Consider the following 60,948-nt stretch of genomic DNA (forward strand, 5'->3'; position numbering starts at 1 on the left):
CTCTGAAAGTCAAGATGAGTGATCGTGCGTGGATGTACACCGGTCACACTGGTCAGAACAAATGGAGCACTGAATGGTTCACAAAAACCAAGGGGTTTGTGCGAGACGCATTTGCAAATGGCCAGAGGAAAACCTGGTGCCCCTGTTTACGGTGCGGCAATTGGGAAAAGAGGACAGAGGCTGAAATGGGCAAACACCTGCAGAAGAGTGATTTTACGCCCGATTATACGGTGTGGACATTTCATGGTGAGTCTGCCCAACGTGACCGAGCTGAGATGGATCGTCGTCGCACCGACGAGCATGGTACCGGGATGGAAAACATGGTGCAAGACTTTGATGATGCTCGGGATTCGGACGAGGAGATGGAGGAATCTGCAAAGGCCTTCAATGAAATGTTGGAGTCTTCAAAACGTCCGCTCCATGAGCACACTGAGCTTTGTCAGTTGGATGCCATCTCACAAGTAATGGCTCTGAAGGCTCAGTTCAACTTGGGCAGAGAATGCTACGATGCAATGATGACAGTATTTGGACGCTTTCTACCCAAAGGCCATGTAATGCCTGCAAACCTGTACCAGTCGGACAAAATCCTCCGTGCACTGAAGATGCCCTATGCTAAGATACATGCCTATGAGAAAGGATGTGTCTTGTTTAGGCTTGACTATGCGGACTTGAACTATTGTCCCATTTGCAAGTCTTCCAGGTATGTTGTGGTAGACAACGGTATGGGTGAGAAGACACAGACCAAAATCCCCGTTAGTGTTCTTCGGTATATGCCAATCGTACCAAGACTTCAACGTCTTTTCATGGTCGAAGAGACGGCCAGACAGATGACATGGCACAAAACGGGCAAAAGAACCGAACTAGATGCAGATGGGAATCTGATGATTGTACACACATCGGATGGTGTTGCGTGGAAAAAGTTTGATGAATTACATGGTGATAAAGCGGCAGATCCGAGGCATCCTCGAGTCGGCATCAGCACGGATGGGTTCAGTGTGTTTGGTATGACGGCAGCCCAATACAGTTGTTGGCCCGTATTTGTCTTTCCACTCAATCTCCCCCCCGGACAGATTATGCAAAGAAAGAACATTTTCCTGACGTTGATAATTCCAGGGCCCAACTATCCGGGGAAAAATATGAATGTGTACATGCAACCGCTTAAGGACGAATTGCAAGAAGCCTGGGATAATGGGTTCAAGACATACGATGCCTATAGCAAACGGAACTTCATAATGCGTGTCTGGTACATGTACTCGACGCATGACTTGCCGGCGTATGCGCTATTCGTTGGCTGGTGTGTGCATGGAAGGTTCCCGTGCCCCACATGCAAGGGAGCTCTTGAGTTTCGTTGGCTTCAGGCCGGTCGCAAGTTTTCTTGCTTCGACATGCATAGACAGTTCCTGAATCCTCGCCATAAGTTCAGGAAAGACAAGAAGAACTTCATCAGAGGTAGAGTTGTCAAAAACTCTGCACCACCTGCATTGACAGGCCAACAGACCCTGGATCAGTTAAACGCTCTCGAGCCAGATCCAGAGCGTCCAGGGTACTTCAAGGGGTATAATTCTAAGCACGCCTGGACTCACAAAACATGCTTATGGGATCTGCCTTACTTCAAAGACCTCCTTTGCCCACACAACATCGACGTGATGCACACTGAGAAGAATATCGCCGAGGCACTTTTTGGTACATTGTTCGGCATAGATGGGAAGTCAAAGGATAATACTAAGGCTAGAGTCGATCTGGAGGCGCTATGTGATAGGCCGTTACAAAACATGAAAGAACCGAAAGGAAAGCAGAACTGGACGAAGCCAAAGGCATGGTTTAATCTTGGAAGGCCAACTATGAGGGAAATTATCTTGTGGGTGAAAATGCAGTTGATGTTCCCCGATGGGTATGCAGCGAATCTACAGAGGGGAGCCAGTCTTGATAAATTGAAGATATTTGGTCTCAAGAGTCATGATTGGCACATATGGATTGAGCGGGTAATGCCGGTGATGTTGCGTGGCTTCATCCCTGAGGATGAATGGCTAGTACTGGCAGAACTCAGCTATTTCTTCCGTGTTCTTTGTGCGAAAGAACTATCACCTGGCGTGCTAGAAGAAATGGAAGAGTTGGCGCCGGAGTTGATCTGCAAGTTAGAGAAGATCTTTCCACCGGGCTTCTTTAATCCAATGCAACATTTGATCTTGCATCTCCCGACCGAGGCAAGATTGGGGGGGCCCGTGCAAAATCGTTGGTGCTACCCAACTGAGAGGATGCAGAAGACGCTTCGACAAAAATGTAAAAATAAACGTAGAATTGAAGCATCGATGGCTGAGGCATTCATCACTGAGGAGGCGGCAAACTTCGTGACAGCACACTACGAAGCCAAAAATCGTCATTTGCATAATCCGAAGCCTCGGTACAATGCTGACGACCCTAAAAAGGGTGGATCCAACCTCAGCCTATTCAAAGGGAATCTCACACCAGCCAGTGTTTCAAATCCAGTATCTTTGGATAACGAACAATGGCGGACCATTTCGTTGTATATCTTCAACAACCTGATAGAAGTGCGGCCGTACATCGAGTAAGTTCTCGGTCATAGTTTCGCAACTTCTATTTCCTTTGAACTGCTCTTATTCCTGGATATTTCATACAGTCGATACGTCGCCTTATTCTCGTATGGAGCGGTGATCCAAAAGGATTCTGTCGAAGAGTATGAGCTTCTCGCAAAGCAAGGAGGCGGCTATCCCGGTTTCATCTCTTGGTTCAAACAAATGGTAATTTCTATTAGACTTGTAGGCTAATTTGTAGGCGGCTATCCCGGTTTCATTCGCTAATTTGTGCGTAATGCAACAATCCTTTCATATTAAACTTGTAGGCTAATTCAGAGTCTATGGACGCCGAATTGAGACAAGTCGCTAATGGTTTTGACTATAAGGTCCGTTCATTTGACAAATACGACATCAACGGGTATCGCTTTCGTACCTATGGCAAAGAGCTATCTATGGCCGACCGAAAGTCTACAAATTGTTGTGTATCTGCTATCGGCGAAGGAGGTACCGAGTATTATGGGAGAGTTGAAGCAATTTATGAACTTCTATTCTATGGTGAAAACCCACCGAATGTCGTAGTCTTCAAATGTTATTGGTTTCAGCCGAAGGAGACTAGAAGGACTCATGAACATATAGGGCTAGTTGAAATCAACCAAAGCACCCATTTAGATGTTCCTGATGTCTATATTACGGCTCAACAGGCGACCCAAGTATTCTATCTACCGTGGGCCTGCCAAACTAATCCAAATCTGAAAGGTTGGGATGTCGTTTATGAAGTGCCGCCACGTGCTAGACTATCTCCCCCAAAGGAAGAGGATTATGAACCTCACATTAACCCAGACACATATGAAGGAGAATTCTTCCAAGAGACACGTCTTTCCAAAAAGCGTTTCAAGAACCGCTATACTTCACCCCAAAACATTGAAGTAGACAGCGACAGTGAATCCGACATCACCCCAGAGGAGGAACAAGAAGAGCCGGAACAAGAAGAGGTTACTGCTGCGGATGACCTGTCATTGCTTGACCGATTACGTCAAGGTGGCCTTGCACATGTTGATGCCACTGAACCCTATGAGCCCGTCATTGATTATAGTGATGATGATTATGCATTTATTGATGATACTGATCGAGATTATTAGTAGTGTCAGGTATTAAATTTTGTAATGTTGTACTTGATGATGATACACTTAAGTGATACACATATTATTATTCATGTCGGTCTTTTTTTATGTTGTACTAATTTCATTTACTGTTTGTCATGGCAGGTGTTGAAAGATGGTGGGCGCTGGTCGGGAGCGCGCCAAGGCCCCTTCTTCGTCGGCGCGTGGTCTGAGGTCTTCGATTCCAAACGCACCTCTCCGCCGAGCGTTGCTGGACAGTATGTCCACACCGCCGGGCCCTTCTTCGTCGACCGCGGTGCCCAGCAGGGGACGAGGTAGGAAGAGAGGAGGTGGGGCACGTGGTCGCGGGAGAGGAGGTAGGGTGACTGCTACGGCGCCTTCCTCGCCGCCACCCCCAGCTGTTTCACCCGAGCACGTGACTGCTAGGGTGGACTCGTCCGAGGAGGAGGCTACACGGACTCCGGTCCACGAGCCTCCGGTCCACGGGTCTTGGGACCACGAGCCTCGGGTCGACTGGCCTTCGGCCCACGAGAGTTCGGCCCACGAGACCCCGGAGGAGCACACGTCCGGATGGGGTACCTGGCCGGATCAGCCCGAGGAGCCGAGTGGCCATGCTGATGATGGCGGGGAGCCGACTAATCTTGAGGAGGAGGGTGGCACCGTCTACCAGCGTGGTGCTACACGGCTCCCGTCCGTGCCGGCGACCCGCGAGCAGAGGTGGTTGATCTTCCCTGATGGGGAGAGGTACGTAAGTGCATTTAATATTTTTGTACCTTCTGCATTCACGTTTCTTCAAATAACTAATGCGTTGGCCTTGTCATGCTGCAAGGGTTGGGACCACCATCATAGTGTCCGCCGGCCCAACTCCGTCCTTGGAGTTCTTTGCCGGCAAAACTTCCCGGGGTTTGTCACGTTGCCTGGTGAGGGTCGGCTTCCAGAGCTTGGGTTGAGCTGGGAGCACTACGTGGCTGCCCCGGCCCCGCCGGATGTCATTATCGACGGTGTCGTGTGCGACACGAGGGCAGACATGGTGATCAGGACGTTCTGGGTAATTTCTCCTTTACACATTTCAAAATCTTCAACTAGCTAGTTATTAATTGTACTAATCAATATTGTCTCATTTGATTGCAGACATTCTACAGGTGTGAGGAGGGATACGAGGAGGACGCGGCAAATATTATCCAGAACGTCTGCAAGCGCCTACTCCAGAACTTACGGCACGAGGCTCGGGTGCAGGCTGTTCGAGACTACTACGCCTTGCGTGGTATCAAGAAGACCAAGCCGGCGTGCCGCGATAAGTTCCTGATTAAGGAGCAGTACATGAAGGTAATTCTTAAGGCTTTCTACTTAAGTTCCTTCATTTAGTAATTCTTACCCGTAGCGCTCAAGTTTCTATTTGCTAACTTAGGCGCCTCCGAGATGGTGTGCGGATCGGATGGATTGTTGGGAGGTGTTGGTCGATGAGTGGTGCTCAAAAGAATGGCTAGCCCTCCACAACCAGGCCAAGGACAAACGTGCCCAAATGGAAGGTGTGCCACACCATCAAGGCAGCTCCAACTTATATCAGTTCGGGCGCAACAGGGTATGTGGTTTGCTTCATGATTCATGCAATTCATTCATCATGCTAGCTTGAGCCCTTTAATTACTAATTTTCATTGTTTCTCTCTTTCAGGCACGCTACAATAAGGCGGATAAGGTGCCAGAGGTGTACGACCTGTATGCCATGGCCCACACTGGCTCTTTCAAGAAAGTCAAGGCTTTCTCTCACTCTGACCTCGATGATGCAAACAACTTCACCAACATCTCCTCCCACAACAAGCTCGTGAGATATAGAGATGAGGGGAAGGCGAGGAAAGGGGAGGACTTTAACCCGAGCCAGGGTCCCATTGATCCAGAGCTGGTGATGATATCTGGTGGCGGGAGGTCCCATGGCTCCATAGCCATTGGAGATGGACTTATCCGTTGTTCTAGCACTCTCCCGGAGATCAAGGCGCGCCAGTCGAGCTCCGCTCCTGAGATAAGGCCTCGTGAACGGCCAGTGCAACTCGCCATCAAGGTTAGTGATACGTACTCAGTTATCTTTCTCCATTACATTGTGTGCGCTTCCATCAATGATTACAAATGGTCATGTGAGTGGTGTTGCAGGCTGCTATACAGACTGAGAGAGATAGAACGGAGAAACTTCTGGCGGAGGCGGCGGAGAGGCAGCGGGAGATGGAGGAGAGGACGAGAAAGATGATGGAGGAGGAGAGGGCACGGAATGACATGCAGGCAAGGGCCATGTACGAGCTCCTTGTGGTAAGTTTCTTCTGCAGATTACTTGCTAGTCTTAACATTTGAGTCTCATTACTAACTAGTATGACTCTGTTCTGAAAACCAAATGTGCAGTCTGTGTGCGAGAAGTCCGGTCAGCCCGCTCCGCCGATGCCAATGATTGCTCCTGGGAGCACGGTGAGTTTAATTTGAATGGACATTACTTGCTAGTCTTAACATTTGAGTGTCGTAATGCTAACGAGACATTGGAAACGATCTTTGGTGCAGCTTAACTCTAGAAACGCATCGCACGATCCTTCTCCAGGTAGCGGCACTAGCCACCCCGCTCCTACACCTCCCTGATCACGGTAAGTTTCTCTAGTGTTTTGCTTAACAAATGCATAAAGACCTAGACTTAGCTTTATTTCCTCCAATATGCTTACCATAATGACCTAGAGTTAGCTTCTTTTCCTCCAAAATGACTTAATAAGCTTACTGACCTCATAAACCATCCATTTTACCTAAGTTAGCTCTAAAACGATATGTACTTAGCTAACTTATGTCAAAAATTGCATAATTAGCTCATAAACGACCCATTTCACCTAGGTTAACTCATAAACGACCCATTTCACCTAGGTTAGCTCATAAACGACCCATTTCACCTAGGTTAGCTCATAAACGATCCATTTCACCTAGGTTAGCTCATAAACGATCAATTTCACCTAACTTAGCTCATAAACGACCCATTTCACCTAGGTTAACTCATAAACGACCCATTTCACCTAGGTTAGCTCATAAACGACCCATTTCACCTAGGTTAGCTCATAAACGATCCATTTCACCTAGGTTAGCTCATAAACGATCCATTTCACCTAACTTAGCTCATAAACGATCCATTTCACCTAAGATAGCTCATAAACGATCCATTTCACCTAGGTTAGCTAATAAACGATCCATTTCACCTAAGTTAGCTCATAAACGATCCATTTCAACTAATTTAGCTCATAAATGATCCAGTTCACCTAAGTTAGCTAATAAATGGCATATACTTCTTCTTCTAGTCTTCTTCTTCTTCTTCTATTCTTTTTCTTCTAGTCTAATTCTTCTTCTAGTCTTCTTTTTCTAACTTTCTTATTTGTCATTTTGCAGGTTTCGTTCACTTCACGGAAGCCAGCTTTCTATGATGGATTGCTTGTTTTTTCCTTTGATGCACTTCTTGTATTCTGCTCGCTTGCTATGATGAAACTAGATTGCTATGATGAAACTTTGCATATTGTAATATGTATGGACCGATTGAACTATGTGCAACCTACTATGTATGTATGGATATATATGTGCTGGATATTTATTATGTTGGATATATATGTGCTGGCTCCTGTGATATATTTCCTGTGATAATTGTTGGATATAAGAAAAACGGAATAAAAAGAGGCAGTGCAGGCTCTTTGCCGTCTGCCACCGACGGCAACGGGCTCTTTGCTGTCTGCCGCGGACGGCAAAGAAGCCACGTGGCAGCCAACTGTGCTTCCTGGGAGCTGACCCATTTGGTCAGTTTGCCTACAGTGGCAGACGGCAAAGACTTTGCCATCAGTGGCAGACGGCAAAGAACCTGCACTTTGCCATCAGCGGCAGACGGCAAAGAACCTGCCATCTAGTGACGTGTAGATGACATCATACGGCGGACGGCAAAGACCATAGAAATTTTGCCGTCAGCGGCGGACGGCAAAGGCCTGCCGTTAGCCACTTAACGGACTGACAGCGCAATTATTGTCGTCCGCTCTCTTTGCCGTCCGCGGCAGACGGCAAAGAGCCTTTGCCGTCCGCCGCCAGGAAGCGGACGGCAAAGCAGCTGTTTACCGTGGCCTACTTTGCCGGAGCCTTTTTGTTGGGGAACGTAGCAGAAATTCAAAATTTTCTACGCATCACCAAGATCAATCTATGGAGTTTACTAGCAACGAAGGGAAGGGGAGTGCATCTACATACCCTTGTAGATCGCGATGCGGAAGCGTTGCAAGAACGCGGATGAGGGAGTCGTACTCGTAGCGATTCAGATCGCGGTTGATTCTGATCTAAGCACCGAAAGTACGGTGCCTCCGCGTTCAACACACGTGCAGCCCGGTGACGTCTCCCACGCCTTGATCCAGCAAGGAGAGAGGGAGAGGTTGGGGAAGACTCCATCCAGCAGCAGCACGACGGCGTGGTGGTGATGGAGGAGCGTGGCAATCCCGCAGGGCTTCGCCAAGCACCGCGGGAGAGGAGGAGGAGGGAGAGGGGTAGGGCAGCACCAAAAGGAGACTTTCTCATGTGTCTTGGGCAGCCCAAACCTCAACTATATATAAGGGGGGAGGGGGCTGCGCCCCCCTTAGGGTTTCCACCCCCAAGAGGAGGCGGCCAGCCCTAGATCCCATCAAGGGGGGGCGGCCAAGGGGAGGAGAGGGGGGGCGCCCCACTAGATGGGCCCTAAGGCCCATCTGGACCTAGGGTTTGCCCCCTCCCACTCTCCCATGCGCCTTGGGCCTTGGTGGGGGGGCGCACCAGCCCACCTGGGGCTGGTCCCCTCCCACACTTGGCCCACGCAGCCTTCTGGGGCTGGTGGCCCCACTTGGTGGACCCCCGGGACCCTCCCGGTGGTCCCGGTACATTACCGATTTCACCCGAAACTTTTCCGGTGACCAAAACAGGACTTCCCATATATAAATCTTTACCTCCGGACCATTCCGGAACTCCTCATGACGTCCGGGATCTCATCCGGGACTCCGAACAACATTCGGTAACCACCTACATACTTTCCCTATAACCCTAGCGTCATCGAACCTTAAGTGTGTAGACCCTACGGGTTCGGGAACCATGCAGACATGACCGAGACGTTCTCCGGTCAATAACCAACAGCGGGATCTGGATACCCATGTTGGCTCCCACATGTTCCACGATGATCTCATCGGATGAACCACGATGTCGGGGATTCAATCAATCCCATATGCAATTCCCTTTGTCCATCGGTATGTTACTTGCCCGAGATTCGATCGTCGGTATCCCTATACCTTGTTCAATCTCGTTACCGGCAAGTCTCTTTACTCGTTCCGTAACTCACATCATCACGTGATCAACTCCTTGGTCACATTGTGCACATTATGATGATGTCCTACCGAGTGGGCCCAGAGATACCTCTCCGTTTACACGGAGTGACAAATCCCAGTCTCGATTCGTGCCAACCCAACAGACACTTTCGGAGATACCCGTAGTGCACCTTTATAGCCACCCAGTTACGTTGTGACGTTTGGCACACCCAAAGCATTCCTACGGTATCCGGGAGTTGCACAATCTCATGGTCTAAGGAAGTGATACTTGACATTAGAAAAGCTCTGAGCAAACGAACTACACGATCTTGTGCTAGGCTTAGGATTGGGTCTTTTCCATCACATCATTCTCCTAATGATGTGATCCCGTTATCAACGACATCCAATGTCCATGGTCAGGAAACCGTAACCATCTATTGATCAACGAGCTAGTCAACTAGAGGCTTACTAGGGACATGGTGTTGTCTATGTATCCACACATGTATCTGAGTTTCCTATCAATACAATTCTAGCATGGATAATAAACGATTATCATGAACAAGGAAATATAATAATAACCTATTTATTATTGCCTCTAGGGCATATTTCCAACAGTCTCCCACTTGCACTAGAGTCAATAATCTAGTTCACATCACCATGTGATTAACACTGACAGGTCACATCACCATGTAACCAACACCCAAGAGTTTACTAGAGTCAACAATCTAGTTCACATCACTATGTGATTAACACTCAATGTGTTCTGGTTTGATCATGTTATGCTTGTGAGAGAGGTTATTAGTCAACGGGTCTGAACCTTTCAGATCCGTGTGTGCTTTATGAATATCTATGTCATCTTGTGGATGCTACCACGCGCTACTTGGAGCCATTTCAAGTAATTGCTCTACTATACGAATCCGGTTTACTACTCAGAGTCATCCGGATTAGTGTCAAAGTTCGCATCGACGTAACCCTTTACGACGAACTCCTTTCCACCTCCATAATCGAGAAAATTCCTTAATCCACTAGGTACTAAGGATAAGTTCGACCGCTGTCATGAGATCCTTTCCCGGATCACCATTGTGCCCTCTTGACCAACTCATGGCAAGGCACACTACATGTGCGGTACACAGCATAGCATACTATAGAGCCTACGTCTAAAGCATAGGGGACGACCTTCGTCCTTTCTCTATCTTCTGCTGTGGTCAGGTCTTGAGTCTCACTCAATACTCACACCTTGTAACACAGCCAAGAACTCCTTCTTTGCTGATCTATTTTGAACTCTTTCAAAATCATGTCAAGGTGTGCTGTCTTTTGAAAGTATCATCAGGCGTCTTGATCTATCTCTATGGATCTTGATGCCCAATATGTAAGTAGCTTTTATCCAGGTCTTCCTTTGAAAAACTCCTTTCAAACAACCCTTTATGCTTTCCAGAAATTCTACATCATTTCGGATCAACAATATGTCATTCACATATACTTATCAGAAATGTTGTAGCGCTCCCACTCACTTTATTGTAAATACAAGTTTCTAACAAACTTTGTATAAACCCAAAAACTTTGATCACCCCATCAAAGCGTATATTCTGACTCCGAGATGCTTGCTCTAATCCATGGAAGGATCGCTGGAGCTAGCATACCTTTTAGCATCCTTAGGATCGACAAAACCTTTCTGATTGTATCACATACAACCTTTCCTTACGAAAACTGGTAAGGAAACTTGTTTTGACATCCATCTGCCAGATTTCATAAATGCAGCTAATGCTAACATGATTTCGACGGACTTAAGCATCGCTACGGATGAGAAAATCTCATCGTAGTCAACTCCTTGAACTTGTGGAAATACTCTTTGCCACAAGTCGAGCTTCATAGACGGTAACATTACCGTCCACGTCCGTCTTCTTCTCAAAGATCCATTTATCTCGGATTTCATGGCTCTCAACCATTTGTCGGAATATGGGCCCACCATCGCTTCTCCATAGCTCGTAGGTTCATTGTTGTCTAGCAACATGACTTCCAAGACAGGATCACGTACCACTCTGAAGTAGTACGCATCCTCGTCGTCCTACGAGGTTTGGTAGCGACTTGATCCGAAGTTTCATGATCGCTATCATCAGCTTCCACTTCAATTGGTGTAGGTGCCACAGGAACAACTTCCTGTGCCCTGCTACACCCTAGTTGAAGTGACGGTTCAATAACCTTATCAAGTCTCCACCATCCTCCCACTCAATTCTTTCAAGAGAAACTTTTCCTCGAGAAAGGACTCGTTTCTAGAAGCAATTACTTTTGCTTCCATATCTGAAATAGGAGGTATACCCAACTGTTTTGGGTTTTCTATGAAGATGTATTTATCCGCTTTGGGTTCGAGCTTATCAGCTTGAAACTTTTTCACATAAGCATCGCAGCCCCAAACTTTTAAGAAACGACAACTTAGGTTTCTCTAAACGGTGTCGTCTCAACGGAATTGCGTGGTGCCCCTTTTAAAGTGAATGCGGTTGTCTCTAATGCCTAACCCATAAACGATAGTGGTAATTTGATAAGAAACATCATGGTATGCACCATATCCAATAGGGTGTAGTTATGATGTTCGGACACACCATCACACTATGGTGTTCCAGGCGGTATTAATTGTGAAACACTTTCCACAATGTCTCAATTGTGTGCCAAACTCGCATCTCAGATACTCATCTCTATGATCATATCACAGACATTTTATCCTCTTGTTACGACGATCTTCAACTTCACTCTGAAATTACTTGAACCTTTCAATAATTCAGACTAGTGTTTCATCAAGTAAATACACTCAGCATCTACTCAAATTATCTGTGAAGTAAGAACATAACGATATCCACTGCATGCCTCAGCACTCATTGGACTGCGTACATCAAAATGTATTACTTCCAATAAGTTGCTCTCTTGTTCCATCTTACTGAAAACGAGGACTTTCAGTCATCTTGCCCATGTGGTATGATTTGCATGTCTCAAGTGATTCATAATCAAGTGAGTCTAAACGATCCATCTGCATGGAGTTTCTTCATGCATATATACCAATAGACATGGTTCGCATGTCTCAATCTTTTCAAAAAATGAGTGAGTCCAAAGATCCATCCACATGGAGCTTCCTCATGCGTTCTATACCAATATGACTCAAGTGGCAGTGCCACAAGTATGTGGTACTATCATTACTATCATATACCCTTTTTGGCATGAACATGTGTATCACTACGATCGAGATTCATTTTAGGTGCAAGACCATTGAAGGTATTATTCAAATAAACAGAGTAACCATTATTCTCCTTAAATGAATAACCGTTTTGCGGTAAACATAATCCAATCATGTTCAACGCAACCACCAAATCTCGATGGTAGAGGGAGCATGCGATGCTTGATCACATCAACCTTGGAAACACTTCCAACACATATCGTCATCTCACCTTTAGCTAGTCTCCATTTATTCCACAGCTTTTATTTCGAGTTACTAACACTTAGCAACCGAACCAGTATCTAATACCCTGGTGCTGCTAGGAGTACTAGTAAAGTACACATTCATATAACGTATATCCAATATACTTCTGTCGACCTTGCCTGCCTTCTCATCTACCAAGTATCTAGGGTAGTACTGCTTCAGTGACCGTTCCTCTTATTACAGAAGCACTTAGTCTCGGGTTTGGGTTCAACCTTGGGATTCTTCACTAGAGCAGCAAACGACTTGCTGTTTCATGAAGTATCCCTTTTGCCCTTGCCCTTCTTAAACTAGTGGTTCTACTAACCATCAACAATTGATGCTCCTTCTTGATTTCTACTCTCGCGGTGTCAAACATCGCGACTAGCTCAAGGATCATCATAACTATCCTTGATATGTTATAGTTCATCACGAAGCTCTACTAGCTTGGTGGCAGTGACTATGGAGAACTATCACTATCTCATCTGGGAGAATAACTCCCATTCGATTCAAGCGATTGTGGCACTCAGACAATCTGAGCACACGCTCAACGATTGAGCTTTTCTCCCTTAGTTTGCAGGCTTAAGAAACTTGTCAGAGGTCTCATACCTCTTGACGTGGGCACTAGTCTGAAATCCCAATTTCAGTCTTCGGAACATCTCACATGTTCTGCGACGTTTCAAAAACGTCTTGGGTGCCACAATTCTAAACCGCACTGAACTATCACGTAGTTATCAAAACGTGTATGTCAGATGTTTCGTAACATCTACAGACGACGCTGAGGTTCAGCACACCGAGCGGTGCATTAAGGACATAAGCCTTCTGTGTAGTAATGAGGACAATCCTCAGTTTATGGACCCAGTCCGCATAATTGCTACTACCAACTTTCAACTAAATTTTCTCTAGGAACATATCTAAACCAGTAGAACTTAAAGCGCAAGACATAATTCGCAAAGACCTTTTGACTATGTTCATGATAATGAAGTTCGTCTGATTAATGAACTCCCACTCAGATAGACATCCCTCTAGTCATCTAAGTGATACATGATCCGAGTCAAACTAGGCCGTGTCCGATCATCACGTGAGACGGACTAGTCATCATCGGTGAACATCTCCATGTTGATCGTATCTGCTATACGACTCATGTTCGACCTTTCGGTCTCTTTTGTTCCGAGGCCATGTCTGTACATGCTAGGCTCGTCAAGTCAACCTAAGTGTATTGCGTGTGTGTCGAGGCCATGTCTGTACATGCTAGGCTCGTCAACACCCGTTGTATTCGAACGTAAGAATCTATCACACCCGATCATCACGTGGTGCTTCGAAACGACGAACCTTCGCAACGGTGCACAGTTAGGGTGAACACTTTCTTGAAATTTTAGTGAGGGATCATCTTACTTGCTACCGTCGTTCTAAGCAAATAAGATGCATAACATGATAAACATCACATGCAATCAAATAGTGACATGATATGGCCAATATCATTTTGCTCCTTTGATCTCCATCTTCGGGGCACCATGATCATCTTTGTCACCGGCATGACACCATGATCTCCATCATCATGATCTCCATCATTGTGTCTTCTTGAAGTTGTCACGCCAACGGTTACTTCTACTTCTATGGCTAACGCGCTTAGCAATAAAGTAAAGTAACTTACATGGCGTTATTCAATGACACGCAGGTCATACAAAAAATAAAGACAACTCCTATGGCTCCTGCCGGTTGTCATACTCATCGACATGCAAGTCGTGATCCCTATTACAAGAATATGATCAATCTCATACATCACATATATCATTCATCATATCTTCTGGCCATATCACATCACATAGCACTTGCTGCAAAAACAAGTTAGACGTCCTCTAATTGTTGTTGCAAGTTTTTACGTGGTTTGTATAGGTTTCTAGCAAGAACGTTTCTTACCTACGTAAGACCACAACGTGATATGCCAATTTCTATTTACCCTTCATAAGGACCCTTTTCATCGAATCCGTTCCGACTAAAGTGGGAGAGACAGACACCCGCTAGCCACCTTATGCAACTAGTGCATGTCAGTCGGTGGAACCTGTCTCACGTAAGCGTACGTGTAAGGTCGGTCCGGGCCGCTTCATCCCACAATGCCGCCGAAACAAGATAAGACTAGTAGCGGCAAGAAGAATTGACAACATCGACTCCCACAACTACTTTGTGTTCTACTCGTGCATAGAAACTACGCATAGACCTAGCTCTGATACCACTGTTGGGGAACGTAGCAGAAATTCAAAATTTTCTACGCATCACCAAGATCAATCTATGGAGTTTACCAGCAACGAAGGGAAGGGGAGTGCATCTACATACCCTTGTAGATCGCGATGCGGAAGCGTTGCAAGAACGCGGATGAGGGAGTCGTACTCGTAGCGATTCAGATCGCGGTTGATTCCGATCTAAGCACCGAAAGTACGGTGCCTCCGCGTTCAACACACGTGCAGCCCGGTGACGTCTCCCACGCCTTGATCCAGCAAGGAGAGAGGGAGAGGTTGGGGAAGACTCCATCCAGCAGCAGCACGACGGCGTGGTGGTGATGAAGGAGCGTGGCAATGCCGCAGGGCTTCGCCAAGCACCGCGGGAGAGGAGGAGGAGGGAGAGGGGTAGGGCAGCACCAAAAGGAGACTTTCTCATGTGTCTTGGGCAGCCCAAACCTCAACTATATATAAGGGGGGAGGGGGCTGCGCCCCCCTTAGGGTTTCCACCCCCAAGAGGAGGCGGCCAGCCCTAGATCCCATCAAGGGGGGGCGGCCAAGGGGAGGAGAGGGGGGGCGCCCCACTAGATGGGCCCTAAGGCCCATCTGGAACTAGGGTTTGCCCCCTCCCACTCTCCCATGCGCCTTGGGCCTTGGTGGGGGGCGCACCAGCCCACCTGGGGCTGGTCCCCTCCCACACTTGGCCCACGCAGCCTTCTGGGGCTGGTGGCCCCACTTGGTGGACCCCCGGGACCCTCCCGGTGGTCCCGGTACATTACCGATTTCACCCGAAACTTTTCCGGTGACCAAAACAGGACTTCCCATATATAAATCTTTACCTCCGGACCATTCCGGAACTCCTCATGACGTCCGGGATCTCATCCGGGACTCCGAACAACATTCGGTAACCACGTACATACTTTCCCTATAACCCTAGCGTCATCGAACCTTAAGTGTGTAGACCCTACGGGTTCGGGAACCATGCAGACATGACCGAGACGTTCTCCGGTCAATAACCAACAGCGGGATCTGGATACCCATGTTGGCTCCCACATGTTCCACGATGATCTCATCGGATGAACCACGATGTCGGGGATTCAATCAATCCCATATGCAATTCCCTTTGTCCATCGGCATGTTACTTGCCCGAGATTCGATCGTCGGTATCCCTATACCTTGTTCAATCTCGTTACCGGCAAGTCTCTTTACTCGTTTCGTAACTCACATCATCACGTGATCAACTCCTTGGTCACATTGTGCACATTATGATGATGTCCTACCGAGTGGGCCCAGAGATACCTCTCCGTTTACACGGAGTGACAAATCCCAGTCTCGATTCGTGCCAACCCAACAGACACTTTCGGAGATACCCGTAGTGCACCTTTATAGCCACCCAGTTACGTTGTGACGTTTGGCACACCCAAAGCATTCCTACGGTATCCGGGAGTTGCACAATCTCATGGTCTAAGGAAGTGATACTTGACATTAGAAAAGCTCTGAGCAAACGAACTACACGATCTTGTGCTAGGCTTAGGATTGGGTCTTGTCCATCACATCATTCTCCTAATGATGTGATCCCGTTATCAACGACATCCAATGTCCATGGTCAGGAAACCGTAACCATCTATTGATCAACGAGCTAGTCAACTAGAGGCTTACTAGGGACATGGTGTTGTCTATGTATCCACACATGTATCTAAGTTTCCTATCAATACAATTCTAGCATGGATAATAAACGATTATCATGGACAAGGAAATATAATAATAACCTATTTATTATTGCCTCTAGGGCATATTTCCAACACTTTTGCCGTCCGCGGCTGACGGCAAAGGCCTTTGCCGTCCGCCGTTCGAGCCTTTGCCGTCCGCCGTCCGCCGTGGCAGACGGCAAAATAGCTGTTTCCTGTAGTGTGCGATGCTTATGTCAAGAAACTTGAACCTGAAAAGCTCGAACCCAAGTCGGAAAAATGCGTCTTCATAGGATACCCTAAGGAAACCATTGGGTATACCTTCTACCTCAGATCCGAAGGCAAGATCTTCGTTGCCAAGAACGGGTCCTTTCTGGAGAAAGAGTTTCTCTCGAAAGAAGTAAGTGGGAGGAAAGGGGAACTTGATGAGATGACCCCTCTCGAACCGGAAAGTAGCGCAGCACAAGAAAATATTTCTGTGGTGCCTGCACCGACTAGAGAGGAAGTTAATGATGATGATCATGATCAAGTTACCACTGAACTTCGTAGGTCCACAAGGACACGTTCCGCACCAGAGTGGTACGGCAACCCTGTCCTGGAAATCATGTTGTTAGACAACGGTGAACCTTCGAACTGGGATTTGTCACTCCGTATGACGGAGAGGTATCTCTGGGCCCACTCGGTATTGCATCATCATAATGAGCTCAATGTGACTAAGTAGTTAGTCACGGGATCATGCGTTACGGAACGTGTAAAGTGACTTGCCGGTAACGAGATTGAACGAGGTATTGGGATACCGACGATCGAATCTCGGGCAAGTAACGTACCGATTGACAAAGGGAATTGTATACGAGATTACTTGAATCCTCGACATCGTGGTTCATCCGATGAGATCATCGAGGAGCATGTGGGAGCCAACATGGGTATCCAGATCCCACTGTTGGTTATTGACAGGAGAGTCGTCTCGGTCATGTCTGCGTGTCTCCCAAACCCGTAGGGTCTACACACTTAAGGTTCGATGACGCTAGGGTTGTAGAGATATTAGTATGTGGTAACCCGAAAGTTGTTCGGAGTCCCGGATGAGATCCCGGACATCACGAGGAGTTCTGGAATGGTCCGGAGGTAAAGATTTATATATAGGAAGTCCAGTTTCGGCCACCGGGAAAGTTTCGGGGGTCACCGGTATTGTACCGGGACCACCGGAAGGGTCCCGGGGGTCCACCGGGTGGGGCCACCTATCCTGGAGGGCCCCATGGGCTGAAGTGGGAAGGGAACCAGCCCCTGGTGGGCTGGTGCGCCCCCCATGGGCCTCCCCTTGCGCCTAGGGTTGGAAACCCTAGGGGTGGGGGCGCCCCACCTGACTTGGGGGGCAAGTCCCCCCCTTGGCCGCCGCCCCCCCCCCCCCTTTAGATGGGATCTCCAGGAGCCGGCGCCCCCCCAGGGCCCCTATATAAAGGGGGGAGGGAGGGCTGCGCACCCAAGCCCCTGGCGCCTCCCTCTCCCCCTGTAACACCTCTCCCTCTCGCTGAGCTTGGCGAAGCCCTGCCGAGATCCCCGCTGCTTCCACCACCACGCCGTCGTGCTGCTGGATCTCCATCAACCTCTCCTTTCCCCTTGCTGGATCAAGAAGGAGGAGACATCTCTCCCAACCGTACGTGTGTTGAACGCGGAGGTGCCGTCCGTTCGGCGCTAGGATCATCGGTGATTTGGATCACGACGAGTATGACTCCATCAACCCCGTTCTCTTGAACGCTTCCGCTCGCGATCTACAAGGGTATGTAGATGCACTCCTTCCGTCTCGTTGCTAGTAAACTCCATGGATTGATCTTGGTGATGTGTAGAAAATTTAAATTTCTGCTACGATCCCCAACAGCCGTCGCCGCGGAGGGCGTCCGGCTCCCGCGCGTGTAGGCGGGGCCAAACAGCAAGTAGAGAGGATGGACGGTGGAGAGAGTGGACGCATGCAGCTGGGGTATACGACGGCACGCAGCGGGTCGTTAAGGGCGGGACGACGACGGCCGTGTATGAGGAGCGGCGGCCGGCGGTGGTCGAGGGAGGAAGGGGATGGGAGAAAGATGGACGCGAGACCGTGGCGGAGAGCGAGAAAAAGAGGTGCGGACTTACGGCCCAGACCACCGAGACCTCCAAGACCTGCATCCACTACCCTCAAGGCCCAGGAAGTGAAGGAGCCCCGCGAGCACGCGTTGGGCCTTGGGCGCCCCATTCCCGGCCAAGCATGCCTCCACTATTCCTCAAAAAAAAGCCTCCATTGCCCCGCGAGCGTGAACGCGCCGCCGCCCTCACAGCCACAGCCCCCCGTCCAACCACCCGCGATGAGCAACCCAGGCGTTGGCGCTGGCGGTGCGACGGCGACGGTCGCGGCCGCCGCGTCACAGAAGCAGAGGGCGCTCCTCCAGAAGGCCGATGCCGACGTCGGCAGCCTCGTCGCCAACTTATCCGCCCTCATCGACATCGCCCGCGTATGTCTCCGTTCCCTCCTAGCACTCGTCGGCGCCCTCAGCCTCCTGGCTATAATAAAACCTAACCCTGCTGCGGGTTCTCCTCGTCGTCTGTCGTCTCAGGTGAACGACCCGCCCGTGCACAACTCGCATGTGGCATTCCAGATGGACGGAGTGAATGGCATAAAACTACCACTTTTCGCATTAGGGTTCCAAAAAACTACCTAAAATTTGTTTGTGACTGATACCTACCACTTTTGGCGTCGGCTGTCTCAAAAAACCCAAATCGCCGAGTGATTTGCAATTGATCGTGATTATGACAACTGGGGCCCGCTCGTAAGCAAACCGTTTGTTTGACCGTTTAGTTTGACCGTTAACTGACATGTGGGACCCACATGGCAGTGTCTCAAAAAGCAATCAGGTCCTTGTAAATATTTTATAAATGCACTTTGGTCCCTGCAAATATTTCAGAAAAGCAATCAGGTCCCTGCAAACATATTTTGAAAAGCAATCAGGCCTCTGCCATGGCCATCTTCCAGATCGAGCTCCTCCGGCCGTGCTTGTCGCTGTTGCAGCCGTGCTGCGGGCGGGCCGCGGCGGGAGCATATCGGCGGGCAGCTCATGTTCGTGATGCGGGCAGCCGCGGGAGGAGCATCTCGGCGGCCAACTCCTATCTCTGCTGCGGGCGGCCGCATCCAGCAGCCACCACCCCGCCAGGTAAGGGAGGAGCTCGGAGGAGCCGCACCTGAGGCTGAGGTCGCCGGCTCTCCATCCATGGGCCACGCGCAGGGATCCAGCACTGTGGATGGCGACGGAGGCGGCCGCCGCTGCCGGGGCTCCTTGGGTAGCCGTCTGGACTGCCGCGTCTAGGAGCTCACCGCCTCAGCAACGCCGTGGCCACCGGCAGGGTGGGCATGCGAGGGGAGCGGGTTGCGGGGAGGGGGGCACACGAAGAGAGGGGAGAGGGTCACCGGTGAGGTGGGCAGGAGCGGGTCGCCGACGGGGTGGGCAGGCGAGGGGAGGGAGTGCGCCGCCGCCAGGGGGGCAGATGAGGATAGGGAGCGCGCCGCCGGCGGGGTGGGGGTCGGTGAGGTGGGCACGCGGGGGAAGGGGACAGGGTCGCCTGCGGGACTGAAGAGAAGGGAGAGAGAGTACAAGGGGGAAGAGGAGAGAAGAAAGAGAAGAAGAAATAAAGAAGCTGACATGTGGCCCCACATGTCAGTTAACGGTCAAACTAAACAGTCAACAAACGGTTTGTTTAGGAGTGGGTCCCTATTGTCATAATTGCGATCAATTGCAAAGCACTCAACGATTTGGGGTTTTTTGAGACAACCGACGCCAAAAGTGGTAGGTATCAGTCACAAACAAATTTTCGGTAGTTTTTTGGAACCCTAACGTGAAAAGTGGTAGTTTTATGCTATTCACTCGGATGGACGTGCGCGCCTCCCGCGTGGTAACGGCCACTCGCCCACCACCTGTTGGGAGATTTGTTTCTTCCCACTGTTTGATTTTTTTATGCCCAAAATTGAAGCGAGGTTGTGAATTAAATCAGCTGCTCCATTTCGGTGATACCAATATGAGAGACGAATTAGGTGTACCAAAGAGAGACGAAATTACAAAGCATAGAGAAAGGACTATAATCTCTCAGAGAGATGAAACAACATAGAGGCCCAGTCATTTAGTAATTCACGTTTCTGAATATTGTTGCAGCGGTTAGCCCAGAGGGTCAGATCGTGTAACCGCTCCTCAATTGGTAATAAAAGTTCAGGCAGGCGTAAGCCCGCCGTTGACGCCAAAAAAAAAGTTTTAATTATGTGATGCGATACCTCAAAGAGCGACAAGCCATGACAAGCTGTAAAATTTTGCATCAACCTCAGGGATTATTCTGAGATCTAACCCTCTTTGTGACACCTAATTAGGTGATAGTAGAACCTACCCAAAGATATCCCCTGTATTGTATCCTGCAATTCTCTAGTGCAGAGTAAGATTTCAGGAATATAAAAGTTTAAACTCTAAGCAACCCAGCACCGGTAGATGGCTTTCATGGTCATGGACTTTAAAAACCCAATTCCCCAACACACGTTGATCAGTGCCTCAGTGGATATGAGAAGAAGCGGGGACTGCCTTAGGCTGGTTGCCATAATTAGCGCTGTGACTTGAACAAGTTGAAACACTTTTTCTTCCTCCACAGAGACTATATAGCAGCTGGTCTGATGTCTATGTTGTATACTGCAAGCTAACTGTGTTTTGAGCTAATTTTAGAATACCATAAATCTAGTACTATTAACTATTCTGGGCATTGTCTTGTGTGGCTGTCAAATGCTCTTTTTTGTTTTCCAGGTACATTCAGGGGACTCTCTGTTGAAACTAGTGTCGGAACTTAAGAGGACAGCCATCTTTTCTGGGCTTGCTTCTTCGAGTGAGAATGTTGATAGGAAGATTGAGGTGTTCAGTCAGCATGCAGAGGGGACAGATAGAATGCTGCAGAGGATTGGGCAGGAGGCAGCAACAAGCCTTAAGGAGTTGGAGGCACATTACTACTCATCTGGTGTGCAGACTTTGCTCACGGTTGAGATGCATATTAAAACAAATGTGTGTTCTTAGTTGATACAGGTGCATATTAGAAGAAAGCAGCAATTGTATATGCTTGATACAATAGTTTAACAAGGGTACCATCTATGTTCTGTAATATGCAGTGAGTAGTCCATGGAAATACCACCAAGTCGAACAAGGACTTCATGGCTTGCCACGATCAGACTTTGAGTAGAAGGATCTGCAATCAAGATTAGTATTTAGAAACGACTGTTGTTACTTGATAGTAGTTCATAAGCAATAGTTTAAATTTCTTTACACCCACTTGTCCTGCATACCTTTTATTTTGCTGGGATGAAATGTGCTTCCTTCATTATTTGTGTTTACGGTCAACAAAAATCTGGTAGGTGGCTCCTATTTTTCTAAACAAATAATTGAATAGTCTAAGGTTATATATCAATTGATGATTTACTGATTGCAATTTAGAGGGAGGAACTTAGCTAATGAATAGTTCATGAATGAAGAGTCCAGTAACAATGTGTTTTCTGGGGAGATACAAAATTTCATGTTTCCATGTAACTAGTAATTAACAAGTTTGCCTCTATCATCTTAGTTAAAAAAAAACATGGCTCACGCCACATACCAAGTGCTTGGATGGATTAAAACCTGTTTTGTAGGGAAGTTTGAAACAAAACTTGTCTACTGAAAATCATGGAAACTGTACCAGCTCAACAACTTGATTCTTTGACTTGCTCTTATATGTTGAACCTACATTCTTCGAGACAATTTTGATTCTTGACTGATGACTGCAAACGTTATAACTACTGTTGTCTCTATCGCTAACATTTTATTGCGTAGTACGTTCCACTACACATCACACCTCGGTACCTTCAAAACAAGAGCAACATATGCTATTGTTTGGAGCCCACCATATGCCCGATTATTATACATATGCCATTGTTACATATATGCATGCCAACCCATATTAGCTAGTTACTCAAGTACAATAATCATAAAAGATAACGGTTGGCATGCCTGAATCATAAAGTATAGTTCCCGCAAAAAAAAAGAATCATAAAATATAGTCACCACTTTGGAAAGAGTACATTTGAGTTTAGCTAATGCATATGAGAAGATGATGACTAATCTGCAAACAAGATTATAGATGTATCACGCAGACTTTTGAACATGATTCCACGGGACCCTTTATGAATACTAAAATTCAAAACCAACAAAAGAAAAAGAAAAAACTCAGCTTTTTTTTAAAACATACATACATATACTCATGTGTGAACTTTCACAAACAAATGACATCCATGGTATTCTGGGCAAAAGAACACTGCTTGAATGAATAGTAAGATCTCGGTGCTATTTTCTTATTAACTAACACTAGTACAAAATAGGGCTTTCGTCACAGGGCAATATTCACATTAGTCCCGGTTCAGTCACGAACCGGGACTAATGTGAGCATTGGTCCCGATTCGTGCGGCTAAGGCCTTAGTCCCGGTTCACCTGGGCCCTTTAATCCCGGTTGGTGCCCCGAACCGGGACTAAAGGGTGCGATGCCCATTAGTACCGGTTAGTGGCACCAACCGGTACTAATGGGCTTTGAGGCATTAGTACCGGTTCATGCCACGAACCGGTACTAAAGGTCTCATTTTCAAACTCTACCCCCCCCCCCCCCCCCCGTGGACCGCCTTTTCAGTTTTAGAAAAAACAAAAGAAAATGATGGAAATGTCAAAAAAATAAAATAAAATAAGTTTCCCATGTGATATGTGGTCTAGTTGTTGGGAAAATTTACAAATATGAATTTCGACTTTATTTGCAAAATCTCTCTGGAATTTGTAAAATGGGCATAACTTTTGCATACGAACTCGGATTAAAAAGTTTTTTATATGAAAAATCATCTACTCGGAAAGTTACATCCGATTTTAACCGGGGGAACCCCGTTAAACATTTTCAAAATCCTCAAAAACCTAACAGAAAAAAAGTTACGGGGCTTTTAAGATCTGGAGAGGCAAAAAAATTCAAAAAATTTCAAACTGTGGTCAAACAATGGTCAAACTAATTATTCTAGAATATTAGTGTTACTAAATAATTATTTCAGTTTTTTTTTAATTTTAGTCAAATCTGGTCAAACTGTGGTCAAACTAATTATTCCAGAAATATTAGTGTTACTAAATAATTATTGTTTTTTAAAACAATAGTTTCAAACTCAAACAGTGAAATGTGTCACTTCATGCTCAAGCTAAATTCCTGAGGGTTAATAGGATTGACATCTTACTATTGTCAGGAAAACAACAAGTGCAGACTTGGAAATGAGGGAGAATAGAACCCGGAAGTTCAGCGTGCTCAGGCTAGAGTAGTGAGAGGATGGGTGACCGTCCGGAAAGTTAGATGATTTGGAATGATGAGGGGTGATTAGAGATTAGAGGATAAATTGAGCAGTGATGAGGGGTGGTGATTAGAGGTTAGAGGTTAAAATAATTCAGAAATTTGAAAATAAAAAAAAAATTCAAAAAAAAATTCGCAAAAAAAATTTTCAAAAAAAAAATCATAAAATTTCCTTTAGTCCCGGTTGGTGTTACCAACCGGGACTAAAGGTGGAGCTCCACGTGGCCGCGGCCTTTAGTCCCGGTTCGTGTAAGAACCGGGACTAAAGGGAGGAGGCGTTAGTAACGACCCTTTAGTCCCGGTTCAAAAACCGGGACTAAAGGCCCTTACCAACCGGGACAAAAGCCCCCTTTTCTACTAGTGTAAGAGTACCACGGGTGTCATTCTTTCACGAAACTAGAATGGTTGGTCAGTTTCGATAACCAAAAATTTCATGATTTTCCTAATCTTTGTAGTATTTTTTTCATATTTTACTATTCACATGGGTGTGCGTGAAACCATGTTTACCTTTGTATTTTCGCAACATTCTTTACTTATTAGTAACTTTCTTTAGGGATAACTAATTAGCAGTTTTAAATTACATCATTCAGCAACAGAAACAGATTCAGATTTAATTTAGATTTTGAGAAGCAAGACTTTATGACTAGCCGCATGTACCTACAATTTTTTTTAAGGGTTGCATGTACGTAGAAATGAGAGCTCCTATACAGCGCTACCTTTTTTTTTCAGGGGTCCTATACAGCGCTACCGATCTGGCGCTCACGCCCCCAATGCTGGGCCGGCCCATCTACTGTTCACCATCGCAATATGAACTTTTTACTTTGGTTTTTTCCAGTTGACCGGCGACCACTTGACCTTTGACGACCGAAATAAAAATTCTGAAATTTGAAATTTTTTAATATACTCACTCTATAAAGTAATATAAGACCTTTCAGATCACTACTTTATTGATGTAAAATGTGTTATATTACTTTACAGAGGAAGTACGAAAAATGGGGTGAAAAGTTCACAAAAATTGAAATAAAGTTCTCAAAATTTTAAAAAGTCCGTAACTTTGAAAAAATTTCTGAAAAATTGAGAAAAGTACATATTATTTTTATAAAATTAAGGAAAATTAAAAAGTTCATAAAATTTTGAAATTCAAAAACAGTTCCTGAAGTTGGAAAAAAATTCAGGAAGTATTTCCAAAATTGTACATTGAAAAAAGTTCACACATTTTTAAGAAATAAAGAGAAAATAAAAAGAAGGAAACAAAAGAAAAATGAACTAAAAAGGAAAGAAAAATGTCTAGGAAGCATCCAAAAGCTTCCCAAAACCGGGACGAGATCTCACTCCTTGCCTAAGATTGGCCGGCCTATTCTGTGAGCTGCCTGTCTGGCATGGGCTCCTTGTCTGTAACTGGCGCCATAAGCGATGAATAGGAAATGGCTAGATATATTATCACACACACACATAGAGAGAGAGAGAGAGAGAGAGAGAGAGAGAGAGAGAGAGAGAGAGAGAGAGAGAGAGAGAGAGGGCGGGAGGGATGGAGGGAGAGACAGAGATGCACATACATACCAGTTGCGATGGTAGCGAAATAGTATAAACTAGATAATTGCTTGTCCATCGCAACAAGATACAAATATTCTACTAAGTTTAATCGTGATTTCCATGCCCATATTACTGCGATTGTGTAAATAAATATTTATCAAATGGTGAGCCCATGATTTATCAATCTATAAATAAATTGTAGGATTTTATTTGCTAATCATAAGTACTTATGGGCTTATACCAGAGGAAACGATGAGTCAATTAAATATGATTTCTTTTTTTTGAAGACAATTAAATATGAAAAATTAATATGCTGGATTCCGCACTAAAGCACAACAAGTTTTTGTTTTTTAGCTATAATGTGTAAAAACGTACTCCCTCCGTCCGGAAATACTTGTCATCAAAATGAATAAAAGGGGATGTATGTACATTTATATTAGTTCTAGATACATCCCTTTTTATCCATTTTGATGACAAGTATTTTCGGACGGAGGGAGTATTCAAATGTGGTAGTATTTTTTATTTAATTTTTGAACCGAAATGTGGTAGTATTGTTTGGATATTTTGAGATGGCGATATGGCAAGTGACCCGGCAAGGGCATCATCCATGTGCCAAGGCTGCAGCTCAAGATTTTCAGTTGGGATCCGTCCTGTGTGTGTGCGTGTCCTCTTCCCACGTGATGGCGAGAGGTAGTATCCTCCGGCTGACTCACGCCGATCTTATCCTAACCTCCGTGCGACCGTGCCGGCCCCGCAGCCAGCAGATTCATCCATCCAAATCCAACACACGTCGCCAAACAGCAGCACCCAGCCCGCCCCCGGTTTGCTCCCTTTCCCCTCCCCGTGAGATCTCATCCGATCCCCCATAAATAAGCCCACCAAGGAAGGAAATCAAAGCGCATCGCATAGTGGTTTCCATCCATCCATCCATCCCTTTCTCTCGTTGCTAGGCAGCTAGATCTTGATCTTGTTGTTGCAGGGCCGGCCATGGACGGCGGGAAGAAGGGCGGCCGGGACCGCAAGCCGGCGCAGGAGCGCAGCGACCGCAAGTCGGGCACCGGGATGAGCGGCGACGCCAAGAAGGGCGGCCGCGGCGGCAAGTTCACCTGGGAGGGCGCCGACGGCTACACCGACGAGGACCTCGACCTCGTCGCCAGCAAGGGCGCGGGGAGCGGCGCCTCCGCCTCCGGCAAGAACAAGTCCTAGGGTGATGCCTCGCCCGCCCGTCGCCTTCCCGTCCGATCGATCGATAGATTTCTAAATCGTGTGAGTTGAATAATTAAATCGAGTCGTGGCGTGTTTGGCATGTACATATGATCTATTTCCAGTCGTGGCCTTGCTAATTAGGTGTCTGGATCTCGCACTAAACTTGGGTTCAGCCTTGTCTTGTGTTTCTGTCATCTTGGTCGTTCATTCTGAGTTGATTTCTGCTCAATTTACTTACCGATCGATTTCCTACAAGGAGGATTACCATGATTTCTGAACCAGCTGAGCAGAAGATGAAGAAGATCCATAGGGATCACTTCTTTCTTACCTTCGTCTGCCTACCTAGCTGATCCATAGTTTAAAAAACCGGACCGACCTACAATTTCATAGATAGCTTGGCTGGACAAATCTCCAGTTACACAGTCTGACACAAAGATTGGAAACTGGCCAGGCCAAATTTCATAGGTACCTACATTCATAACTGTGCCGTGCGCAGCTTGATTACACACTCTTGGACAGTGTTCAACACAAACATTCATGAAACCAACTCTAAGCTGAAACCTGATGTCTCTGAAGACAGCACATAATTGAGGAAGGTCATAAGCATCAGAGGTGACAGCTTTGCTTCTGCATTATAGAGTCAGTTTCAACTATCACTCGTTGGCGTCCCATTCGACTAGCTGCATTCGCGGCATGGAGCATCGCCAAAGCTTCCGAGTGCGGTGCATCTGTTACACGCTCCAGACAGCCTGCTCGACCAGCAATTAGCGTTCCTTCTTCATTTCTGATGGTGCTGGGGGTGGAGTCCACTTTGGGGTACTGGTCTGCAAAACAGGGGAAGAGTTGGCACCGAGCAAAGCAGTGCACCTTGATAATAAATAAACCTGATGAGCATGTATGTATAGATGAGAAAATACATGTCACATTGTTCCCGATTATTGCTTGCCTGCCTTCCTAAAACAAGCTCTTAAGCTGCGGATTTGCTTGATAATTACTTGGCATTAACAGAGCAAGTTTTTGTGGCTTTGAACAGAGGCAGAACAAGCTGACATTTGCTGCCCATGTTCATGCACCAACATGCACAGATACGAAGATGACTGCACCAATATAAATGTCCGTTGAAATAATGGGCCTGTTGTTGTTGAAATACTACCCATGTTACCTGGCATGGGTAGAGGCAGAACAGAGGCAGTTTTTGTAGCCTCGAACAGAGGCATCAAGATTTCTTTATAACCACTAGAAATGGGCATTCAATGACAGGGAATGGCACAAAGCTACAATATCTGACACAATGCACAAAAGAATGTATGAGGATAAAATGAATAGTTGGGAAAACTTGCCCATTGCTGAAATGCAGATTAATGATTACTCCCAAACGTGAATGCACAGACCATCCATTCCACGAAGAGACAATTTGCGCATATGTTGCATTTTTCTGATGCAGCATACAAGCAAACTACATGAGAGACAATGAAAAAGCAAGACACACAGACTACAATCTCTCTAGAGGATACCGTATATGCAAAAGAGCATCACATAAAGTTTGATTAAGGAAAATGCCTTTCCAAAAACATCTACAAATTGTTCTTCTTGACAACCATTAGAAAAGCGTTTTATATGACAGGTAAGCCATAACATAACTGCACGCGATAACAAGGCTAGCTGGGAAACTTGCACACTACTGCGATGCAGAAAAATGTTGATGCTTACACTGTAACTTATAAACCATCAATTCCATTGAAGAGAAAGCTTCCCCATATGTTGGGTTCTTCAAATTCAGTATATAAGCAAATTTTACATGATGAGACAAAATCAAGAAATACCATATATGCAGAATACTCTCACTTGAGGTCTAAGGAACATGGGTACCATATATATGCAGAGTAAGTGTTACTTCTGGGTCGAAGCAATAAGCTTGGCAATGAACCCATTCACAAGAGAGGGATATGTCGTATATACATGATCCCAAGTTCCCAACCATCAGTCGCCATTACTGTCTGCAAACGCGAGGGAGATTGGGCTTGGATAAACTTCAAGCACGCCGCCTTCAATCCATGGCAGTGGTGCTGCTCGGCTAGAGCAAGAACTGATGCCACCGAGCTCACACCTATCCGCTGAGATAGCTGCTTTCCACAGATGAACTTGAGGCCTTGGAGATCGTACCGGTCTGCTGCTACAAGCAAATCTAGCAGCCATTGCAGCCCCGTTTCATCCTCTACCTCTTCCACTTCTTGTCCTTGTTCCTCGGCTGCTTCTGACATTGCATTCTCCTCCATGATCTCCTCGTACATCTCAGGGAATGAGTCTGAGTGGACGAAGCTAAGCAAAGCCTTGAACACCTTTGCTTCCATGTCTTTGATATGTATGACACTGGATGAAGCAGTACCCTCTTTCATGGGGCCAAAGAGTTGTGCCATGAACACCGTGGATCGGGCAGCGAGCACACAGCGGTGTGCGGCGAAGGTCTCGTCGCCGACCTCAAACGTCACATCAGCACCCACCTTATTCTGAAGGAGAGCGCTAAAATCTTGGTGTATGTCCGACGGGAGAGCCTCGGTGCCACCGGCATCATCATCCTTGGTGTTACAAACCACGACGTCACACCGGATGGTGAAACAATCAGACTTGAGATCCGCTGACCGTTCAAGGGCATCTATTCTCACAAACCTGCCATTGCCCCAGGTTGGCGCGGAGTGAATTGCAAAAAACCACCACATTTGGGGCATCGTTTGCGGAAAACCACCAGGTCACTAATCTTTTGCAAAAATCACCGCGGATTCGGTAAACATTTTGCAAATAGCACTGATCAGGTGATTTGGCTCATGTGATCACTTTCTGACAAGTGGGACCAGATTGTAAGGAGCTCGAGCCAAAGAGGGTACCGAACGGGCAGCCAAACCAGTGAGACCGTACGTTCAGATTTCTACTGCTCCCTCGTGTCCCCCTGGAGGAGCGACAAGGGCGGGGTTGGGGTGTTGCCAATCAACACGTATCACCCGCCTAGTTTTATTACTATTTGACTGCCAAAAAAAAAATGTATATGCTACGAAATATATATAGTTGAATTTATAATTGAAAGAGGCTGGCCATGGTATCAATTTTTTTTATAAAGGCCATGGTATAGGTAAATTTTGAGCCAACGTGATGCATGAATTGGAAGCAGTACATCCTATCGAGCCGGACTGACCCGTTGAATCATATACGGCTCATAACGCAGCGTGATGGATAGTATGCATCGGGTGCCTATCCAACCGGATGATCCCTCGAGCGCTGGCCTTCTTTTTTTAGTAGTATTTTCATGATTATCGAGGTTTCCATACTTATTCTATACCTAAAAGGAAAATCAAAATTGAATCAGCAAGCGAACAGGGTTTAACATTCCAAAAATCAAAACAACGAAGAAAAATCGGAAACCATAGCGCTCCACTTCGAATTCTTCCGGTTCCGCGGCATGTTCTGGCAACTCAAGGTGTACCCGGCGGGCTTCAGCGACGAGGACGGCGCGGGGGACTTCGTCGCCGTGTTTGTCCGCGGGAACTACGCTTCCGCCGCCAGCAGCACCAAGATCTCCGTGGAGATCCTGGACGCGCGCGGAGAGAGCGCCGTCTTCGACGGCCGCACTGCGGGGTCTGAGCAGACGCTGCTCGACGCCCACGACGACGACGAGGGGTTCGGCCGCGACAAGGGGTACGTCCGGTTCGTGGAGCGGAGGGAGCTGGAGGAGTCGCAGTGCGTCCGCGCCGACGGCAGCTTCACGGTGAGGTGCACCGTGTCCTCCAACCGGGAGATGACCAAGTCAGTCGCCAAGGCCGCGGCCTTCTCCATGTCCGACCGCCACCACCGCTCGCTAACGCCGTCTCTGCCGGAGTACTGCACGTGGCGCAGGACGAAGAGCACCTCGCGCCTCTTCGCTGTCACGGAGTTCTCCTCCAGGTGGGCCCGGACGCCCGCCGGCCACGCGCTGAACTTCAAGCCGATGACGTTCCGGGACAGCAGCTGGCGGCTCAGGCTGTTCCCCGCGGGACTCGAGGAGGAGGACGCCGCGGGGGACTCGGTGGCCGTCTTCCTCTCGTCGGAGATGAGGACGCACCTCAAGGACACCAGGATGTCCATCGAGATCCTGGAGCGGAGCGGGGGGCGCGCCGCGTTGGACGGCCGCGCCGCCGAGTCGGAGCTGACGACGGTGGAGCACAAGTCCGGCGGTTTCTGGCACTGCAAGGAGTACATGAAGGGGTACGTCAGGTTCGCGGGGAGGAAGGAGCTGGAGGAGAGTTTCACCTGATGCCTACGGCTGCCGTCGGCCTAGTTGGAGCTATGCCGACAGCCCAGTCCTGGCCGTCGGCTTAGCCTGGCCGTCGGGTTACATCGATCTACGCCGACGGCAGCCGTCGGCACAGAACGGCCGTCGACCTAGATGCAGAGATGCCGACAGCAGCCGTCGGCATAAATCCGCCGTCGGTATACCTGTGGGCCCGGCGACCCCGCCCATGACAAGCGGCTAATGCCGTCAAACCTATGCCGACGGTCGGGACGGGCGGCCGTCGGCATATCTCCGCATGCCACGTCACCGATCCGCGGCGTAGGTATGCCGACGGCAGCCGTCGGCATAGGTGCCACGTCACTGATCCGCGGCATGGCGCCCACCAAAACCCTGCCGTCTCTATACCGACGGCAAATGCCGTCAGCATAGCTATTTTTTTTACATGCGTTTTTTTGCATATGTTTTATGCTTTTTTACATATGTTTTTATGCTTTTTTAAATATGTTTTTATGTATTATATGAATATATATGTAGTTTGTAATTTTTTCCATAGATTATGAATATATATAGTTTGTATTTTTTTTCAAGCACATTAATAATGTGCCGTCATGTTCTTTTGAATATAGGACCTTATATTTTATTAAAATCAAAAACAACTATGCGACAGAACTTTAGTGGCGGTTGCAAACGCCCGGCACCCGTCTCCCGAGTGTGACCCCCTCACGTCCGCGGTGTGCCCCCCTCACGGACGGCGCCGCCGCCAGCATCTGGAGGGCGGAAACAGCCGCATCGGGTCTATACGGAGGGGACGTTGCTCCCAAGTGTTTCTATGGGATGACCTACCACAACCGGGTGGTGTTGTGGCATGTCCGAAGAGGCGGCACGCATCTCCGGGGTGTGGCCCCCCTAACGGACGGCGCCGCCGCCGGCACCTGGAGGGGGAAAACGGACGCATCGGGTCTACACGGAGAGGATGTAGTTGTTGGTTTGGCCCGGATGTTGCTCCCAGGTGTCCCTCTGAGCTGACCTGACACAACCGGGTGAAGAGGTCCACTGGTCAAAGCCCGTCCGTTGAAAGTCAAAGGGCTAGATCGCGTGGTCAAACGCTACAGGGTTAGGCGGGATGGGGGCCCTGGGGGGTAGCAATGCCACCGGAGCGTCGCCCCGGGCCCTCATACATGAGGGGTGGTGTGGTGGCATGTCCGAAGAGGCGGCACGCGTCTCCAGGGTGTGGCCCCCCTAACGGACGGCGATGACACGGTAGTAGACGTTCTGCGGTAACGATGCGGCGTGAATATTATTAAATACTCCGAGCGCGATTAAATCATGAGTTTTTTACACGACGTGGGCACATGTGCTATAGGACCGATGGTAATTTTTCATAATTTTTCGTGATGGAGAAGTATCTGAACACTTCCCTCTACGCGGATTGCTCTTCGCGCGTCTAGGACTGTGGCCGGCGGCTTCCGGGGGCTAGCATGCCGCCAAATCTTGCGTAGGCGGCTTCTCACAAGTCTGAAGGTGTTGTGGCGGTTGCAAACGCCCGGCACGCGTCTCCGGGGCGTGGCCTCCCAGCTCACAGACGGCGCCGCCGGCGGCACCTGGAGGGGGAAAACGAACGCGTCGGGTCTACACGGAGGGGATGTAGCTGTGGGTTTGGCCCGGATGTTGCTCCCAGGTGTCCCTCTGTGCTGACCTGACACAACCGGGTGGAGAGGTCCACTGGTCAAAGCCCGTCCGTGCAAAGTCAAAGGGCTAGATCGCGTGGTCAAACGCTACAGGGTTAGGCGGGATGGGGGCCCTGGGGGGTAGCAATGCCACCGGAGCGTCGCCCCGGGCCCTCATACATGAGGGGTGGTGTGGTGGCATGTCCGAAGAGGCGGCACGCGTCTCCAGGGTGTGGCCCCCCTAACGGACGGCGATGACACGGTAGTAGACGTTCTGCGGTAACGATGCGGCGTGAATATTATTAAATACTCCGAGCGCGATTAAATCATGAGTTTTTTACACGACGTGGGCACATGTGCTATAGGACCGATGGTAATTTTTCATAATTTTTCGTGATGGAGAAGTATCTGAACACTTCCCTCTACGCGGATTGCTCTTCGCGCGTCTAGGACTGTGGCCGGCGGCTTCCGGGGGCTAGCATGCCGCCAAATCTTGCGTAGGCGGCTTCTCACAAGTCTGAAGGTGTTGTGGCGGTTGCAAACGCCCGGCACGCGTCTCCGGGGCGTGGCCTCCCAGCTCACAGACGGCGCCGCCGGCGGCACCTGGAGGGGGAAAACGAACGCGTCGGGTCTACACGGAGGGGATGTAGCTGTGGGTTTGGCCCGGATGTTGCTCCCAGGTGTCCCTCTGTGCTGACCTGACACAACCGGGTGGAGAGGTCCACTGGTCAAAGCCCGTCCGTGCAAAGTCAAAGGGCTAGATCGCGTGGTCAAATGCTACAGGGTTAGGCGGGACGGGGTCCCTGGGGGGGGGGGGGGGGGGGTAGCAATGCCACCGGAGCGTCGCACCGGCCCCTCATCCATGCGGGGTGGTGTTGTGGCATGTCCGAAGAGGCGGCACGCGTCTCCGGGGTGTGGCTCCCCTCACGGACGGCGATGACACAGTAGTAGACGTTCAGCGGTAACGGTGCGTCGTGAAAATTATTAAATACTCGGATCGCGATAAAATCATGACTTTTTTATACGACGTGGGCACATGTGCTATAGGAACGATGGTAATTTTTCATAATTTTTGGTGATGGAGAAGTATCCGAACAACTCCCTCTACGCGGATTGCCCCTCGCATGTCTACGACTATGGCCGGCGGCCTCCGTGGGCTAGCATGCCGCCAATCTTGCGTACGCGGCTTCTCACAAGTCTGAAGGTGTTGTGGCGGTTGCAAACGCCCGGCACGCGTCTCCGGGGCGTGGCCTCCCAGCTCACGGACGGCGCCGCCGGCGGCACCTGGATGGGGGGAAACGGACGCGTCGGATCTACACTGTTGTATATACTGACTAATCATGGTCATAAAATCATATGATGAAAGTACTGTATATAAAACATATACAAATACAGCAAAAATAAGCTGCAATTAAAAGAAAGGAAAACTAAGCAGTAGCGCTTTTCAGAAGAAACGCTACTGCTACTTATCTCTATCAGCAGCGCTTTTCCAACAAGAGCGCTACTGCTAACTAGGTGTAGCAGTAGCGCTGGTAAAAACCAGTGCTACTGCTACCAGTTAGCTGTAGTGCCTTACTGATAGCGCTTGTACAAGCGCTACTAGTAGCTCTAAGACCAGCGCTACTAGTAGGGTTTTCCCAAGTAGTGCATGAATTTCTTTTTGGCATAGATGAGTTTGTACAAATCCACTACAACAAACAAACCTATTTAGATCATTAGCCAACTCAGTCAATAGCTGACAGACAAACAAATACAGTATGCCTTAGACAGACAAGTAAATAAAGTATGGCTCGGATAAACAAGGAATTAAACCATTTGTTGCCAACTCATTCACACCATTGGTATTAAACGAGCAGTTATATATAGATTGTTAGCCTCATATAAACTAGCAGGACAATTGGGTAATGGACTTCAGGGCTTTAGGCACACTTTGGGAGACTAATGAAATGCTAAGGCAATTATTTATGGCACCAAATATTATTCAAGTACACTAAAATGGGTAGCACTATTTGGGCAACTCATTAAGTGCATGACAAACAAGCAATTTAATGATGCCTCAAGCAAGCAAGCAATTGAACTATTTTGTTGGTAGCATGCATAGATGCAAGCCTCAATAAGATCCTTGGACTGGATATATTTTCATCAACTGATGTATCTTTCATACAATGGAACGAGTAATTTAACATCATGTGCCTCTAATGAAGTAGTTGGGCAGTATGTATTGAAGATCCTAAAAATGATAGGGAGACTAAGGAAGTGCACATGTGTTTGGTTATGCCATGTATGCCATCTAGATCTCTACTATAGAAGCAAGTAGTTAGTAATCAATGGAGAACCCTAGCCAAGCACAATGCTGGACAAATAACAATAGCAATTTCTTCTGTAACGACTAATGATCAGTTCCTGCACACAACACACAAAACAAACTTGCCCCCAACACTTCAATAATGTTGTCAAGCTTCTTGTCTTGCTAGTTACAAGGGTAAATTGTATGGTATGGTAGGAATTGGTAGATATATAAAATAATAAAAGCAGATCAACAAAGAAGTAAATAATAACGGTAATTGCAATTAATGGAAAATAGACCTGGGACCATAACATCACTAGAGGCTTCTCTCCAAGCAAGATAAATGTGTTGTGGTGAATACAATTATAGTTAGGCAGCGATTAAATAGCAATGTTTATATTTATGACTATTATCATTCATGGCACAATATTGTGTACGCATTACGTTTGTAGATCGTTATCCAACTGCATCTACAACTAATACTCCACCCAAAGACCGCAATCAAGTATGCGTCTCGAGGTATTAAGTTCATAACAAATAGAATATTGCAATAAGCATGATGATATAATGTAGATAACAAAACTATCATCCATGTGTGATAAAGAAACCATCATTTTATCCTTAGTAGCAATAATACAATACGTGTCTTGTCCCTTATTGCCACTCGGATATAGGCCACCACAAGATTGAACCCACTATCATACAAAACTCTCTCTAAAGAACTACTCACAAAACTTGGCCAGAGAAGACAAATAGACCATAGAGCATGTATGACTAATTAATTATGCAAGAAGAAACCACAAGAAACCTCTTCATTATTAGCTATTGGTTCAAAGTGTATAAATAAGTTTAGGAATTGTAGAGTCAATATCCATCTTTACAGTTTTTTTGTCAATAAAGTTGATATAACATGATAAAAGATAGGATGCTAATATATTTTTGGTAAGAAAACTAACTGTAAATAAAAAGTAAATAGACAAGACAGATAACAAGCAAGTAACGTGGTTTTGCGTAATACCTTTTGTGTGTGGAAGAAACTCCCCGGCAACGGTGCCAGAAATCTTGCTTGCTCTCTCGTAAAAGTGGTTGGGTAACCCCAAGTGTGAGGGTGAAGTAACCTGGCAATAAGTATTTCCCTCGATTGAGAATCAAGATTTATTGGACCATTAGGAGTTTTGCAACAACAACAAAAATTCCTCGGTGCCCAATATTTTAAGCAGGGCCATCGATGAGGGCATGCGAGGTGAGCCACACTCAGGGTCACCAAAATCTTGGAGCCCCCGACCGAAGAGAAAATAGGAGCACAGAAAAAATGGAGAAGAGAAAATGTGAAGAACTGCCCATCGATGAGTCGCTCCACGCCGGAGCAACCGGCTCGCGTGCACCCGTTCTGCGTCGAGTCTAAGCCAAAGGGAAAGCCTCGCTCTGCCATAATTAAGAATTCACCCAAGTCAGGCCGTGCCGCCTTGAAAACCAATCAACCACGCATCGAGTCGGTCAAGAATACATCTCTTGCGCGGCGGTGAACGGAGCAATGGAAGCGGTAGGATCTAGGGACCCCTGCGGCAGTCATCGACGACTTGACGATTAACAAGATAAGATCTCGCCGCCTAGACGTGAAATCTGTCTCCTAGCGTCGTGCGTCATGTTGTTGGAGTTGTACTCTTCTTCCAATGATGGTCTCTCCAGCTTTGCCGGCGGCAACGGCGCTGCCCCGCTGGATCCAAAGATAGGCTGCTGCACGCTGCAGGCTTGGAAAAGACGCCTGCCCTCTTGCGCGAGCGGGACTAGCTTAGAACAACGTTATGCAAAAACTTGTTAGCTGATCTATGCCTCGTTTGCCGCCCCAAGCTTAGCACCAATCCCAGGTAACTTTCTATATTATGCTCCTATAAATACTTGAATTAGTACCGCACTAAAATTGAACTGTAATGTGGCCTTGATTTTCAGATTCAGAATTGTTTCTCCACTGGGCATGTACGACTAATATCCTAGTCACATCATGAGGCTATCAGGGAAGATCGGAAGGCCCGTCCTAAGTCTTGACTCCATAAGTCATATCTTCATCGAATTATTGATCAGTTTATTATCCATCAATTGATCATGTACTATATTTCATCTAGCCATTCTATTGGATATAGTTATTAATTATGATAAAATTTTCAGTAAAATTTGAAGTTAGTTTTGGACTTATGACTTTACTATTTTGCATTAATTCATGATATATTTATAAATACGGAAACACTAACGCCCACACGTGTTGCACTTCTCCAACTTGCCCACACGCCTGGATCGTCATCCAGTGCAGTTTGCACGAATCTTGACACAAAAGGTGGATTTGGTGTGCCATGTAGGACGGGGCTGGTGTGTGGGTGTTGGAGAGTTCGCCCACACGCCCCGCACCATGTTGTTTGCCAGCTGTGTGTGTGGGCGAACTAGTTTCTGCCCACACAGCCATCACCTAGTCCATGCGCGTGTGAGCGAACTGCTTTTCGCCCACACGACGACTCCTACGTTGTGGATGGCAACTGCAGTTACGCGAACGTGACAACTAGGTAAACACACATGGCAACCATAATTCGTTGCTAGACGGCAACTGCAGTTGCGCGTATGTGGCAACCAGATAAACACACATGGCAACTGTGGTTAACCATACATGGCAACTATGGTTGGACCACACGTGACAACTAGGTAAGCACACATGACAACTACTGTTTGCCATATATGGCAAGTAGTTAATCGCATACGGCAACTACGGTTTGATTACACGCGTCAACTACCATAAATTAGACATGGCAACTACAGTTAACCAAAACAGATAGAGTTGCCATGCTTTTACAACTAAACTTGCCATCCCGGATAACTACATCTGCCATCCCGGATGGCAACTCTATAATCATCCCGCGGGTACCTAACGTAGCTGGCCAGGACATGTGGGCATTCTTGCTTCGTGCCACACGCGCGAGGTGGAGATGAGTAGTACTTGTTGGACGTGTGGCACGAAGTAGCTGCGCCCACACGTGTGGGCAATTCTAATGTCCGCCCACACACAACCCGTGTGAGCTGCCTCGTGTTGACGCCACACACGGTGTGTGGGCGGATGCCTAATATACCACACGTGTGGCAGTTATCGGCGTCCTTATAAATAATGTGAAGTAACACTAAGTTATATAATTAAGTGAAAGTATACCTTACCTATATGAAAATTTCAAGGGCCTAATTTGTATTATGCATCGGGGCCTCAAATTTCGGGAGACGGCCCTGGTTGTAAGAAGGTTGTCAATTTCTTGTCCTACTAGTTATGAGGATTAAAGGTGTGTTAGCGTAGGAATTGATAGATATATAAAATAAATAAAAGTTTAAACAAAGAAGAGTAATTGTAACAATGTATTCATTAAAATAGAATAGACCTAGGGGGCATAGTTTCACTAGAGGCATTTCTCCAAGAAGATAAATGTGGTGTGGTGAACAAATTATAGTTGGGCGGCGATTAAATTGCAATATTTATATTTATGACTATAAGCATTCATTACATAATATTGCATAGGCATTACATTGATGATATGTAGAAGCTTAATCCAACTACATGTACAACTAATGCTCCACCTAAAGGCCGCTATCCGACATGCATCTCGAGGTATTAAGTTTGCAACAAACAGAGCATTGCAATAAGGATGATGACATAATGTAGACAACAGAACTATCATCCAAGTGTGATAAAGGAACCATCGTTTTATCCTGAGTAGAAACAATAGAATACATGTATTGTCCTTTTCTGTCACCGGGATATAAATCACCGCAAGATTGAACGCACTACCATACACAACTCCCTTTGAAGAACTGCCAATCAATCTGGCCAAAGAAGATAAATAGATCGGAAAGCATACATGACTACTTCATTATGTAGCAAATAAACTTCAAAAGATTCAATATAATTCAGTGAACACTCTAATCATAAAGTGGCAATTCATCATATCTCATTAAACACAACCACCGATCCCGATCATGTGAGGTAGCACAAGGAAACTTTGTATTGAATCACAAGGGAGAGAGGACACTAGTAGAAAAATGACTTTTAGTACCGGTTCGTAAGGACCTTTAGTACCGGTTCTGGAACCGGCACTAAAGGGTGGGGACTAAAGGCCCCCCTTTAGTCCCGGTTCAACACGAACCGGGACCAAAGGCCCACCACATGGCACGAGGCGCGCTGTGGTCTAGGGGATTTTTTTTGAATATTTTTTTGAAACAAAGGAAAAAAAAAGCCCGCCTACTAGGCCTGCACGGCCTGCATACGACTAGAAACCCAACCTCTAGTTGGGCTAGGATGTAGGCCCGTACGGACCAGTAGGCCCCAGAGGGCAGAAGACTTGCAATAGGCCCACAAAGGCCTCCTTAGAAAGGAGCTCAACACGGTAGCCGCGGCGGGGCTTATAAATCGGTGCGAGCACCTCTCAACTAGCGAGGTGGGACTAAACATTGTGCATTGCGGGTGGCAGCGCACCACCTTTAGTACCGGTTGGTGGCTCCAACCGGTACTAAGGGGGGGGTCTTTAGTGCCGGTTGGAGCCACCAACCCGTACTACACGTCACAAATGAACCGGGACTAATGCATAGTCGTTTGAACCGAGACTAATGGTACCATTAATGCCGATTCATTTACAAACCGGGACTAATGTGTCTCACGTAAAGTAGTTTTTCTACTAGTGGGATGCCATCTAGCTACTGCTATGGACCCTAAGGTCCCGAGTAAAATACTCAAACATGGTATTCCATGAAGCAAGGTTGATGAAGCTGACTCCGGTGATGGATTCCCCCTCCGGTAGGATGCCTGAACAGGCCTCCAGATTGGATCTCTCCGGAATAGGAACGTGCGGTGGTGGAAAAATTGCTAAAAAGGGTACAAAGGGTTTTGGAAATTATAGGATTTATACGCGAAAGAATCGACGAAAGACGGTGGCCAGGAGGCCCATGCGGCCAACCCCCAGGGGCAGTGGCAGGTAGAAACACTACAAGAATTTTGTTAATGCATGACGGTACCAGTCCGTCATGGACTTGTGCAAAACTGTCATTGAAGTGCACTCATGACAGATTTGAAATCCGTCATGTATATCGCATCATAATTTGACCATAGTATACTCTATGACAGACCATCTAATCCGTCACGGATCCATGACAGATTTTGACCGTCATGGATGGTATTTAAGTAACGTGCTCATAACGGCGTTAAATTGTCTGCCACATCATCACCTGACATGGATATTACGTGGCAGCCCATGAACTAAGTGGCCCGATTAAAGTTTCAGCCCACTAAATTTCAGCTAAGCCTAAGACCCACAACCCATGTAATAGTCGACCCAAATGGAATTTCAACCCATTAAATTTCAGTCAATCCATGGCCCACTGATTTTGGGCCGACAAATTAGCCCATCTTACATTTCTCTATGCAAACTTTCAACCAATACAATTTTTGCAAAGATATATGTTATGTCATTAAATAGAAGGAAATTACATAAACACACTAGAAACTAACATTTTACAGGAAAGGAAAAACACAACAAAAATATAATTACGGACATTTCTAAACAATACACATCTGAAGAAGCAAAACGAAGACATTCAATCTACAGCGGGTCCTAGAAATTCTCTGGCGGAGAACACCATTTATCCACCATATCACCTCTGAGCATCCATCTCCACCAACTAGAACAAGATGAAGCGCCGTTGCCTGGGCATGGACAACCAAAGACCGCCTCAAAAAAATCAGAAGTAAAACACAGCGCAGTGGAGCTGCTGGGGCAAGCGACTCACAGCCAGCGAGGTCGACGGAAAAATCGGCGATGAGGACGCCCTAGCAGACGGACGCGGGCCTGCAACAATGAAGGGCCAACAGTGTCCAAACGCGGTGCATCCCCACGGTGGCAGCTCGGCGTAGCCACCTCGGCCAGGCACCTTGAGAGTACCAGCTCAATGCTGCTCGCTCTGTGGCTCAGCACGGTAGCATCGGACGGAGATTAGAAAAAGAAATCTGCTCGGTGGCTCAGTGAGTCCGGACTCCAAATGCCTCTACTGTGGCTCAAAGATGCGCAATCTTACCAGCGTCGTATCCTGCCGGCCACAGCCACGCGGGAAGTGGAGGTCGTCGCTTCCCTTGGCGTTTACTGCAGTGGCAACACCCACCGCGATGCAGCTCCGCGGGGATGGGTCGGTGCTGCCCCTGGCGTCCAAACGCGCATCCCGGGCGGTGTGGGGGCGGCCTGGAGTTCGCGACGGCGGTGCGTGTCCAGTGCCCTGATGCGGACTCTGAGACAAGAGAAGGAGCTGGGAGGGGAAGGTGGGCGGCGACTGGAGAAGGAGATGCGAGGAAGGAAGGTACCAGAAGCCGGCGGCTGTGAGGGAGGAAGAAAGAAGAGGGGGATAGGGTTTGTGCGCCAACCGTTGGATCTCGGCAAATCGGACGGTGGAGACGCTTAATCCCGATGAGGTCGACGACTCCACGCTCACCATGTTGACGGAGATATCTACTTTAATGTTGTTTACTTGGCCAGGATTGAACAGAATTTGTACAGGGGAATTCAGTTTAAACATTGCAGTGGGTAAACATTCATCCCCAAATTGTATAGGGATTAGATAAAAATATTCATGGAATATAGTGTAAAAATGGCACATCCACTGTTTTAATTTTATAGTTGAAGTAGAAAAAATAAATATTCATAGATACAAAAAAAAGTGTGATGACATCTTGCTGAATACATAATAGCATCTAAGAAAACTGAAACATCCATGAAGCTCGAATAAGTAAAACATCCGCGGCCATAACTGAATTGTTATGAAGTAGGCGCACATTCCGCATATTAGACCAAAAAAAGGGAGAATATTAAAAGAAGAAATACCGGCTCTTATGCGACATGTATGGAAAATATGCATATAAGCATCTTGACAAGAAGAACAAATGATGATGCAAAGACAACACAGATCATGAACAAGTTGTTAATAACTAGTAGTCTAACTTAAGGTACACCTTTTATAAATGAAGAACTGGATAGCTTAGAAGCTAATCAACTTAATACATTGGAAGCTTAAACCAAAATAAATCATTCATCATCTTAATATTTAAGTAACCATGACATAAAAAACACGCGCATAGCAAAAATATAAATTACCTTACCTATTAGACCAACATAGCACATTAGCAGATCTCTTGTGTTTAGAGATTTGGATCCACCCATTTCCCCTGCCTATATCAAAAGAAAGACAATAAATCAATGAAAAACATGGAGCAGTTGGATCATGAGAATGCAATGTACACATTTGTGACAACTACAGTACATGATACCACATCCGCTGTCAGGTCAGGTGGAAGACATAATTAGAATATGGCAAATTTTAACATGCTCCCTCTTACCCCCTCTTTTTACATGTGAGGTAAGAAGGTAAGGTACCTTCTTACCTCACATGTAAAAAGAGGGGGTAAGAGGGAGCATGTTAAAATATATGCCGTTATGAGTTGATAATTAATATCAAGAAAAATCAAGACATACATTGTTTTGCAAGGAGATGCAATGAATGGGAAAACATTACAAGCTCCAATCTTCCAAACGAGTAACTAGGTTTCACTGTATTATTTATATCAAGGGGGTCTTTAATCACATGAACACTAACACAACAAACACATATCAATAGTAATTGGAATTAATCTTGTTACGCATGAGGTACGTAGGTATTACCTGCAGTGTAGAAATTTTTGTACGGAAAATGCATCCTGTCGACCCGGCGATTATTTTTAGTAATTAATCTGATCCGCATCGACTCAAGGTGCAACATGAAGTCACCACTGTATGTAGACAAAACCACCACATTTAACTCCTCGTCATACCCCACCATCCCTCCATTTATGAAGTCGTTAGACAACATCCCCTCCAATTGATTGATTTTCTGCAGAAGCACCCATCGGGCAACACCATCAGAGTTCAGTTTCCTCTCCCGTATGTGAATGCCCAGTTTCGACATAGCGGCCAGGCCAAGAACGCTATCTTCATCTGTCCGTAAGAGCTGAAAGGACCAACGTTGGGCATCTACGGGCGTCTCGATGATAGCAAGAGTCTGCCTTTGAATATCGAATGCAAGGATTTGACCTCCATGCAGCAACCAGTAAACTGCACTCCTGATAAGGATGCTGGGCTTTAGCTTCATAACCATCCTTCTAGTCGACGCTGAGACAATATTCCCCCATACACCCGACACTGATTCGTAGGCACAAGCTAATGATGTCTTCAGGTCTCTACGGGAGCAGATCAAGACCAATTTGAAGGACGGGTTCAAGAAGCAATCGTCCTGCACATGCCCGTCTTGATCATCAACACACATCACCGTGGCGCTGCACCTACAGAAACTCCCTTTTGGCGTCGCGGAGCTCCGATCCGGTGGAAAAGGCACGCGGTGCTGCTGGCCGTTGAGGGGATGCCACACGAAGACCTCACACAGAGACTCGCTGAGCATGACGGCGAGGCCGTGGCGGCAGCCAAGGAACTCCCAATCCCCCGTGATCTCAGGCAGAAAGAAGCGCTCGGCAGGGATGCGATCGGGCGGGTCCAGGACAGGAATGAAGAAGGGATATGGGGTAGACCCTTTGAAGAAACCTAAGAGAGGAGGTTCCGGGTGGTGTCTGCTGAAACGGCGTAGGAAGCGGGGATCGGAGAGGATGCGGCGCCAGCGCGTGCATACGAGGGAGGCACGGGAGAGGGTTGACGGCAGCGGAGGCAGCCGGAGGAGGATCTCCCTGAGGAGGTCCTCATCCTCCAGAGGCGCTGGAATTGACATGGCGCGGCGGCCGGAGTTTTCTTCTTTTTCCGCGGAATCCTGGCACGGAACGACGCCCAGCACCACCCCACCGGCTCCTGGACCTGCTGCGGTCGGAGCGGAAGGTCGGCGGATTGGAAGCGTGACGCGTGTAACAAGGGATCGAGATTGGAACTTATGTAGCTGTAAGATTCATAGATTAAAATAGCCCGCGAAATAGCCGCGATAGCTGCCCTATAGCTGTCCGGGAGCCTCGCCGCTAAGCTATGGCTGCTGCCGCGAAATCCTCTACATATTCTTGAAATAGCTAAAAAATCAGCAAAACCCTTCAAAATCATCTCTCCCACCAGAAAAATTTCCGCTATTTGCCGCGATTGCCCGCTATGGCGGCCGCAATAGCTGCTGGGAGAGGCCGCCGCGAAATCGTTTCTCCCGCGATCTTAATCTATGGTAAGATTGGAACTTCGTGTCCGTATGTTGGTGTGTGTCCGTTACTTGTACTGAGGTTACATGAGTAGGAATCAGTTTCGACTCCGTTCCATATGTGTCCGTACGCAGCCTATGTAAGAAACGATTCAAATAAAAACGGAGATCTGATCAAGTCGAAATACAGATCGACTCGGAGCACGCGTACAATCTGGGTACTATCAACCCGCTAGTGCAGTTACAATCATTATGGACCCGGCTACGGAGCGCCGCTGTGCTCGTTCGTTGATTTGAGCGCATCCTCGCTCACGCGCGTTGAACAGAACATCAAGCACTGCTCCGCGCGATGCATGCGTTGCTAGCAGCCACAACCAACACCCTCACTCGCCATGCATCCATCCATCCATGAGGCAGCAGCTAAGCCATCACGTACGTGTGTGTTTGACACGAAAAATAATAAAAACAACGATGGTTGTCGTGTTATTATCTCTCTACACGCCAGGGGAAATAAACATGCTGGCGTGCCAGTGTACTGAGTACACAAAGAAAACCTAGGGAAACTTGTACTTTATTAATCTCCCGTGGGAGAAAACAAATTACATGATCCCTTTATATAAGGGCTCAATGGCCTGCTAGCTCGGCCGATAAGACTTGGGCGATTGTGAAGTTCTGGTTCACGGGGCCTCGGAAGGCTCCCGCTTAATTACATCCGTGAGCCGGAGCCGCGAACCACCTCCGATTAAGCTGCTGCAATGGTCGTCATCTTCAAGTCTCGTCTTCTCCAAGTGCTCGGTGATGATGTGGTGGAATAGAGAAGAGTGGAGCGATACGTCCGTTGCTCCGGCGATGCTTAGCCACATCCCTCCGGCTTGTCGATGTCCGATGATGAAGATGTCTGGCCTCGTCAGCTCAGACAGATGGGCGGCCTTCGCCTCGTCGGTGCCCGGCCTCGTGGTGTCCGCCTCGTCAGTGTAGGACATGGTGTGTCTTGCCTTCGCCTCGTCGGTGCCTGACAAGATATGGGTAGCTTCATCGGAAAAAGACATGTCGGTGAAGTGGCTTCGCCTCGTCGGAGCTTGAACGGGGTTTGGGGAGTGTGTTGATGTAGAACTTGGAGTAGACTCGAGGGTCTCCGCATGGCGGCGTTGCTTGAAGATGACGACGATGCGAGCTCGTCGATGTAGACCTCAGACTGTCACAGTTACAGGGACGGCCTCCACTTGGTATAGAAGAATGACAATATGTCGGTGTAGACGACGTCGTCGCTTAGACGCAAAGTCAAAGAAGATGGCCGCGACATATGGACGACCGGTGGTGCTGATGTAGACGACATCCTCGTCAGATGTAGAGTTGGCGACGCCATGTCAATGTAGCCGGGTGGCGTGTCGAGGCAGTCGGTGCCCTCGCCGGGAGAGAAGTTGATGAAGATGGCGAAGTCAGGTTGATGTAGAAGTCTTCCTCTTCGAGCCCGGGATTGGTGATGACGGCACTGGCGGGGTTGATGAAGATGGGCTGACGATGGGTGACTCCTCCTCCGTCCTTTTCAGTGGCGCATGGGCGAGCTCTGATTATCCAGCATGGCCTCCGTGGTGAGTCCTATCGTCCGCTCAACTCTGGATGCGCTGAAACAAGAGGGGAAGGAAAAGAGAATGAGATAGAGAGAAGATGGTAGGTGTAGGCCTGGCACTGAAGAATATGGATGCCATGAGTTTGATCTTCCCTTGTCGTGGTAGATGATGTCGTGGCCTTAGATGTTGGCCTCCTCCTTTTTGCTGGTGCGTGGCTACACAAGTTCTCGCGGAAGAGCCATGTGTTGTTCCAGGTCTAGTACGTCTGCGCGCACAAGCCCATCATCGGTGCCAATATACATAATCTCGGCGCGTCATCTGCATGCGGTCTTCATGGGTGCGCGCCTGGTTGCTGACGTGTCGCCGCCTCTTCAATGTCGTCGTGGTGGCGTAGATGGCACCGGGCTGCAGGCCGGTAGCTCTGACATCATCGTGGCGGTGGTGATGGAGATAACGCCGGGCTTCAGGCCGACAGCTCCAGTATCGTTGTGGCGGTTGTGATGGAGCTGGGCCGCACGCCGGCGTGTTGGGGATAGCGTCGGGCTTGAGGCCGGCAGCTCCGATGTTGTCGTGGCGATGGTGACGGAGCCGGGACGCACGCCGGCATAGTGGAGATAGCGCCGGGCATGAGGCCGGCAGCTCCGCCGTTGTCGTGGCGATAATGATGGAGCCGGGACGCACGCCGGCATGGTGGAGATAACGCCGGGCTTGAGGCCAGCAGCTCCGACGTTGTCGTGGCGATGGTGAGGGAGCCGGGATGCACGCCGGCATGGTGGAGATAACGCCGGGCTTGAGGCCGGCAGCTCCGACGTTGTCGTGGCGATGGTGATGGAGCCAGGCCACACGTCGGTCGTCCCTTCGATGTCGCCTCTGAGGTAGAGTTGGCGCCTTGCTGCTTGCCGGCGGCGCAACCTCGTGGTCTTGCGGACGCGACTGGCGTTGCCTCGGACCGCCGGCGAGATGCTGCCGCCGTGAGGGCGCGTGTATGAAGGCGATGTCGGCCGTCGCCGAGAGCGCACGCATCTCCTGGGAACAGCTTCGGGTTACTTGGCCGTCCCGGGCGTACACGCCGTGCGCGCTGCCGCAGGCGCTCCCTCGCCTCTCTGCTCCGTGTCCTGGAGGTGCTGCTCCCGGACACGCAGTAATATCCTGACCTGGGTACATAAGAGATGGATGGATGTAGAAAAATTATGTTGACCTGGATGAAGCTCCACGTTGTGTCATCGATAGCACGCTTGCCACCAACAGGCGTTCCGCGTAGGCTCCGCACTAGTGCATGCCACCTTAGCCGCTGGTGCATTCTGCTCGCTGTCGTGCGTCCTCCTCGGCGCATGCGCTGCTGCCACCGGACAGCGCCAGACCGCGTGTATGTTGCAGGGCAAGTGTGTCGCCGCCGCGGGCGCGCCCAGTCCTCGGCCTCCTCCGTCCATCTCGTCAACGCTCCACCTTGGGCTGAAGAGAAAGATGAAATGAGAGAAGAAAACAGTGAGAAGATTAAATATATAAGCATGCCGTTGACAAAGAAGGATGCTCGTCTTGATTGTTGATGTAGGGTGTGGCATCCTAAGGCTTCGTCGGGCTAGCCAGCGGACGTTCGCTGTCGTCGCGGACGCCGGCGCATCATCTGCGGTCTAGGAGTGCACCGAGGCGGAGCGCATAGTCCGTCGCCGGGGTGCCGCGGCCTCCGTCGGTGCGTGTAGTCGCTGCCACCAGATGGGCGCGTCTCCTCTGGGCTCCTTCCTCCCCCCCTCAAGCTGCGTACGTGCGTGAGTATATATAGGCAAAGGTGTGGGAATGGATGACTATGACCTTGCGCGTGCTCTACGTAAACCAGCTGCATGCGCGGACGGTGCGGCCTCCTCGTTGCTGAGCGGGAGCTCCTGGTCTTGTGGAGAGATGAGCGGATAAGTACGCTTCCGTGAGATTAGCTTGTACTGGTGTGGAGGTCGAGCTCCCAACCGGGCTGGTGTGTTGGATCAGGTGCGTGTACATCATACGCAAACAAGTCTTACGTTGCGTGGGACGTAAACATGGTCCGGTTGATTCATCTGGCATTTGTTTAATATGCTCCATGCATGCATACTCACAGTGCAATACGTGAGTCATGCATGCACCTATAACTGTGATTAATTAACCAGACTGATTAGGCCACATGGATGCATGATACCCTCATCATGGCATGTACGTAAGCTGTGTCCATGCATAGCTCTTGTATTCTCACGCACATCCATTTGCTTGTTAACTGAGGCTCACTAGACCACGTACGTGTAGGCATAATTAAATTATGCTCCACCGATCTCAATGAACCCTTTTTATGAGAAAATCAATATCTTGGCTACACATGCAGGTGCACACGTATTAATGTCATATTTCATAATTGACAATCCCGAAATGGCGACAAAATCGCGTCGAACAGTGTGCATGACAAAGTAGCTGGTCGGTGATGCCTAACACACGCGTGTGCTAGCTTGCTGCTTTGCTATGTTTTCTTACACGCTTGCAACTGCTCATGCTGCCTAGCTTGTTGTGTCGCCGCCGGTCGCCAAAACCTCACCAACCGATCCGTCTGCGAGCTGCCTAGTGTACCGTGCCGAGCGCCACCTCGTCGGCCGATCCGTCCGTAGGTCACAAGTGTACCGCTCATTGGCACTGTTGGCCGGGAGCCAGTCCGATCGATCTTACGGCCCGGACGCCGAACTACGTCCCTCGTGTCCCTTCCTTTTGACGCGTATGCTAGATCGCATCCCCTCGCAACCTCCTCTACGATGAATCGATGATCACTACGGCACCCGAGCACCGCGTCGTCACATGACCCTTGTCTATATCAAGCAAGTTCATCGGAAAGGAAGATTGTGCAACCACTTGTACGTAATACAAGTACATCTTCTACTACATCGTATCACAACTCTTCATCGGTCCGAACCATAGAAATAACTATGGCGACCTTCTCATTGTACTAGTCGTTGACTGTGTCACTGACAAGGTCAAGTAACACTATCACATACCGGAGTCACTATAAAAATCCGTAATGAGTATACCGACTTGGGTCAAGACCAACATCCTCGTCCGGAGCGGGGATAATTCGGCTAAGTTACTAAGTTACTTTTAGTTGAATTGCTTTGAGTTGTTGACACAAACCTAATTGAAAGGTATCTAAAACCTTTAGATATTGGCCGAAATATGGTCTTGATGACGTTTCTATTAATGAGGATTGGGCAACTCATTACATGCTTTTAGGCAATTGTATGGTTAATAGTGGGCAACTATGTTATCTTTCATGTATTGTGCATAAAAAAGGATCCAAACAGTGTAGGCAAACTCTGGTATCTTTCTCTGAAATTCTTAACGCATCTCTATGACATAAACCTAATTGAAAGGTATCTAAAACCTTTAGATATTGGCCAAAGTATGGTCTTGGTGACGTTTCTGTTCATGAGGTTTGGGCATCTCGATACCTTTCAATTAGGTCTGCATATTTTTGGTTGTTCATTATGGAAAATACGCCAGCAAAAGGAAAGAGCGCGCCTCGTCTCCTCATGTCACGTGCCCGTGAACTAGTACATGCCCACCCGAACCACGCGCCCCACCTGGTCCCCCTCTTCCCTCCTTTTCGTGGCTACTAGCACCAATCACCCAAACGCCCAGCATGTCGTCCTTCTTCCTCTCCTCCCACATAACACTTTCCAGAATCATAGATCATGCTATTTTCAAAAGAGCAAACTTACCTGTGATTTTCAGGCAACTCATATTAAAATTTGAAGCAACTACTATCAGGCGTGTAAAAAAGGTCTGCTCACATATAAGTTCCTTGCAGTAAAAAAATATCATGTATCCCCAATGCAAAAGTAAAAAACATGCAACAACTTTGCCTGTGATGATTTCAGGCAACTCATGCTAAAATTTGAAGCATCTAGTGTCAGGCATTAAAAAAGGGGTTGTTGCCCCTGTAAGGTCCTTGCAGTAATATCAGGAAACCCTTGTGCAGAAAACAAACAACCGCAAAAACAACAAAGAGGATGTCATATATAGGTGACAGTAACCGCATATGTAGGTGCATTACATACACAAGTAAAAAATGAAAAAGAAACACGGTCACATAATATCAAAAGTTTACTAGCCATGTGTCCCTTCTCCCAACAAAAAGGCATGCTGGTTTTAAGCAACTATCTTGTGTGCTATAAGCAACTTTTGTCCATGCAAAAATGTAAGAAGCTTTCTCAATGCAAATACAATCAAACTTTGTCCACACAAAATTGGTAACTGTTTTTGTTAACAGCAAAAATATGCAGAAAATTTAACGAAAATGTTTATATCCTACTAGTTAAAATGAAGCAACTTCCTCCCAGTTGCGCTGGCACCTATGACCCCGATGATGTGATTTAGCGAGCAACTTTGTGAAGTTTTCCAAACAACTCCATTGTTTTCTTTGGGCAACTACACAAAACCACACCCACACACGCATAGTCTTGTGCCTCGTATCTCTAGATATGACACCTGAAAAAGAGGGATAAAGAACATACACATGTTCATTTTTGAAGGGGTTCACAGATAAGCTTATAGTCCCCTAAAAACACTATGTCCCCATGACCAACACCACCCCCTCCCCCTCTACGATCATTCTTGCACCAAGGGATCCCACCCCTGAGGAGAAGAAATTCTTGACGCATCTCTGTGACACAAACCTAATAGAAATGTATCTAAAACCATTAGATATTGGGCAAAATATGGCCTTGATGACGTTTCTGTTCATGAAGATTGGGCAACTGGATACATGGTTTTAGGCAACTGTATGGTTGATTGTGGGCAACTGGATACATGGTTTTAGGCACCAAGGGATAAAGAACATACACATGTTTGTGTTGGAAATATGCCCTAGAGGCAATAATAAAATGGTTATTATTATATTTCCTTGTTCATGATAATTGTCTATTGTTCATGCTATAATTGTGTTATCCGGAAATCGTAATACATGTGTGAATACATAGACCACAACATGTCCCTAGTGAGCCTCTAGTTGACTAGCTCGTTGATCAACAGATAGTCATGGTTTCCTAACTATGGACATTGGATGTCATTGATAACGGGATCGCATCATTAGGAGAATGATGTGATGGACAAGAGCCAATCCTAAGCATAGCACAAGATCGTGTAGTTCATTTGCTAGAGCTTTTCCAAATGTCAAGTATCATTTCCTTAGACCATGAGATTGTGCAACTCCCGGATACCATAGGAGTGCTTTGGGTGTGCCAAACGTCACAACGTAACTGGGTGGCTATAAAGGTGCACTACGGGTATCTCCGAAAGTGTCTGTTGGGATGGCACGAATCGAGACTGGGATTTGTCACTCCGTATGACGGAGAGGTATCTCTGGGCCCACTCGGTAATGCATCATCATAATGAGCTCAATGTGACCAAGTGTTTGGTCATGGGATCATGCATTACGGTACAAGTAAAGTGACTTGCCGGTAACGAGATTGAACAAGGTATTGGGATACCGACGATCGAATCTCGGGCAAGTAACGTACCGATTGACAAAGGGAATTGTATACGGGATTGATTGAATCCTCGACATCGTGGTTCATCCGATGAGATCATCGTGGAACATGTGGGAGCCAACATGGGTATCCAGATCCCGCTGTTGGTTATTGACCGGAGAGTCGTCTCGGTCATGTCTGCATGTCTCCCGAACCCGTAGGGTCTACACACTTAAGGTTCAGTGACGCTATGGTTGTAGAGATACTAGTATGCGGTAACCCGAAAGTTGTTCGGAGTCCCGGATGATATCTCGGACATCACGAGGAGCTCCGGAATGGTCCGGAGGTGAAGAATTATATATAGGAAGTCCAGTTTCGGCCAACAGGAAGGTTTCGGGGGTCACCGGTATTGTACCGGGACCACGGAAGGGTCCCGGGGGTCCACCGGGTGGGGTCACCTATCCCGGAGGGCCCCATGGGCTGAAGTGGGGAAGGGAACCAGCCCCTGGTGGGCTGGTGCGCCCCCTTTGGGCCTCCCTTGCGCCTAGGGTTGGAAACCCTAGGGGTGGGGGGCGCCCCACTTGACTTGGGGGGCAAGTCCCCCCCCCCTTGGCCGCCGCCCCCCTTGGAGATTGGATCTCCTAGGGCCGGCGCCCCCAGGGGCCCTATATATTTAGGGGGGAGGGAGGGCAGCAGCACCCAAGCCTGGCGCCTCCCTCTCCCTCCCGTGACACATCTCCCTCCTCCCGCAGCGCTTGGCGAAGCCCTGTTGGAATCCCCGCTACTTCCACCACCACGCCGTCGTGCTGCTGGGTCTCCATCAACCTCTCCTTCCCCCTTTCTGGATCAAGAAGGAGGAGACGTCTTCCCAACCGTACGTGTGTTGAACGCGGAGGTGCCGTCCGTTCGGCGCTCGGTCATCGGTGATTTGGATCACGACGAGTACGACTCCATCAACCCCGTTCACTTGAACGCTTCCGCTTGCGATCTACAAGGGTATGTAGATGCACTCCTCTCTCTCGTTGCTAGATGACTCCATAGATTGATCTTGGTGATGCGTAGAAATTTTTTAATTTCTGCAACGATCCCCAACAGTGGCATCATGAGCTAGGTCTATGCGTAGTTTCTATGCACGAGTAGAACACAAACTTGTTGTGGGCGTAGATGTTGTCAATTTTCTTGCCACTACTAGTCTTATCTTGTTTCGGCGGCATCGTGGGATGAAGCGTCCCGGACCGACCTTACACGTACGCTTACGTGAGACAGGTTCCACCGACTGACATGTACTAGTTGCATAAGGTGGCTAGCGGGTGTCTGTCTCTCCCACTTTAGTCAGAATGGATTCGATGAAAAGGGTCCTTATGAAGGGTAAATAGAAATTGGCATATCACGTTGTGGTTTTGGCATAGGTAAGAAACGTTCTTGCTAAGAAACCTATACCAGCCACGTAAAAAACTTGCAACAACAATTAGAGGACGTCTAACTTGTTTTTGCAGCATATGCTGTGTGATGTGATATGGCCAAAAGGATGTGATGAATGATATATGTGATGTATGAGATTGATCATGTTCTTGTAATAGGAATCACGACTTGCATGTCGATGAGTATGACAACCGGCAGGAGCCATAGGAGTTGTCTTTATTTTTGTATGACCTGCGTGTCATTGAACAACGCCATGTAAATTACTTTACTTTATTGCTAAACACGTTAGCCATAGAAGTAGAAGTAATCGTTGGCGTGACAACTTCATGAAGACACGATGATGGAGATCATGATGATGGAGATCATGGTGTCATGCCGGTGACGAAGATGATCATGGCGCCCCGAAGATGGAGATCAGAAGGAGCAAAATGATATTGTCCATATCATGTCACTATTTGATTGCATGTGATGTTTATCATATTTTACATCTTATTTGCTTAGAACGACGGTAGCTTAAATAAGATGATCCCTCGCAATAATTTCAAAAAAGTGTTCCCCCTAACTGTGCACCGTTGCGAAGGTTCGTTGTTTCGAAGCACCACGTGATGATCGGGTGTGATAGATTCTAAAGTTCGAATATAACGGGTGTAAGCCATATTTACACACGCAATACACTTAGGTTGACTTAACGAGCCTAGCATGTACAGACATGGCCTCGGAACATGGAAGACCGGAAGGTCGAGCATGAGTCGTATAGAAGATACGATCAACATGAAGATGTTCACCGATGTTGACTAGCCCGTCTCACGTGATGATCGGACACGGCCCAGTTGACTCGGATCATGTTTCACTTAGATGACTAGAGGGATGTCTATCTGAGTGGGAGTTCATTGAATAATTTGATTAGATGAACTTAATTATCATGAACTTAGTCTAAAATCTTTACAATATGTCTTGTATATCAAATGGCCCACGCTAATGTTGCCCTCAACTTCAACGCGTTCCTAGAGAAAACCAAGCTGAAAGATGATGGCAGCAACTATACGGACTGGGTCCGGAACCTGAGGATCATCCTCATAGCTGCCAAGAAAGATTATGTCCTAGAAGCACCGCTAGGTGAAGCACCCATCCCAGAGAACCAAGACGTTATGAACGCTTGGCAGCAGCGTGCTGATGATTACTCCCTCGTTCAGTGCGGCATGCTTTACAGCTTAGAACCGGGGCTCCAAAAGCGTTTTGAGCAACACGGAGCATATGAGATGTTCGAAGAGCTGAAAATGGTTTTCCAAACTCACGCCCGGGTCGAGACATATGAAGTCTCCGACAAGTTCTTCAGTTGTAAGATGGAGGAAAATAGTTCTGTCAGTGAGCACATACTCAAAATGTCTGGGTTACACAACCGCTTGTCTCAGCTGGGAGTTAATCTCCCGGATGACGCGGTCATTGACAGAATCCTTCAGTCGCTTCCACCGAGCTACAAGAGCTTTGTGATGAACTTCAACATGCAGGGGATGGAAAAGACCATTCCTGAGGTATATTCAATGCTGAAATCAGCGGAGGTGGAGATCAAAAAGGAACATCAAGTGTTGATGGTGAATAAAACCACTAAGTTCAAGAAAGGCCAGGGTAAGAAGAACTTCAAGAAGGACGGCAAGGGAGTTCCCGCGCCCGGTAAGCCAGTTGCCGGGAAGAAGCCAAAGAATGGACCCAAGCCTGAGACTGAGTGCTTTTATTGCAAGGGAAGTGGTCACTGGAAGCGGAACTGCCCCAAGTACTTAGCGGACAAGAAGGCCGGCAACACCAAAGGTATATGTGATATACATGTTATTGATGTGTACCTTACCAGCACTCGTAGTAGCTCCTGGGTATTTGATACCGGTGCGGTTGCTCATATTTGTAACTCAAAGCAGGAACTGCGGAATAAACGGAGACTGGCAAAGGACGAGGTGACGATGCGCGTCGGGAATGGTTCCAAGGTCGATGTGATCGCCGTCGGCACGCTACCTCTACATTTACCTACGGGATTAGTTTTAAACCTCAATAATTGTTATTTAGTGCCAGCTTTGAGCATGAACATTGTATCTGGATCTCGTTTAATGCGAGATGGCTACTCATTTAAATCCGAGAATAATGGTTATTCTATTTATATGAGAGATATGTTTTATGGTCATGCCCCACTGGTCAAAGGTTTATTCTTAATGAATCTCGAATGTGATGTTACACATATTCATAGTGTGAATACCAAAAGAAGTAAAGTTGATAACGATAGTCCCACATACTTGTGGCACTGCCGCCTTGGTCACATTGGTGTCAAGCGCATGAAGAAGCTCCATGCTGATGGACTTTTAGAGTCTCTCGATTATGAATCATTTGACACATGCGAACCATGCCTCATGGGCAAAATGACCAAGACTCCGTTCTCTGGAACAATGGAGCGAGCAACCAACTTATTAGAAATCATACATACTGATGTGTGCGGTGTAGGGGAACGCAGCAGAAAACAAAAAATTTCTGACCTACGCACCAGCCCAGGACCACTATGGAGACTGCATACATGGTTTGATCTTTTTCGTTACCGACTCGTAGCGCAGCGGGAAGTAGAGTCGATGACGATCGGCGGTGCAGATCCCCGCAGCTAGGATTTACAACCTCCCAACCGCGAGGATGTATACCCTCATCTGCTCCTCAGACAGCCCTCCGGGAGGCGGTCGAACAGCCCCCCGGACGGTGTCGCGGACAGCCCTTCGGGAGGACCTTCGAAACTCGAACGGTCACTCGGACAGCCCTTCGGGAGGACCTTCGAAACTCGGACGGTCACACGGACAGCCCTTCGGGAGGCACTCACGAACTAAGACCGAAACTACGATCTCTCTACAGAGTTGCACACATACGGTGTCATCTATCCGGCAGGGCTTCGCCGTCCAGAACTAGTTCCTGCCGGAACCCAGACAGCCTTACGGCTCTACGAAACTCTTTTCGTGGGAGGGAGAGAAGAAGCCAGATAATGCATGGCATGTGTATGAGAGCAAGGGATGAGTGTGGAGGGCTGCCCCTCCACCTCTATTTATAGGAAATCCCAAGGGGGTAGGGTAGTTTCACAAAAAACCCAAAATGCACATGAATGAAGTCCTTCCACAAGGACCTAGGAGTGAAACCAAGGAACAAGAGGGTCCCCAAGGGGGGATACCCCATGTGGCCGGCCACACCCTCATGAGGGGCCCAAAAAATGGCTCCTATCCATCCATGTCATCCCCAAGATCTTTTGGAGCAAAGCCCCAAAAGGTGGCTTTCCATAAAGTAACCATAAAGCTGATTTTCACTATTCACGACGACATTTTTCAGCGTCTGATCGAACTGAAAATATTTATGTGGGCTAAGAACATTTCCAGTACCCACTAAAATGATTTTCAACGCGTTCCGAAACAATTCCGATTTTAGTGATTTTCATCTGCGAAACGCATCTGAAGTGGCTCCGGCAGCTCCAGAACATTTCCGGTTTTTATCTCAGAAAATTCCAAAAAGCTTCCAGAATGATTCTGGCATCCTCCAAGAATTATCAGGCATGTGCCGAAACCAATTTGACTTAATGGTGTATCCCGAAACAACTTTTCGGTATCATCGAAACTTATCCGATGACCTCTCTCTGCGGTACGATTCCGCTGTCCGAAACTTTTCGGTGTCCGAAACTTTTTCGGTGATTTTCTCTCAGACTCCCTGTCTAGTATTCAGCAGATAGATGACCCTTAAGTGTGTGACCCTATAGGTTCGGTGAAGTATAGACATGACCCGGAACCCCTTCCGATCAATGATCAACATCGGAGCCGTGGACACCCATATTGACCCCTATACCCACACGAATAAATATTCGAGTGAACCTCCAGTTGCCGTGTGCTATTCCTGTTGCTTCGCGATATGTTACAAATACCCGAGGTGAGACATGTTGGCATTCCCGTGGATCAACAACTTGTCCACTATGCTAGTTACCTCGTTACCGGTATTGTTCTCTTTTCTCGTTATCGTGTTCCGGCATCCCCGTGATCAAATCACAAAGTGTCTGGCCAGACGATGATGGATACCGTAACACCGAGAGGGCCCAGATATATCTCTCCATCGTCGGAGGAGCAAATCCCAATCTTGAGCTATCAAGTTACTTGACACACTTTTCCATGAACCCGTAAGCCGCCGTAATAGCCACCCATTTACGGATGACGTTTAACAAACCCCAAAGTTCATGAAGCAAGCATGAAGAAACTCGATACTCTCATGGTCTAAGGAATCATGCAAACGTTAACCATCTCTGTGTTATGTACCAATAAACTTGTGACGAATGAATCTCATAGCATAACATCAATCCGGGTCGATTCAACACAAATGTTCTCTTAACATTGTGCCCTCAAGGTTGCTCACATAGACATGCCCATGATCAGGAAAACATAACCATCATGCAACACTTGAGCTAGTCTTAGAGGCCAGACTAGGAATACATTTTACCGTTTATTATTCCACACATGCATGAGTCTTCCTCCGAGCCTCGTGGTTATTGCAGACTCGAGAACCATAGCAGTTATAGCATGGAACATAAACATAATTATGAACTCGGAGATAAATAATATCATTTATTATTGCCTCTAGGGCATATCTCCTACAGACTCCCACTTGCACTAGAGTCAATAATCTAGTTAATGCTAATGCACTTTACACCTGTGGCACACCGGTGTAAATATGCTTCGCTTGTGGTATAGCCTGATGTCCAACGGATCTGACGACTTCAGTTCCGTGTGTATCTTTGCATGTCCTCGCGTTTTCACGTTTTCACAAAAAATCATATTTTGTGTGGACTTGGCTTTGTATGTATGTGAATCACAGGTCGAACCTGGATTCCTCAGACTGAGTTATGGAGCAACTACCTGCAGTAGTGTCCCATTGTCAAAAGCCATCTTGGAACTATACTAAGTTCATGAATGAACTATATGATTCAACATCTTCTTTGTCGCTTCTAAAGCGTCAACATACTTAGCCCTTGTTATAGAATTCGCCACAGTAACTAGTTTGAACAAATTCCAACTAACTGTGCCACCACAATGTGTGTTACACAAAACCCTTAACTTAAATCGAAAATCGCACGGTGAAAAGATGAAGACTATCGATGTAACATTTTACAACGAACTCTTCATGATCTCCGCTTGCAAGAAAACATATCATCAGTACTTACTCTAGTACTCAATAACATCTTTCACTGTTGTCCCACGATCAGTACTTTGATCACTTTAGTATCCATACTCGCAACACCATGGGAGTATCGGACATATCTGGTTGTTTTACATACCATGGAATACATGATTAATCCAAACACAAAAGTGTGTGGAATCTGCATCATGTATTTTACTCATCAGTGTTTTGGGACACCGAGTCTTGCAAAAACTCTTTCCATGTGACTTTGGCAAGAATCACTCCTTGGCGTTTTAAATGCTAAAAGGTTTTAGCATCTTGTCAATATGTATTCATTGCTTAGCCCCATTAGGTAAATCTATCTCCATAGATCATCATGCCTAATATTGAGGCTATTTAGCCTAAGCACTTCATCGAAAAACTATTTTCAAATGAAGTCCTAATTTGTGTCAAGAAATTTATTTCCAATTACCAATGTGCCAAGCACATAAGGTTTTTAGAAATATTATTACGCTCCCACTTACTTTCTTGAATTACAAGCATCTTCGTTACCCATTGATGAAGTCAAAACCCCTTTGACCATTTCATCAAAACCCGAAGATTCCAACTCCATTTTGCTCTCTTCTGTCCATTGCTGGAACTCTGAAGTTTGCATACCTACTAGCATCCTCTGGATCGACAAATTACTTTGGACTGTATCATATACAAGTCCTAGCTTTCATTTCCATCAGATGGAAATCCTTTTATCATCCATGTTTCATATCTCATGATTGAAATATGTATTAATTGCTAGTTCAACCTGAACCGACTTTAAGCATCGCTACGATGAAAACAACCTCATCGTAGTCAACTCTTGAACTTGTTATTCCAACAAGTCGAGCTTTATGGATAAAACATTTTATCCGTATCAGTTTTAAGTTCCATAAATATTCTTTAGACTCTAAGTCTTCCGAAAGGTGTATCAAGGTTTTAATCTTGAATCACTTATATGGAAACTAACTCGGGTTGTATTGGCATTTAGCCAATTCCGGAGTCAGGGCCCATCAACGCTTCCTTGTGTATCGTAGGTATAATGTTGTCTAACAACAATATCTCGTTTGCGCACCTGAGAGGTTTGCACGAGCCTTGCCTACGTGGTTCAGCTGCAAGTTCGACCGAAGTTCATACATTTTGTTGTAGAGACTTCCGTATCAGTCGCGGTAGGAAACTCTGGAATTACTTCCAAGGTCTCTTTCCTTTGATCTGATGACGTAGATACTGTTTATCTCGTCGAGTTGCACTATTCTCCCACTCACCTTTTTGAAAGAACCATTCTCTTTAAAAGCACACCGTTTCGCGGCAAAACTATTTGCCTCGGTATAGTGAGGGAGGAATACCCAACATTTTGGTATAACCTACAAAGTAGCACTTGTCTGATTTGGAATAGGTTTGTAACCTTTTACACAAGCCCCATATTCCAAATGTTAAGAAAAGATATAACATGGTTGGGCGTACCATACCATGACTTCATTTCAACAGACCCGATGTAGCTCTTTTCAGTGTAAAAGCCGCAGTCTCTAAAGCATCACTTTAAAAGGGATAATGGCAAATTTATTTATGTCATCTTTCACCTTACCATGTCATAAATGGTTTGATTACATCTCCACAGACTTTTCACTTGCAGTGGTGTTCCGGGAGGTGCAAGTTATGAAACCCCTTTCACAACTCATCAGACATTCGCTAAACATGTAACTCAAATATTCCTTTGTGCAATCAAATTGCAGAAACATAATTTTCTTGTTACAATAACTTCTACTTCATTTTTGAGAACCTTTCGAATGATTTCAAAAGATCCAGACTTACGTCTCATCAAGTAAATATCCATATATCTACTTGAGTCATTTCTGAAGATAAATAAATCCACCACTAACAACACTTATCGGACTACACACATCAAATGTATGATCACTAATAAGTTTGTTGTTCGTTCCTTATGGCCTGTGAACGGTATTTTAGTCACTTCACTTTTCGGAGGAAAGTTGCAAGTGTCAGATGATTCAAAATCAAGAAGACTTCAAAATCCATCATAGTGGAATTTTCCATGCGGTTTCTCCAATGTGACCAAATGTAGTGCCACACTTGTGTGGTATTCTTTTAGTCTTGCGACATTTAGCGTCAGTGTTATGGATGTATCATATTACCATCAATATTCATAACATACATGCCATCTTGGATGGAAGCATGGCCCTTCATGTTATTCATAATACTTAACAACAATTGTTGTTTTTATGAACAACTCTTTTGCAACAAACATTGTGCAATGGGCTAGAGTGTATGAAACTCTAAAATGAATTATGAAAGTAAACCCAGAGGTATTGTATTATTATCAATATTCATAACATACATCTCATTCATAATGAAAGTATGGCCCTTGTGTTATTCATAACATCGAACATAAAAAGTTCTCTTATGAACAACCTTCTTGCAAGATACCTTATGCAATGGGATAGAGTTTGTAAAACTCTAAATGAATTATGAAAATAAATACAGACGGCAATACACTGATGGAAGGTATAGTAACATTTACTATGTTCCCTGTGTATCCCTTAACCTCATTTCTAGCTACTCTTTCAGGCCATAGTAGTTCTTACATCGAGTTGCAACAGAATGCAATCGAGCGGGCAATTTTGTGATGAACTCACAATACCCAAGAATTAGTGATTAACATGTTTAACCATAATTCGCAAGAACTATATCTTTGACCAGCCTTCTATACATCAAAAACTTGTATGACATTCATACATGAGCTGGATATTCCAGTCTTCTTTCCTTTTGCCTTTATACTGCTAACAGTTTAACTTTTAGTATTTCTCCTACTCTCAGAAGAAGCACCCAACTTAAGAGTGGCATTAGCCCCGGACTTCCTAGGCGTGTTAGTCATACTAACACCCTTTGGACACTTCCTTTCTCTTTAAGTTGTTGTTTTATTCACCTTTCATTATATGACAGACGTTCTTCTGGATCCCTTTCCCAACAGTCAAATGCATAGTAAACACTTTTACTAATACTTGCAAACAAACATTGCTTTGTTTGTATCTGAAAATAATTTTCAGTTCCATGAATATCATATAACTATCCCAACTTTCGAAGTTTGGGTTTCATGGAAGCAAACATATTCCACTTGACTGTAACAGAATTCTAGCTTTTGGATCGAAGGACGAGAGTCACATGATCCATAGCATTAGCGGGAGGATACGGAAAGCATGCGATAGGACAATGTCCTTCTCAGCACTTTTGAGGACAATCCTCATATTACGTTACCAATCGTAAAGTTTTAACCAGATATTTGACAGCTATTCAATTTTAATAGGGAAGGTGGAAACGCGAACCATTATTCTACAACTATTTTGCAAGAAACACTTAGACAGTGTTCATAATTAATTGCACTGAGAATTAAACATGTT

The 60,948-nt window shown here is 47.0% G+C and overlaps 3 protein-coding genes and 1 long non-coding RNA gene across 5 annotated transcripts; 1 reads left to right on the forward strand and 3 right to left on the reverse strand.

The window, feature by feature from the left end:
- Nucleotides 1-18,643: 18,643 nt before the first annotated feature.
- Nucleotides 18,644-22,816, forward strand: LOC109751153 (mediator of RNA polymerase II transcription subunit 22a-like). Its single transcript, XM_020310050.3, has 4 exons — nucleotides 18,644-18,790; nucleotides 18,893-18,943; nucleotides 20,436-20,450; nucleotides 21,110-22,816. Exons 1-4 carry the CDS (start codon nucleotides 18,644-18,646, stop codon nucleotides 21,371-21,373), a joined length of 477 nt encoding a protein of 158 aa, XP_020165639.1. The 3' UTR covers nucleotides 21,374-22,816.
- Nucleotides 22,817-26,125: 3,309 nt separating this feature from the next.
- LOC109751152 (BTB/POZ and MATH domain-containing protein 2-like) lies at nucleotides 26,126-29,161 on the reverse strand. The gene is made up of 3 exons (XM_073500869.1): nucleotides 28,395-29,161; nucleotides 27,598-27,671; nucleotides 26,126-27,259 (listed from the first exon to the last, which is right to left on the reverse strand). Exons 1-3 carry the CDS (start codon nucleotides 29,159-29,161, stop codon nucleotides 27,042-27,044), a joined length of 1,059 nt encoding a protein of 352 aa, XP_073356970.1. The 3' UTR covers nucleotides 26,126-27,041.
- Nucleotides 29,162-40,029: 10,868 nt separating this feature from the next.
- Nucleotides 40,030-42,000, reverse strand: LOC109751155 (uncharacterized). 2 transcript variants are annotated; one of them, XR_006664926.2, is made up of 3 exons: nucleotides 40,744-41,078; nucleotides 40,459-40,629; nucleotides 40,030-40,375 (listed from the first exon to the last, which is right to left on the reverse strand). It is a non-coding gene; the product is annotated as an uncharacterized lncRNA (long non-coding RNA). The 2 variants fall into 2 exon arrangements; XR_005759076.2 differs by having other exon boundaries at nucleotides 40,030-40,629; nucleotides 40,744-42,000.
- A 293-nt stretch (nucleotides 42,001-42,293) lies between these two features.
- LOC109751151 (uncharacterized) lies at nucleotides 42,294-43,467 on the reverse strand. The gene is made up of 2 exons (XM_020310049.1): nucleotides 42,375-43,467; nucleotides 42,294-42,304 (listed from the first exon to the last, which is right to left on the reverse strand). Exons 1-2 carry the CDS (start codon nucleotides 43,465-43,467, stop codon nucleotides 42,294-42,296), a joined length of 1,104 nt encoding a protein of 367 aa, XP_020165638.1.
- Nucleotides 43,468-60,948: the final 17,481 nt, after the last annotated feature.

This window comes from Aegilops tauschii, chromosome 6 (genome assembly GCF_002575655.3).
Source record: "Aegilops tauschii subsp. strangulata cultivar AL8/78 chromosome 6, Aet v6.0, whole genome shotgun sequence".
Lineage (NCBI taxonomy): Eukaryota > Viridiplantae > Streptophyta > Magnoliopsida > Poales > Poaceae > Aegilops > Aegilops tauschii.

What these genes read in the sequence shown, in the direction of transcription:
- LOC109751153 (XM_020310050.3), top strand. Translation starts at nt 18,644, where the DNA reads ATGAGCAACCCAGGCGTTGGCGCTGGCGGTGCGACGGCGACGGTCGCG. An exon ending in CCCTCATCGACATCGCCCGC is followed by an intron (nt 18,791 to 18,892) that starts GTATGTCTCCGT and finishes CTGTCGTCTCAG; the next exon opens with GTGAACGACCCGCCCGTGCA.
- LOC109751152 (XM_073500869.1), bottom strand. Translation starts at nt 29,161, where the DNA reads ATGCCCCAAATGTGGTGGTTTTTTGCAATTCACTCCGCGCCAACCTGG. An exon ending in GGTTGGGAACTTGGGATCAT is followed by an intron (nt 27,672 to 28,394) that starts GTATATACGACA and finishes GCCCATTTCTAG; the next exon opens with TGGTTATAAAGAAATCTTGA. An exon ending in TCTGCCTCTACCCATGCCAG is followed by an intron (nt 27,260 to 27,597) that starts GTAACATGGGTA and finishes CCTGTTTTGCAG; the next exon opens with ACCAGTACCCCAAAGTGGAC.
- LOC109751151 (XM_020310049.1), bottom strand. Translation starts at nt 43,467, where the DNA reads ATGTCAATTCCAGCGCCTCTGGAGGATGAGGACCTCCTCAGGGAGATC.